General features: G+C 36.5%; 1 protein-coding gene across 1 annotated transcript; it reads right to left on the bottom strand.

The window, feature by feature from the left end:
* Positions 1-35,699: 35,699 nt before the first annotated feature.
* Positions 35,700-65,425, bottom strand: LOC131038489 (probable histidine kinase 6). Its single transcript, XM_057970927.2, has 12 exons — positions 64,211-65,425; positions 63,114-63,386; positions 59,431-59,597; positions 54,110-54,343; positions 53,787-53,973; positions 53,560-53,611; positions 53,111-53,340; positions 38,521-38,619; positions 37,623-38,305; positions 36,947-37,435; positions 36,377-36,788; positions 35,700-36,141 (listed from the first exon to the last, which is right to left on the bottom strand). The coding sequence occupies exons 1-11, from the start codon at positions 64,604-64,606 to the stop codon at positions 36,524-36,526; spliced, it is 3,075 nt and encodes a 1,024-aa protein (XP_057826910.1). The 5' UTR covers positions 64,607-65,425; the 3' UTR covers positions 35,700-36,141; positions 36,377-36,523.
* Between the last annotated feature and the right edge of the window lie 6,664 nt (positions 65,426-72,089).

Raw genomic sequence — 72,089 nt, 5'->3', positions numbered from 1 at the left:
AGCTGCTCAATATTCTTCTGTGCAAAATCAACTTGATCGGATGAGTCAAGTGCCAATGATGAATGACTATCCAAAATCTTCTTGGAGGATTCAACCTTATGACTTGCACCAGTGGCTTCGCCACTTGGTGCAGTAACCTGTTCAACCTTAACCTCTTCAGTATGTACATTTGGTGTCGGAGGTTCAATATCCTCAACCTGTTTATTTTTTGTATCCACATCGATAACCTCTATATCTGGAATGATCTGTTCCAGTGTATCCTGCTTATCCTGTATAGTTTCAATATTATCTATAGGTTTCTCTACATTTTGTATAGGTGGTTCTACTGGAGGAATATCCTCTGTTATTTTTTGTTCAAAAATCGGTGGATCCATGCCCAATATACCTTTCCCCTTATCATCTACCAGGATGTCTAGAGTGTTAGACTTTTGAGGGACTTCTGATGATGTAAATAATCCAGGTTTATCTACAAACAATTTTACCCAAGCCTCATGTGTCTCCTTAACTATCTCATTTACTCTACCTACCATGAGACTCACATGTCGATGTTTACTCCGGAAAATTATTTTATTTGCAAACTCTAGAAACTATTGCATCTCCTCATCTATTATGGCTCAACAAACAGTTAACAGCTCCTATACCTTTTTGTGTTTATCCTCTTCAACCGCAGATAACCTTCTAGCATCTAGTTTATTGTACAAGTTTGTCGGTATCTATTTTTCAGTCTCTAAAAGTGCTTTCTTATATATGTCTAAATACAACAAAACTGATTCCTTAATTTTCATTTGCTCCTTATCATCCATGTGTACATAGTAATGTTGTATATTACTCAAAATTCCATCTTAAGTTATTTGATCAATCAACTCAGCAATAGAGAGAGGAGGAATGACTTCAATACTCTTACCGGATTCGAGAGCTATATCTACATCTGATTTCTTCTTCTTGTCAGGAGTAGAAGTATACTCCTTAACTGGTTTCCTCTTCTCTATGGGATTTCTCTCCTTCAAAAATTTTCTTTGGGGGTACCGGAGGGGTGACCTTCACTCTCTCCTTCTTTACTTCCTCGGGATTCTTCCTTGGTATATTGATGAAAGTCTTGGGAATCTTTGAGGGCACAACATCAGTATTAGAACCAAATGTAACAGGGGTAATATAAGTCTCTGGTTTCTTCCTCTTTACTACACCCTTGCTAATTGTTGCTGTCGGTGAGGCCTGAACTATTGCCGGAGAAGATCCTTCAGCTAGTCCAATAATGTGTGATTTTAGAAGAAATCTTTTGTATAGCTTCCCCAACCTTCTTGATCTTTCCTTCCCTTTTCTTCTTACTGAATCCAATTTCAACTTCAGTTTCTTTTTGCTTTGCAGTCCCAAAGGATTTCTCTGCTTCATCAACCGGGGCATCAATAAGAGTCTTGGCATACAAGTCCAAGATCTATGCATCTACCTCATAGCCCATCTTAGTTATCCAAATCTTGCTTGGTTTCACTGCCTCCATCAATGTTTCATCCTTCTTTACCATAAAACAAATTTTAGTTGAATATTTATCTACAATATGCTTTGGAACCCTTTCTCTCTTCCTCATTGCTTTCTGGAATGATTTGAAATAACCCCAAAGAATGGAGTCCTTATCCTGTCCCATATTCCTTATAGCATCTTTGATTTGTTTTGCTACCCGTATATCAAATGCCCATTAGGTATATCCAGTTTCAAGTAACTCGTTCAGAAAGAAAAGCATTAAACAAACAACAAGATTGCCATACCGGATAATACCCTTTTTCTCACCCTTAATCTTCCCTGAGTTTATTATCAATTCATCACACATCCATTGAAATAGATCTAGCTTTTCATCCTCCTTAATCATTTTGTAATCATAGTAAATGCATGAACTGGAAACAGAGTTCAACTGGTTTGATTGGGCTACCTTGTAACCGATGATTATGCTTGCAAATTGAACTGCTTTGTCTTTGATAGTGCTAATTCTCATTGACCGGTTGTCAGATGTTGCACCAATTAACTTCTCCACCTCATTGTTAGATATCTTCTTCTTTCTAGGGTTCGGACCGGTCTGGGGTAAACCGGTGATCGTATGAATAGCCTCCTTGGTGATCTTGTAAGGTTGGATGAGCCATATGAATTCCCTGTGGACTCGACTCAACACATACTGAATCATATCATCTTCAAATTCCAGCATCTCCAAAATGTTCATGAAACCCTAATCCTTCAGAATTTGGAATTTTGGTTTCATTGGCCCATCCTGGTTCAGCAAGGTGCCAGTATACATGTTCTTGATCTTAGCAGAACCCAAATCCTCCAAAGTGCAGTGAATATATGCACAAACATCTTCGACATACAAAACTCCTTCAGGAACCCTAGAAAATGTGCCAACTAAATCATTAACCTTCGCAATTTGAGGGCATTGCTTGAGGGCATTTCTTGAAAATAGGGTCCTTAATGTCAACAACAACAGGGGTAGCCACACCTGTTGTAGTGGAGGTCGATCCAAAAACCATTGAAAACAAAAGATAGCTTGAAAACTGATAAAATAGCTCACAACCTTCGTCGATGAAATCTATTGAAAATCCGTTGTGAATGCACTGGAATTTGCTTGAAATTATTTTGATCGCCTTGAATTGCCTTGAATTCGCTTTGCTTCGCTCTGAATGTTGTGTGAACGAAAAATGAACCAACATTTCCCTTTTATTTCTTGTAAAAATCTCTAATTTCTCATTGTCATTAATTCATGTCGGCATATCATACCAGATACAAAATCCATTATTTCAGTGCTAGTGAGTCTCCAGACTATCTTCACCAAGATCTGAAACAATCTTTCAAACCTCTATTGAGGGCAATGCAGGATTTGTCATTAATTTGCCTTCCCCTGAGGCTAAGGCCATAGTTACCGAATAAGTTTCTTGTTGGTGCAGGAACATTCTGCTCTATCGATTGAGTAACCAGAGAATTTACCTCTGTTGATTGATCTTTAAACTTCCTAATCCATTATTTAGCATGAGCATGTCAGATCTCATCAACCTTTTTCTTTCCTTTCTCATTTGATGTGTCATTCCCTTTCGGTGTATTCTTGCTTCTGCAATATTTGGCAATATGTCCTATTTTGTTGCATGCATAGCAACATTGTTCTTCTGAATTTCCTTGTTGAGTCCTTGACCATTCTTCAACCTACATTGATTAGCCATATGTCCAAACTTTCCACATGCATGACATCTCACATTCATTTTGCAGTCTTATATCCTATGACCATACTTATTAGACTTTGAACACTAACTGGGAACAATATTATTATTATGATTTGCTCTATTTCTGCATTGACTTTCTCTATGACCAACATTATTACAAACAAAGCATCTACCATTAAATTTATGTGCATTGGGTTTCCCTACCAATGATTTATGATTCTGGTTGTCTGGTGGATTCCCCTTATTTGCAGTACCGGAGCTTTCTCCATGCTCAAATCCAAGACCTCTAGTGTCTCCAGTGTCTCTTTGATCCTTCAATAATTCATCAAGCCTTGCAAAACTAAACCTGAACTTTCTTTGTATTCAATTGTAGCATCCAAATCACTTATTAGGATTGACATCATTCTTTCCAACTCTTTCTCATTGTTTTGTGATTGCACCAACTCAGTTATTAACACATCATTCTCATGCACCAACCTAATGCATTCCTCATATTTGCCTTTCAGAGATCTACAAAGATTTTCTTCATTCTTCTTTTCGTCTTCAATCTCCTTCAACATCCTCATAGTCATGGCTTGCATTTCATTCTTCATGACACCATTCTCCTAACTCGGCTTCTGACATAATTCCTTAATGGAATTCTTCTCTTCATCATCTAGATTTTGTAAAAGTTCCTTCCTTTTAGCTTGAACAAATGACAGTCTCCTGCAGGGTAAGAATGAATTCCTTTGTAGAGTTCCATTCATCTTGCAACTTCAAGTTCTTCATCCTTTCAGCATCATAGTCCTCAAGTGCTACTTCAAGTTGTTTCTCCATACTCATCTCCATGGATTCCGGATTAAGGATCTTCCTTAAGCTGTTAGACTTACTCCAAGGCACCAAGCTCTAATACCAATTATTGGAATCCAAGAACACTGAGAGGGGGGTGAATCAGTGTTCTACCGACAAGATCAATTTTAACCTCATTAACAAATTATTTAAGTAACTGGTAATCATAAAAGAGTATAACAACAAATAGAAATAAAGCAACCACAAGAGTATACACCATAACACAGAGATTTATACGTGGAAAACCTCAAAGAGGAAAAACCATGGTGGAATTGGTGACCCACAATATCTATCCACTAGCCAAATGAATAAATATTACAATAGGGACCTCCACATGCAGGAAGGCCAACATCCTAGAGCACACTGCTCATCATAAAAGGAGCCTCACTGACTACAAACACCAAATATGGAGTTACAAACAAAATTATGAACTCTCAAAGTGCATCTGCTATGTTGGATGAGTTCTGGTTAAAGCGCTGACTGTATCGGTTTTCACGAAGTCCTCCCTCACCGGTATCTTGCTTCGCTTCCCAAACCTCTAAACCAATATCCAAGACTGACTAAAAAATATCACATTCGCATTATGTCGATCAAGATCACTCGCACAATATCACATCACTATATTTTATTACATTTTTAAAATAGCCTAACCAAACTAACTTAAATACCCTTCCCAAACACAAACATAAATGTCTTATGTCGACTTAAAATGATATTACAATTTATTTACATGTCGACCTAGACAAAAATAAATTCATTGAACTTTGAGACCGATGCCTTTGATGGTGGTCGTGTAAACCTGTCGGGTCAATCTCCTATGTCGACCTCATATATCGGTTCCTAGTTTGTTGGTTTCCTTTTCCTGTCGGTGTCGGTTCCTTGTATGTCAGATGACTTGACTGTCAGTTGCTAAACAATGAATACCGATGAGTAATGGTTAAGTGACTAACCCAAAATGGTGTGTGTTGCCATCAATGACAACACAACTAAATCGAATGAGTGTCAATTGCCAACACTTTAGAATTAATTTTATCAAAAACATCATGGAGTTTGGCAGTATGTACAAATTTCACAACCAACCTAATAGATATTCTCATAAAAGATCCAAAAATCTAATCTACATTAGGAGCCAAAGCCAAGTTATTGATGTAAAATATCTCTAATATAGAATCAATGAGAACTTTCTTAGCCTTAGAATTTGAATTTTCATAATAGCCAAAATTTCCTTCTTTTATTTGTCTTTTTTAAAAGAGGGGGGACCCAAAGAACACAATCCAACAGTAACACCCCCAACAATAAGGGATTCTAGCACTTTAGTGCTAACCAAGCCCTTATACATACCCCAAGTAAAAAAAGAATCTAACTCATCCCTATTAGTAGCAATTGTCACAATAGTCGCATAACCTCATTAATTTTAACACTATTTTCCTTATCTTGAGTACTACAACCCATATAACCAAGGAAAATAGTGAAAGCCTTAGTCATAGTGGGGAAAAGGTATAACTCACAAGAAAATTGTCCCCACCTTTATCAATAAAACAAGTTTTCTAGACCAAAAGGTCATCTAATTCTTAGAAATCGCACAAAAATCATCAATATAATATTGTAAAGGGTGAGAAATTAGGGTTTTCACCATGAAAGGAATGAAAACCACTAATTTTACCTTCGCATTCAAAAGAGGGACAAATCCAATAGATCCAATCCCAAATCAAGAATGATTAAGACTGAATACTAATTGGATTTAAGGATGGTGTAAATGAATTAACCCTCTTTAGTGAGTTGAAATGCTGAAATTAGGAAAAAGTGCTAGAAATGAAGGTTGAAAAGAAAAAATAGTGAGCTAAAGTGATCAAATTTCCACATGCACCTGGATCTGAGAAGTATATGCAGGTTCGGATCTAATCCCCAAAAAAGATCCAAGAATGTTGGAACTGGTGTGCCCGTCGCCTTGGTCCTCCTACTTTTTAGCGTACCATAGAGGGTTGATTCATTTCTACAAATAATGCCTATTCTGAAGAGTACAACTTCATACCTATTTCCTACACACAGAAAAAGAAGATAAATAGGTTTGGAATACAGGCTTGCCAAATTCAAACCCCAATTTAGGAATTAACCTTGATTGAAATATTACAAATACTGAAATAAATGATGGAAGGATATACCTCAGATCTGCAATGACTGATAATGATGCTTTGCTTCTTGAATGTAATCACATGTGCTGTATAAAATGGCATGAACATGACAAAACCCTAATCATGCACACATGCTTGCAAATGAATGATGTAATGATGCTCCATAATTGATGAATGAAGAATGCAACCTTGAAGACCTCTAGAGATGATTAATGAATGCTCCAATGCTTGAAGGCTTGATAATTATAATTTATCCTTTCTCTTATGATGTCCTAATATATATGTCTTATGCAAATGAGAGGGGAAAGCCTCCTTATATACTTGCCCATCGAAAATCATACTAATTTTCCGACATAGGTTGACACAGAGAAGGATTTCCCACTTATTTTTTAGAATGAAAAAGGGGACCAAAATAGGGCCCAATAAAGAGGAACAAGGTGTGGCGCCTTGGTCCTAATCTATTTTGGGGCTATACCAAGGGGTTATGTAGTGGATAAAGTGGGAAAAAGGCCAAACTTGCATGGTATAAGCATAATCAAGCCCTAATTATGCATATGGATGCAAACACTAAGGTGAGGGCCCCAAATGCGGTCACTTACAAAGGTGCAATTTTAGGACGCTATAAATATAAAATCTATTTTTTTATGGAAGGGAGATCCTTTGGCTGATCTTCATTTACCCTAGGGATAATTGGTCATAGACCTAGCCATAGTTGGCTCCTCTAGCACATTAACCCCCACATCGAATCTTTCATAGCAAAGCCTTGTTTGGGAAGAGAATTCACAAAGCCACAAGGTTATTAAGGACACAAAGAAAGATGACATTTATAAATCCTTAGGATTAGGCCTTAGTATATTGACACCTTAGCCCAATTAAGTATCACCTCCATAATAGAACTTTCAATGGAATTTAGGATGAAGAAGGGAAATATAATAATCACTTTATGTCAAGGTGATTCAATAATGATAATGTTGGTATTTTGGTATGGTTTTGTCATTGATGTCAACACCTACTGAAAACAAGCACTTTGGAGATCCAGCAACATTCACCGACAAGCAAGTAACTATTGCATAGTTACTGGTATATGGTTCACTGGCAGGATATAATGTTCACCGGTACCTGGAATGATATGGAAGACACTTGATAATGTTGAAGACATCGTGTGGACACTTTGTTTTGAAGAATTGATCATTGGAATATTCATATTTGCATATTTGCTTTTATCGGCAAATAGGTCCAGGGTTATCTATGGTTCACCGGTAGGTTTATCTTTTCTAGATCAACATGGCATGCTATGGAAATGATTTATTATTGATGTAAATGCATTAAGCCGACATGTTTAATTGGTTATTGCATCGGATATTATATTGTATGTAAAATGTTTATTGTAATATCTTGTAGAGCCGACCTACTAAAATTGGTTTTAGGTTATGGTATAAATGTAAGATCTTATTTGTAAGATCAAGTGTGGAATGCAAAAAAGAATTGGGTGAAGATATATGTGAGATTAAGCAGAGGTATACATGAAGACAGCATTTGAAGGTGAAGCTAGGTTTTTGTATAAACATATCAGCATTACACCGGTACTGAATCCAGCATATGAAGATGCTATTTTTGCAGTACATTCTTATTGGATGTAACCATCCAACTGTAGTCAGTGTGACTCCCATTTTGTAATTGAGCAATGAGCTCTAGGTTGTTGGCCTTTCTGCATGTGCAGACCCCATTTATGTACACTTACCGGTATAGCAATTTACTGTTAACACTGTCTACGGACATATTTAACTGGTTTACCGATATTAAGCATCAAGTTGGTTAATTGGTTTTTGGTTTGAATTTATTTGACAATTGATTCACCCCCCCCTCTTAGTTGTCTCCGGGACCTAACAATTGGTATCAGAGCTTAGTCCTCTTTTGCAGAAGTTTAACAACTTGAGGAGATCCAATGTCTACTAATTACTTCAGGAAGGACAGTCCAAAACTTGATGGAACCAACTATGAGATATTGAAGATCAGGATGGAGACACATTTGAATTGCATCAGTAAAGACATCTGGGAAGTTACAAAGAATGGTTATACTGCTGCTGTAGCTGGTTAGACTGCTCCAACTACCTTAGCTAAAGATGAAGAGAATGATTGCAAAGCAAGAGAAGCACTTTTGAGTGCATTATCAGATCAACAAATCATGGGATTATCAGATAGGTCTACTGCTAAAGCTATTTGGGATCATTTGGAAACACTAAATGAAGGAGATTCCACAGTCAAGATTGCAAAACTTGAAAGCTTCCGAGTCAGGTATGAACATCTGAAAATGGAAGAAGATGAAAGGATTTCTACTTTTATGGAAAGAGTAAATGAAATTGTTTTGGGTATTAAACGTTGTGGAGGAACCCTGAGTGAGGATGAAATTGTTTCAAAAATCTTAAGAGGATTGCCACCACTGTATAAAATAAAGGTTACTGCTATAAATGAGTTGAGAACAATGCCTAATACATCAGTAACTAGGGATGCATTGATTGGAAAACTTTCAGTCTTGAAATTGAGGAATTTGGTCCTATTGCTACTATAAAAACTAATTTGGCCTTTAAAGCATCAACATCATCTACTCCACCATTTGACAAATCAGACTGGAAAGCCTTTTATGCAAGAGAACTTGAAGAAACCAGGAAGGAGAATGAAGAGCTTGAAGAACTTGAAGCACTATTTGCAAGAAAAATGCCAAAAGGTCCAGTTGGAAGTAAGTATGAAGGTAAAGCACCCTTTAAATGTTTTAACTACAATAAGATTGGTTATATGGCTTTGAGATGCCCTGATAGACATGCTAGACTAAGAGAAAAAGCTAGAAGAACATACAAACCTAATCCTGAATATCAAAGATACAAATTTAAGAAGAACAAAGACAAATCATGTTACATTGTTGATGAAGGTGTGATTGATGATTCTGATGAGGATCCAGTAGACAATGGATGGGTTTTTGTTGCTATAATAGAGGATCAACCGGCACCTACTACTCAACCAGTAGAACAAGCCCTAGCAGCCAAAGTTGAAGCAAAGGATGAATGGATCATTGACTCAGGATGCTCACATCACATGACTCGAGACAAAGGTAAATTCTTGAACTTTCAAGAATACAATGGAGGTTTAGTAAGATTTGGAGATGACAAAGCCTGTTCAATCAAAGGTAAGGGTTCAATATCTCTTAATGGTAAGCATAACACTGACAATGTCTACTATGTTGAAGGATTAAAGCATAATCTTTTAAGTGTTGGTCAATTAGTTGAGAAAGGATTTCAGTGACAATTTAAAAATGGAAAATGCAAAATCATGAATAGAACTGGTTTGGAAATTGCAACCGGTAATCAGACTAGAGGTAATATCTTTCATTTGAATAACAATGAAAAGGCATGCTTAATTGCTCATATAGATGAAAGTTGGTTATGGCATAAGAGACTATGTCATGTAAACTTTGATTGCATGGTAAAGATCAGTACTTCTAAGGCAGTTAGAGATCTACCTAAAATTGTGAAACCTCATAATACAATTTGTAAGGAATGTCAATTTGGAAAACAAGTTAGAGCTAGTTTCAAAAGTATTCTAGAAAAATCCAATAATGCTCTTGATTTAATTCACACTGATTTATGTGGTCCAGCTAGAACTAAAAGCCTACAAGGTGATAGATATTTCATGCTAATTATTGATGATTATTCTAGAATGTGTTGGGTTACTTTTCTCAGAGAAAAATCAAAAGCACTCGGGAAGTTCAAACTGTTCAAAGCAATGGTTGAGAATGAAACCGGTAAGAAAATCAAATGTTTAAGATCAGATCAAGGAGGAGAATTCACATCTAAGGACTTTAATACATTTTGTGAAGTGAATGGAATCAGAAGACAGTTATCAGCACCACGAACACCACAACAGAATGGAGTTATTGAAAGGAAAAACAAAACTATCTTGGATGCAGCAAGAAGTACGTTATCAGAAGAAAATCTACCACATGTGTATTGGAGAGAGGCAGTTAGCACTTCTGTCTATACATTCAACAAAGTACACATCACAGGTGAAACCGGTAAGACCCCTCATGAACTATGGTTTGGTGATACTCCTACTCTTAAGTATTTCAGAATTTTTGGAAGTAAATGTTATATTAGAAGAGATGAGTATATTGGCAAATTTGATCCTAGAAGTGATGAAGGAATTCATCTAAGAGCAAGGCATATAGATGTTTTAATAAGAGATTGCAGAAAATTGTTCAGAGTACAAATGTAAAGATTGATTAACAATTCAGAGGAGCTTCAAGGTATATAGACTCTGAACTGGCAACAGAAATTGTGACAAATGAACCTACACTGAATCCACCGGTACAGAATGAAGATCCAGTTATCCCGGTATCGTCAGAGGATTCTACAGTAATTGAAGAACAACAACAAACTAAGACACCCCGATATGTAAGATTGAATCATTCTGAAGATCAGATAATTGGAAACAAATTTAAAGGAGTTATGACAAGAGGAAGATTGGCAAATGAAGAGGTATGTCTTATTTCTCAAATTGAACCATCATCTATCAATGAGGCATGTGAAGATAAATTTTGGATTAAAGCTATGGAAGAAGAATTAGGACAAATTGAGAAAAATAATACTTAGACATTAGTTCCCCGGCCTAAAGATAAAAATGTAATTGGAACCAAATGGGTATTTAGAAACAAACTTAATGAAGATGGTAAGGTTGTCAGAAATAAAGCAAGACTAGTGTGTAAGGGATATTCTCAAAAAGAAGGAGTTGATTACAATGAAACCTTTGCACCGGTAGCCAGAATTGAGGTAGTCAGATTATTCTTGGCTTTTGCAGCTCACAAGGACTACAAAGTTTATCAAATGGATATTAAATGTGCATTTTTGAATGGAGATCTTGAAGAGGAAGTATATATTGAACAAACTGATGGATTTTCCTTGACAGATGACAATGATGTGGTTTGCAAGTTAAGAAAAGCTCTGTATGGATTAAAACAAGCCCCAAGAGCTTGGTATGCAAGGTTGGATAAGTATCTTTTAAAGATTGGTTTTACTAAAGGAAATGCAAATAGCAATTTATATTACAAAATAACTAATGATGACATCTTGATTATTGAAGTATTTGTTGATGATATAATCTTTGGAGGAGAAGATGGATTATGTAAGGAATTTTCTATTAAAATGTAGCAAGAATTTGAAATGTCTATGATTGGAGAAATAAAATTCTTTTTAGGATTACAGATTTCACAGACTGATAAAGGTATATTTTTAAGTCAATCCAAGTACTTGAAAGAATTACTAAAGAAATTTGGAATGGAGAACTCTAAACCGGTAAGCACACCTATGACTACAAATGACAAATTATCTCAAAGGGATGAATCTACACCTGTTAATCCAACTAGATACAAATCTATGATAGGAGGTTTACTGTATTTGACACAAACCAGGCCTGATATTATGAATGCGGTATGTATTGTTTCTAGATTTCAAATTAATCCTAAGGAAAATCATGAATCAGCAGTAAAAAGGATTTTTCGGTACTTACAAGGCACAACAAATCCTGGATTATGGTATCCTAGAGATGAAAACTTTGATCTATGTGCATACACAGATGCAAATTGGGCAGGAGATGTGAATAATAGAAAAAGCACCACTAGAGGAGCATTCTTTCTTGGAAAGAGATTAGTTTCTTGGCTGAGTAAGAAACAAAGCTATACATCTTTATCAACAGCAGAATCAGAATATGTTGCAGCAGCAACTAACTGTACATAGTTACTATGGCTTAAACAAATGTTGAAAGACATAAAGGTAAAATGCAAGGAACCCATTACTATTTATTGTGATAACACTGCAACAATTGATATATCTAAGAATCCGGTATTACATTCTAAAACAAAACATGTTTCCATCAAACTGAATTTTCTAAGGGAAAAAGTTGAAGAAAAAGAGATAAAACTGGTTTATGTGAGTACTAAAGAACAGCTTGCAGATATTTTCACAAAACGTTTGCCTAAGGAAACTTTTGAATATCTCAGAGATCAGCTTGGAGTCATACCACCACCGGTAGAGACTTAGACAGTTGATGATTGTCATCAACCAGTAGAATTAAAAGACAAATCTTTTACTCCAGTCTTTGATGAGGAAGCTACTTCTTAGGGGGAGTAGTTGGTATTTTGTATGAACTTGATTTTTGTAACTTTGGCATTTGATGTCAAAGGGGGAGAGATATCTATGGAAAAAAACATTATCTTTTGAGGAGATATTTGGTATTGAAAATAAATCTTTGGATAAACACATGTTGCTCCCAGGGGGAGAAATTGTTGTCTAAAGGAGATTGTTGGTTTTTGGTATTTGGCATTTCTATTTTGGCACTTTGATGATTTTTCCATCTTGTGTTACCATCAATGCCAAAGGGGGAGATTGTTGGTATTTTGGTATGGTTTTGTCATTGATGTCAACACCTACTGAAAACAAGCACTTTGGAGATCCAGCAACATTCACCGGCAAGCAAGTAACTATTGCACAGTTACTGGTATATGGTTCACCGGCAGGATATAATGTTCACCGGTACCTGGAATGATATGGAAGACACTTGATAATGTCTAAGACATCATGTGGACACTTTGTTTTGAAGAATTGATCATTGGTATATTCATATTTGCATATTTGCTTTTACCGGGAAATAGGTCCAGGGTTATCTATGGTTCACCGGCAGGTTTATATTTTCCAGATCAGCATGGCACGCTATGGAAATGATTTATTATTGATGTAAATGCATTAAGCTGACATGTTTAATCGGTAATTGCATCGGATATTATATTGTATGTAAAATGTTTATTGTAATATCTTGTAGAGCCGACCTACTAAAATTGGTCTTTATAAATGTAAGATCTTATTTGTAAGATCAAGTGTGGAATGTGAAAAAGAATTGGGTGAAGATATATGCGAGATTAAGAAGAGGTATACACAAAGACATCATTTGAAGGTGAAGCTAGGTTTTTGTATAAGCATATCAGCATTACACCAGTACTGAATCCAACATATGAAGATGCTATTTTGTGCAGTACATTCTTATTGGATGTAACCATCCAACTGTAGTCAGTGTGACTCCCATTTTGTGATTGAGCAGTGAGCTCTAGGCTGTTGGCCTTTCTGCATGTGCAGACCCCATTTATGTACACTTACTATCTATAGTAGTATCATTTGATTGTGGGTAAGGTTTCCCACCGTGGTTTTTCCCCTTACAGGGTTTCCACGTACAAATATTGGTGTTATGTGTTGTGGATGACTTTATGTTTAAGTTTCATGCATTAATCCTTACCGGTATAGAAATTTACTGTTAACACTGTCTACCGGCATATTTAATTGGTTTACCGGTATTAAGCATCAAGTTGGTTAATTGGTTTTTGGTTTGAATTTATTTGACAACTGATTCACCCCCCCCCTCTCAATTGTCTCCGGGACCTAACAGATAAGTGATAATGAAAATGCATTTAAATTGGCCTTCGAGTGTGAAATATTTAATTGAAACCCAACTCATCTCATCCTAGGGAGAGAAGTCCTCCCCCTTGGAACTATTTTGGAACTTAGTGAGCATCTCACCATCATTCAGTAAAGTCTTGATACTCTCCTTGTCTTTTCTTTTACCCTACTTCTTCACTTTCATCTTGTCGACCTTCAAACTAATAGTTGCTCCAACACATTATTTAGTCGCATCAAAATTGACACCTGCAACAAAAACTTTCCCATCATTCCAAGAGCAATAAAATTTATTAGAATGAACCTAATCAAAACCACACGAATCTTGAAGATATGAAGAAATACCATCTTCATTGCATATATGCCATAACATAGTATTGTTGTGATTTTCATCATAAGAGAAAGGGTCCAATCTACATCTACCCCCCCATAAAATTTATAGTTTCAAACAAGAACAATGGCTCATTGTAGAGTCTAGAGAAAACCCTTAATTTAGGGTTGAAAAGAACGTTAATACTCAATCAAAAAATAATTCCAACATCAATAATCATAAGGTTCCCAAATTGAAATTGATTATTGATCTTGAATTCCTCTTAGCTTTCCATAAGTAAAAATAATAATATCCGTAGTTATTAATTATTAATCTATTAGATCAAGCACCTTAGCTTCTTTTAATTGGGTTTTCCTTCCTAGTAACCATTGTTAGACACAATGTACCACTGAGAGGGGGAGGGGGTGAATTAGTGGTACCTTTTTCTTACCAACTTTCTTTTCTGGGTGACACCAGTTTGTAAATCAAGTGCAAGACAGACTTACTAATTAGTGCAGAATACAAACTCAAGCACAAATACACAAGGAAACATCACATAACTCTGGTATATATGAGGAAAACCCGATGTGGGAAAAACCTCAGTGAGAAATGTTGTTGGAGTCTATGATAGTTCTGATACTTAATATAAGTACAGATCCATTAGCCAACAAGATGAGAGGGGGGGTGAAAAATACAAACTTAGTCTTCCATAAAAACATCAGATTCAACCTGGGTAACATATATTTCAGTAACATATCCAAAATTGTTAAACATGCAAACTCAAAAGCATATAAACATCATAAACCTCATAACACCATATTTAACATGGAAACCCAAATAGGGAAAAACCACTGTGGTATTTTGGACCCACTAAGAAATATACTCTTCTAGAGTATGCTCGGTTAAAAGCAAATCATGTTAAAGGTTACAAACACATTGCTAGATGTGACCCAGTTAAGGGATTTCCCTCAGATCTGTTAGGATCTTCACCTTGTTAGAAGTGACCTTGTTAAAGGATTTAAAACACTCAATCCAAATGTCACCTTGCTAGAGGGTTTTACAAATAAGACTGTTAAGTCCACTCAATTAAGAGATTTTCTATCACTTTCACAAAATAACAATAATAAAAATCTATCTGCAACTTCACATCTAAAATGCTAAAGCAGATTCTTATTTGTTCAATACAATCTAGACATAGAACTAATCTTGTCCATCTGTTGGGCTTCTATACTCTGTTATTCAAACAGGTCTTCAAGCTTCTGTGCTCGATAATCACTATGTAGCATCACTGTGCATACACTTGCCCGCATACATTGTTTATCAACAATTCCCTATTTATAAACAACTAGCTAACCTCTTAATCTCCTTGATCACATTTCCCATGATCAATCATAGCCATCAGATCTTCAATCTTGTCCAGGTTCAATGCATCTTTTGATCTGAAAACGTTTTACCTCGCCTTGGAACTTGCATATATTTCTTGGAACTTGTGCCAGGGTATTGTGGTTCAATCTACGTTGTAGATCTTCATGTCGACTTTCCATTGCCTTAGACTCATTAACAAACTTCATGCACGGCTCACCAATCATTTAATCAGTTCCAGCTCATCAGCTTCCTTCATTAAATAATGCATGTAAACATTTAATGCATTCTATTATAGCTTGGTTACAACTCGGCAATAACTCGGTTATAACTCGGTGAATACTAAACTTCACTCGGTAGACATTCCGCCTTCATTAACCGATAGCGATAACCTTAGGGTTTACCGACTAGGTTCCTTAGGGATTACCGACTAGGTTCCTTGCTTGGTAACGTAGTATAGTATTAACCTTTACAATTTACAACATATGTATGATGTTAAAACAATCTAAACATCATGATCTCATCATTGTCTGACTCGGTAATAGTTGCCCATTGAATACCTTATTCATCATATTATTTCCTGTGTCTTTTACCGACATCTTTATATTCTTCAAATCATACTTCTCAAGATATGGCAACATCATACTGAATTAGAAAATCAATTTCTTGACATCAATGAAAAAATAATAATATCAAGACAGTAAACATCCTTAATCAGTTATATCCATAATCATCAACAACCTTCTCAATATCCTTATTGAAATGCCAACAATCTTTCATTGTCTGTTATAATGCTATATTGCCAACAATCTCCCCCTTTGGCATTGATGGCAAAACCAATTGACTTGACCTTAAAAGATTCGGATTGCTGTCATTCTGAAATGCTGAAATGCTCTCCCCCATACATTAGACTTCTCCTCTTTTCTTCAGTTTTCTTTCCAATTTGTAGTCTTCTCAGTTTTCTTTTAGTCTTCTCCCCTGATATTAGTCTTCTCCCCCTTTGACAACAATGCCAAAAAGTAAAGAACTAAAACATAATTATTTTCTGTATGAAGTGATTTCCTGCTGTTGTGTATCAATTGAGTCTCGGTCAGAGCATTTTGTCTTTAATTCCTATTCCCTGTAATCTTTTTTGTAATAATTTATGTACACCTTTAGAAAACATCCTAAAGTGTGTAATGCAGCATCAACTCCTAAAAGATATTCAATAGAGTCATCGGATTGATGCGTTCACCGAACTCAATCAATGAGTAGAAGATAGGGGTAGGACCCCTAACTTACTTTTGAGATATTCAAAAGTGTCCCTTGGTAGTGGCTTGGTGAAGATATCTGCTATTTGTTACTTTGTGCTAACATACTCCAACACCACTTTCTTCTCTTGAGCTTCTTCTCTAAGATAATGATATTTGATAGAGATGTACTTTGTCTTAGAGTGCATAACAAGATTTTTTGAAATATTAATGGCACTTGTATTGTCACAGAATATAGTTACTGGCTCGGTAACTTTCTCATTTATACCTTCCAACAGTTGTTTGATCCATGCAATGTTAGTACAATTCAATGCTACAGCAATGTATTCAACTTCTGCTATTGACTGTGAAACACATCCTTGTTTCTTGCTAAGCCAACTCATTAGTCTTTCTCCTAAAAAGAAAGCTCCTCCACTTGTGCTTTTTCTGTCATCAATGTTGCCTGCCCAATCAGCATCAGTATAAACTTTTAAATCAAAATTATTTCCTTTCTGATATACTAAGTCATAATCCTTTGTGCCTTTCAAGTATCTAAAAATTCTTTTGATTGTTGTCATGTGTGTTTCCTTAGGATCTGCAGAGAATCTTGCAACTATACGTATTGCATGTGCTATGTCTGGTCTGCTGTGAACAACATATTGTAGCTTTCCAATCATAGATCGGTAAAGTGTCTCATCAACAGATGCAGATTCATCATTCTTTGATAATTTACAGTTGGTAGTCATAGGAGTACTTACTGGTTTCAAATCCTCCATTCCAAATTTCTTCAAGATTTCCTTTATGTACTTGGATTGAGTAATGAAAATCTCATTTTTCATTTGCAGTATCTGTAGACCTATAAAATACTTTATCTCACCGATTAATGACATCTCAAATTCTTTGCTCATTTCATTTCCAAAGTTCTTGCATAAAGAGTCATTTCCACAAAATATAATATCATCAACAAATATGGCTGAGATCAGTATTCCATTTTCATCATTCTTCATGTACATGTTGTTGTTCTCACTTGTCCTTATAAAACCAATCTTAATCAAATAAGAGTGCAATCTTTCATACCATGCTCTAGGTGCTTGTTTCAAACCATATAAAGCTTTGTTCAATTTACATACCTGATCTTTATTCTTGTCTTCAACAAATCCTTCAGGTTGTTCAATAAAAACTTCTTCTTCTAATATTCCATTCAGAAATGCAGATTTGCATCCATTTGATATACCTTGAAATTTTTGAAAGCAGCATATGCCAACAATGTTCTTACTCCTTCAAGTCTAGCAACAGGTGCAAAAGTTTCACCATAATCAATTCCTTCTTCTTGAGCATAACCTTTGCAAACTAGTCTTTCTTTGTTTCGAATGACCTCTCCTTTTTCATTTAGCTTGTTTCTGAAAATCCACTTTGTACCGATTACATTTTTGTCCTTCGGTCTTGGGATTAGTGTCCATGTGTCATTTTTCTTGATTTGATCAATCTCTTCTGTCATAGCATTTATCCAATCTTCACTGTTAAATGCCTCTTTCACTATTTTTGGTTCAAATTCAAATATCAAACATGTGTTCAGTCTTAGTTTGTTCCTTGTCATCACTGGATCATCCTTATCTCCTATAATCTGACTTGGTGCATGATGTCTTCTGACATACTTGGCTAATACGGGCTCAGTAGGCTCTGTATGATCTTCTTCATCACTCGGTAACTGGATATTCTCTTCATTTTCTTCAATAGTCTTCTCGGTAAGACTTCTCGGTTGAACATAGACAAATTCATCATAGTCTTCTAGTTCCTTGGAATTTCCTTCATCGTTTCTTTCTGCAAAATCATCAATTTTCATATTTGCACTTTCTACTAGTTTGTTAGATGATTTGATCAGACATTTAAATGCTTTCCTTCTAGAAGAATAACCTAGAAATGTTCCTTCTTCACTTTTTTGATCAAACTTGCCATTTCTATCATCTTTGTGAACATAGCATCTACTTCCATAGATTTTAAAATAACTTACATTAGGTTTCTTATCATACCAGATTTCATATAGTGTCTTCAAAGTACATTTCTTCAATTATACTCGGTTCAAGGTGTAAACTGTTGTGCTTATTGCTTCTCTCCAAAATGTGTGTGGCACCTTCTTTTCAATCATTAGTGTTCTAGCACAATCCACAATAGATCTGTTTCTTCTCTAAGCTATTCCATTCTGCTGTGGATTTCTCGGTGCAGAGACTTGTCTTTTAATACCATGATCATTGCAGAATAAGTTGAACTCATCAGATGTGAACTCTCCTCCTCTATCTGATCTAAGACATTTCAGTTGTCTTCCTGTTTCATTTTCAACTCTTGCCTTGTACCATTTAAACGTTTGAAAAGCTTCTAATTTATCTTTTAAAAACATTACTAACATCATCCTTGAATAGTCATCCACAAATAATATGAAATAATTATCACCATAATAACTTTGAACTTTCATAGGACCACAAAAATCAGTGTGCACTAGATCTAAAATTCCCTTAGAAGTGTCAGACTTACTTGTAAAGCTTGATCTTGTCATCTTACCCATCTAGCATCCTCGGCACATAGCATTCTCACATTTTTCAAGACTCAGTAGACCTCTTACTCAGTGCTTCTTGCTTATTTTGACCAGATTATCAAAATTTACATGACAAAACCTTTTATGCCATAACCAGGTATCATCCATCTTTGCATGCAAACACTTATTCCGAGTTGAGTCAAGGTGAAATGTATTACCTTTTGTTTGTGTCCCGGTAGCAGCTAACTTTCCATTCTTGTCATGAAGTTTGACAATTCCTTTCTGAAATTCTATTCGGTAGCCTGTGTTGTTTAGCTGTGCTACACTCAACAAATTATATTTCAAACCTTCAACCCAATAAACATCATTGCATCTTGCATTATGAAGAAGTGTTATGGATCCTTTACCTCTTACCGGACATGGTGCATCATTACCAAATCTAACATAGCCTCCATCATAATCTTCTAATATAACAAACTTGTGTTTATCACCTATCATATGATGTGAGCATCCACTATCTATGATCCAAGAATCATTGGTGTTTATGTGAGATATTAGGGATTTTTCTTCATACATTTCTTCATCTGATCCATCTTTGATAGCCACATAAACTACTTCCTCTGTATCAGTTTCATCTAATTTATCATCATTAGATTCCTCATCAGTTATTAAACATGTCTTTCTATCTCTTCTTCTGAAGTCTCGGTGTCCTCTGTAATGATTATCTTTTTGTCTGTCATCTCGGTAATCTCTCCTTTCAGTAGAATCTTTGTTAGGACAGTTAGAAGCCATATGTCCTATCTTATCACAATTGAAACATTTCAAAGGTAGTTTTCCTTTGTACTTACCTTTGCCTCTCGGTAACCTTTTGGCTAATAGTGCTTCAAACTCTTCTTGCTTTCTGATTTCCTCATACAGTTTGTGTACTTCTTCCATGTTCTTGCGAAATCTTTCACTTGCTCCACTATGATCTCCTTCAGAGTACTTATACTTTCTTTCATTAAAATCATTAGATTCATCAAGATGAAAAGAACTAAATGCAGATTCAACTTTATTTACCCAAGATCCACTGTTATCAAAATTACTTAACTCAAATGCATGTAGCTTACCAATAGTAGCATCTAAAGAAACTGGCATATTAGGTACAGACCTTAATTCATTGATTGCAGAGACTCGGATTGCATAAGATGGTAGAAGGGTTCTCAACAACTTACTTGTTATATCCTTTTCCTCAATAGTTCCACTTGCTCCTTTGATTTGATTGACAATCTCCTTTAGTCTTGTACTGTACTGAGTTATGTTCTCACCTTCATTCATCCTCATAGATTCAAGTTGTCCTCTTAGACTATCTACTTTTTCTCTTTGAACATGTTCATCTCCTCCATACACTGATATGAGCTTATCCCACATTGCCTTTGCATCATTGCAGCCTTCTAGATCATTAAACTCCGAATCGGTCAATGCAGATGTTATTTCAATCATTGCTTGAATATGTTCTTGCTTTGCCTTTATCTATTCCATAGTCAATGGATAGGTGCTCGGTGTAACAAAATCATTCTCCAGATAGTATACAGCATATTCTCCAACTCCTGATAGGTACAGCTTCATCCTTTTCTGCCATGTAGAGAAACTTGACTTGTTTAGCTTCGGTGCATCCCTCTTATACATCTTTGGATCTTTAACTCGAGTGCCTTTGAACTTTTCTTTCGGAGTCCAAAGCTCTGATACCAATTGATAGTTCTGATACTTAATATAAGTACAGATCCATTAGCCAACAAGATGAGAGGGGGGGCTGAATCATACAAACTTAATCTTCCTTAAATACATCAGATTCAACCTTGGTAACATATATTTCAGTAATATATCCAAAACTGTTAAACATGCAAACTCAAAAGCATATAAACATCATAAACCTCGTAACACCATATTTAACGTGGAAACCCAAATAGGGAAAAACCACTGTGGGATTTCGGACCCACTAAGAAATATACTCTTCTAGAGTATGCTCGGTTAAAAGCAAATCATGTTAAAGATTACAAACACATTGCTAGATGTGACCCGGTTAAGGGATTTCCCTCAGATCTGTAAGGATCTTCACCTTGTTAGAAGTGACCTTGTTAAAGGATTTCAAACACTCAATCAGAATGTCACCTTGCTAGAGGGTTTTACAAATAAGACTATTAAGTCCACTCGGTTAAGAGATTTTCTGTCACTTTCACAAAATAACATTAATAAAAATCTATCTGCAACTTCACATCTAAAATGCTAAAGCAAATTCTTATTTGTTCAGTACAATCTAGACATAGAACTAATCTTGTCCATCTGTTGGGCATCTATACTCTGTTATTCAAATAGGTCTTCAAGCTTCTGTGCTCGATAATCACTATGTAGCATCCCTGTGCATACACTTGCTCGCATACATTGTTTATCAACAGTTCCCTAATTATAAACAATTAGCTAACCGCTTAATCTCCTTGATCACATTTCCCATGATCAATCATAGCCATCAGATCTTCAATCTTGTCCAAGTTCAATGCATTTTTTGATCTGAAAACGTTTTACCCCGCCTTGGAACTTGCATATATTTCTTGGAACTTGTGCCAGGGTATTGCGGTTCAATCTACGTTGTAGATCTTCATGCCGACTTTCCATTTCCTTAGATTCATTAACAAACTTCATGCATGGCTCACCAATCATTTAATCAGTTCCAACTCATCAGCTTCCTTCATTAAATAACGCAGGTAAACATTTAATGCATTCTGTTATAGCTCGATTACAACTCGGTAATAACTCGGTTATAACTCGATGAATACTAAACTTCACTCGGTAGACATTCCGCCTTCATTAACCGATAGCGATAACCTTAGGGTTTACCGACTAGGTTCCTTAGGGTTTACCGACTAGGTTCCTTGCTTGGTAACATAGTATAGTATTAACCTTTACAATTTACAGCATACGTATGATGTTAAAACAATCTAAACATCATGATCTTATCATTGCCTGACTTGGTAATAGTTGCCCATTGAATACCTTATTCATCCCCTTATTCATCATATTCTTTCCTGTGTCTTTTACCGACATCTTTATATTCTTTAAATCATACTTCTCAAGATATGGCAACATCATACTGAATTAGAAAATCAATTTCTTGACATCAATGACAAAATAATAATATCAAGACAGTAAACATCCTTAATCAGTTATATCTATAATCATCAACAAAATTCTCAATATCCTTATTGAAATGCCAACAATCTTTCATTGTCTGTTATAATGCTATATTGCCAACAGTCTACTGCTCCAATCCAACCTCACAGTAAAACATGGTTACATAGTTTAGGGCACCAACCCCTGACAAATTTATGGGCTACAACCCAAAGGAGCACCAACACCTGCACCGAGCTACAACTCGATGTTCACAACTCAGACTTCAAATACATAAGTTATTATCATGTTACAAGTGAATCTTGCAACCTTAACATATATCTTACTCTATCAGTGAAATACTCCTCTTCTACCAACTCACTCTTCTCCCTGCTTTGCACATGTTGCTTCTCTGCTGGACTTGCACCTCACTCTCTGCACATCACCAGTTTCACACTCTATTGGTGTGGTTGCTATCGATTCTTCTCTCCAGCCGGTTGAAATCTTCAACCAGGTTCACTATCCCTCTCTTGCTCGTTGAGCACTTGGCTGATCTTGTCTCTACTTTCAAAAGTTTACAACTTTGCAATAACACAATATTCACTCTATTCAACAGCAGCAAAACAATCTCTTTGGCCATTTACTTAAAGCCCAGATTTCCCGCCAAACGCACATTTAAAACTCAGGCAGCTAGGGTTTCTTCACCTTCTTCAAGACAAACTAAATCCAATCAGATATGCAAGATCTGATCCTTCTGACATCTATATGCATATCTCCCCCATAGTTGTGTTTCCTTTGTTGGCATATGCACACTCCAATGAGAAATTGTAGGTGATTGAAGGTTTTGTCATTGATGGCAACCTTACAATCCTATGACACTGGCAAGATCAGACTCTACACCGGCACACACATCACCGGCACCGGCAGTGAAAGGTAGCATACCGGCACAGAGGCCGACGGGATTTTTGTTGTAATATATTTTGTTTATTATTTGTAAAAATCATTGTAAGTCGACTTGGCAAGTTGTAAAATGACTCTTATATAAGAGAGATCATTATAGAACATTTGTAAGTAAGATAGAGGAATATATTTAGGCAAAATAAGGCAGACCTATTATGCGAATTATAGGTTAAGGGTTTATGTAAGAAGCAAAGCAGAAACCGGTACTGGATCTGGCATTATAGATGCTATTTTGAAGCAGTAAAAGACACTAGATTTGTATAATCCATTTTTGTAAGTCAGTGAGACTTCCCATTTTATATTTGAGCAGTGAGCTCTAGGCAGTTGGCCTTCCTGCATGTGCAGGCCCCTCTTGTAGCAGTAATATTCTCTTATTGGCCAATAAGTGAATATTGTGGGTCACAAATCCCACCAAGGTTTTTCCCACACCGGGTTTCCTCGTTAAATCCTTGTCTTATGGTGTTTTTTTCATGTGGTTGTTTTTATCTCTGTTTATTGCATTACTTTCTACTTACCGGTACACAGTATTAATATGCTCTACATGTTTTAAGTCAAGAAAATCTATAAACCGGTTAGATACTGATTCACCCCCCGCCCCTCTCAGTATCTATGGGAATCCTAACATCCTTGATCACGCCCTTTAATCCTGGTGATTTGCTTTTTACTTCCTTTGCAAATCTTTCAGTTAGTCATAAAAAGATTTGTCAAGTTGTTTCCTTCATCGCCTCGATCTTCTCAATCTCTTAGCTGGCTCATAGTTGTCACACAGACCTCAAGCCTCAACCCTTTGAAACCCTTTTGCACCACGTCCCGTGATTTGAGGGACTTTTCATTAAAGCTGACCAACCCCTGCAACAACCCTTTCGTTGTACATTCTATCATTATCCAACCACGGGTTCGCCATGTTGACTCTAGGTCAACAAACTGCCAGCTTGTCACTACCAGTCAGTCAAGGGATAATCACCGACCAACCCATTTTACTGATTCCTTACTTCAGTTGGTTTGCCAGCCCTTCCAGTCTCAACCATTCTATCAGTTGCTTTGTCAAGTATGTTTCCATCTGATCTATCAATGGAACTCTCAAACCGGACTCCCGACTGATAAGTCCTTAGTATGCTTCCACAACGGGGAGGCCTTCTACAACTACACCTTGCTTATATAACCAGTAGACTTACATACCGGTTACCACTTATAGATGTCCTCTGCTTACATCTATGCATCCTTTCTTCCTGATCAAGGATGTTCCTTCTTCTACCAGTTTGTCAGAGTGACAACCACTTCAGACTTCCTCTGACTGTTCCTCCAAGATGATTGCAACTTCTTCTGGTGGGGTCTTGTTGTTCTGTAATCTCACAGCATACAGGTTTCTTTGTTCTCTTCTGGTGTTGAAGTGATTCAGATAACACTCTGCCTCTTCATCACAAGCAACCACTCACAACACTTCTCCATCTCATCACACAAGTCAGGCACTAGCTTGTGTATAGATGACCTCTAATTTCAACTTCCTTTCCTTTACCAGTGTTCAGTAACACAAGGTGATATCCAAGATATCACATTCTGTATTCCTTCATCATAGTGTTGCATATACATCTCTTCTACCGATAATCATCTCATACCGGTTGACATCAATGACAACACAATGCCAACAATCTCCCCCTTTGGCATTGATGTCAACATTTGTAGTATCTGACATACTACAGAATTCTTCTCCCCCTTTGACACAATGACAAAGGGTACTGTCAGGATATTATTTCTCTTTGTATCCACCAGTCACTGACAGAATACTTTCTCCCCCTTTATCTTCATTGTATGTAACCCTTCCTTTTATGTTGCTTGTTATCCTATCACCGGTTGTTACATCTTCTCAAGTCACAACACTTGAGGCGGGGAACATAACCATCAGCTAACACCAATTGTTGATGTGTCAGTGAATACTGTTCTTCTACCGATCAAACTGCAACACCTCACAAATTCCATCTCTTTCAGTTTGAGCAATCAGCAGTTTTACCAGTTCAAGCAAACCAACTCTTCATCATGACACTTTTCATGATAAGCACTTGAACTCCCCCTGAGTTATGCACCTCAAGTCCTCATTTTTGGTTGGGTGCAGTACCGGAACTTCATTCTTCACCATAAGCCGGTTTATCTTGCATGAGTGATCATCTGATGATCCTTCAACTCCATTACAACCAACATAGCTTAAGACATGATCTTGGATCTACGCAATGCTAGACAATTTTATCATCATGCCAGAAAACAAAAAATGGTTAGCCCAAAGGCATGCATGCCTGTATGAACAATCATGGGGCCAACATATGTCATTCAGGTCTTTTCCAATACCACCTGAGACATAAACTCAGCATTCTCTCCTACCGGGGTTACTGCAATGATTTCCAACATCATTGTCTTACATAACCTGCAAATACCTATTAGCAGTCAAACCAGTAACATCCTGTACATACCAGTTAACATCTGATTCCAATTGTTAACCTTAACTCATTGAATCCTGCTGAGGTAATCCATCACTAATCAGTAGATGTGTAGTAAAAAAGATGCCTACACACTCTTGTCATCTTCTTCCTTTATACCAGCAACAACATGATCTTCCTGTTGTTTTCATTGCTGAGGGGGTGAATGATAAATTCAATGTGCATAGCTCCCCCTATGATCATGTTTCTCCTTTAGGCTTTAGGAGATATTACCTGTGCCTTGAGTGCATAGTGCCGATCCATGGTCTTCTTTCTCCATACCTGCTTGATCTCACTTTTCTTCCCATTTTCAAACCGGGAAGCAGGATTTACCTTCTTCTGCAGATGGGGCCTTTCTCTTCTTGATCCTTCACAACGACCAAGAGTGGTGCTATAGTAGCACACAACATCCATCTCAACTTCATGTTTGGGGAATCTTCTAACATACCAGTTTGACCATCTCCTCTTGTTACTATTTCTTTGACTAGCAGTAGGGACCGGTGGACCTCTTACTCTTCCCGAAACGTATCTCCTCTGGTTCCATGCAGATCTTTGCCTTCCATATACTCTGTTTTCACATTTTCGTAGAGCATGGCCATTTTGTTGGCCTCCATGTAGCTGCAGGTTCCTCTTCCTGCACTCAAGTTCTCTATGGCCAAATCTATTGAAGTTATGAAAAACACTCTTTGCATAACCGGGAGACGGAACATGCATACATCTATTTCTGGATACATTCTTCCTATCAACATGTCTTCTATGAGATCCTACATTATCTTTTCTAGATCTCATTCTACACTCCCTTACCTTATGCCCATAATCTTTGCAGGTAAAGCAGTAACCGGTAAATGATTGCATATGACTTACTTGTTTGCATTGCAATGTATGAGGAGATCTTGCTGGTTTTGCATCCCCATCTTTTCCTTTTCGAGAAGAGACCCATGATTGCTCGTTCTGAGCAGCCCTTCTATCTGATCTCTTCTTCTTCTCCCACACAGGCTTCTCCCTGTGAATGGTAGCATTTCTCTGTCCTCTGCCAGAGGGAGGTCTCTTTTGCTGCTTCCTCTTCCTCTTGCTTCCAGTGAGATTTTCTTCCACCATCTTCTCCTCACTTCTAGGCTTTGTGTGAGGGTACCTTCTTGCAGCATTGATCTTCATCTTTGTCTACAAGTCCACACCGGTTGTGGTCAGGTCAACCTTCTTTCGAGGAGCACATCTAATTGGTGAGCTCTCCTATTTGTTTTCTTCAAGCAGCCACTGAAGTTGTTTGTCTTTTGTCTCTAGTTGCGAGGCTTGATCATCACATCGGCATACCTTGGTGTCTTTTGCCTGAGCCTTCAGCTCTGAGATGCATTTCTCCGACTCTTCAAGGCATTTGACCAACCAGTTCTGTTCCACAATAGCAGCATTCTTGAATAGCTTGTATTCTATTTTAACTCTATTGAGTTCTTCAAATGTATTTACAAGCTCTCCTTCAAGGTCAACTTCTTCTTCTCCCTCATCATCAGAAGAGACTAGATGGCAAGATCTTTCTGCCATGTCTTCCTCTTCATTATCATCACTGCTCAACATATCTTGTTGAGTAGAGGTGGTTGCCCAGCCACTTTCAGATTCTTGGGCCACCAGAAGTTGAACACAAATTGCTTCACAGCAGCAGCTGCTGGGAGCACCGTCTTCCTCATTCAAGTAGATATGAGATATGTCTCTCATATCGTCTTCAGAAGCAAGGTCTATGGTTGAGGGTTCATTTCCATAGAGCTTCTTCAATCTTTCCCATAAGCTCTTTGTTGTCTTACACCTGTCAACTTGTGAAGAGACATAATCGGTGAGCGCACTGAAAATAGCCTGTGTGGCTTCTTCATTGCACAGGTTTCTTCTTTCTTCTACACTTCCAGTAGGAACACTGATCTTTATGGGGAGACCTTCAACTACAGACATCCATACATCGAATCCTAAAGAGGATAGAAAAACTTCCATTCTACAACTCCAAATAAAAAAGTTTGAGCCATCAAAAACTAGAGCATATGTAGATGCTGAACAAACCATTGTGTCCATAGGTCGGAATCTACCCAAGTTGGAGAACACTCTTATAACTAGGAACCTAGGCTCTGATACCAATTGTTAGACACAATGTACCACTGAGAGGGGGAGGGGGTGAATCAATGGTACTCAAAATTTTTCTTACCGGCTTTCTTCTCTGGGTGACACCAGTTTGTAAATCAAGTGGAAGATAGACTTACCAATTAGTGCAGAATACAAACTCAAGTACACACACGCAAGGAAACATCACATAACTCCGGTATATACAAGGAAAACCCAATGTGGGAAAAACCTCAGTGAGCAATGTTGCTGGAGTCTACTGCTCCAATCCAACCTCACAGTAAAACATGGTTACACAGATTAGGGCACCAACCCAAGGAGCTACAACCCCTGACAAATTTATGGGCTACAACCCAAAGGAGCACAAACCCCTGCACCGAGCTACAACTCAGTGTTCATAGTTCAGACTTCAAATACATAAGTTATTATCATGTTACAAGTGAATCTTGCAACCTTAACATATATCTTACTATGTCGGTGAAATACTCCTCTTCTACCAACTCACTCTTCTCCCTGCTCTGCAGTTGCTGCTTCTCTGCTAGACTTGCACCTCACTCTCTGCACATCACCGGTTTCACACTCTGCTGGTGTGGTCGCTACCGGTTCTTCTCTCCAACCGGTTGAAAGCTTCAACCAGGTTCACTATCTCTCTCTTGCTCGTTGAGCACTTGGCTGATCTTGTCTCTACTTGCAGAAGTTTACAACTTTGCAATAACACAATATTCACTCTATTCAATAGCAGCAAAACAATCTCTTAGGCCATTTACTTATAGCCCAGATTTCCCGCTAAACGCACATTCAAAACTTAGGTGGCTAGGGTTTCTTCACCTTCTTCGAGACAAACTAAATCCAATCAGATATGCAAGATCTGATCCTTCTGACATATGTATGCATATCTCTACTATAGTCGTGTTTCCTTGATCATGCCTTTTAATCTTGGTGATTTGCTTTTTACTTCCTCTGCAAATCCTTCAATTAGTCACAAAAAGATTTGTCGGGTTGTTTCCTTCATCGCCTCAATCTTCTCAATCTCTTAGCTGGCTTGTAGTTGTCACACAGACCTCGAACCTCAACCCTCTAAAACCCTTCTACAGCACGTCCCGTGATTTGAGGGACTTTTCATTAAAGCTGACCAGCCCCTGCAACAACCCTTTCGTTGTACATTCTATCCTTATCCAACCACGGGTTTGCCATGTTGACTCCAGGTCAACGAACTACCAGCTTTTCACTACCAGTCAGTCAAGGGATAATCACCGACCAACCCACTTTACCAATTCGTTACTTCGGTTGGTTTGCAAGCCCTTCCAGTCTCAACCATTCTATCGGTTGCTTTGTTATGTCTGTTTCCATCTGATCTATTGATGGAACTCTCAAACCGGACTCCTGACTGATAAGTCCTTAGTATGCTTATTTCCACAATGGAGAGGCTTCTACAACTGCACCTTGCTTATATAATCGGTAGACTTACATATCGGTTAACACTTATAGATGTCCTCTGCTTACATCTATGCATCCTTTCTTCCTGATCAAGGATGTTCCTTCTTCTACCAGTTTGTCAGAGTGACAACCACTTCAGACTTCCTCTGACTGTTCCTCCAAGATGATTGCAACTTCTTCCGATCGGGTCTTGTTGTTCTGCAATCTCACAGCATACCGATTTCTTTGTTCTCTTCCAGTGTTGAAGTGATTCAGATAACACTTTGCCTCTTCATCACAAGCAACCGCTCACAACACTTCTCCATCTCATCACACAAGTCAGGCACTAGCTTGTGCACAGATGACCTCTGATTTCACCTTCCTTTCCTTTATTGGTGTTCAGTAACAAAAGGTGATATCCAAGATATCACATTTTGTATTCCTTCATCACAGTGTTGCATATACATCTCTTCTACCGATAATCATCTCATACCGGTTGACATCAATGACAACACAATGCCAACAACCATAAGTAAATGATTATTAGGAAAGTTTGTAAAAATGTCAAGATAAACCATAAACTTCATAAGGAAATGAGCACTCCCCTTGTGATTGAAAATGCAAGCATTTTTATTCTCATAATATTAAACCAATTGTTACTTTCTTTGATCAACCCCAAACAAATTTTAGCCAATAAGAACCTGTTAGTCAAATGAATTTTCCTAAGGCCTAACCCATCCTTTTTTTTGGGTTTACAAACCTTATCTCAATTAACCAAAGAAATTCTCTCTTTTCAATACCACACCAAATAAACCTTTTATGATTTTTTATTTTTTTTTTGCAATGTACTTAAGAATTTCAAATAAAGAGAAACTAAATTGGTACACCCTGAAGAGAGACTTTGAGAAGCTTAAAATTTCCAACATGGCTCAATAGTTTCCCTTTCTAACCAACCATTTTTCTCTCCATGTATTCCAAAAACATTATTCCAATAGAGATGTTGAGTATTCTTGATCATTAGAGGCAACCCAACATAAATAGTAAACAATCTATCACAAAGACATTTCAAGCTCAAGGCTATTTTCTACTATAAGAAAATCTAAGTGTTGAAAAAATGTAAACTACTCACATTTTAATTCTCACATGATTATATCTTGCACAACATGTTTCATGATGACATTTCACATTTTTGTGCTTAAAGGATCCTTACCTAACATTCATAGCTATTTGCCTATGGTTTATGGCCCTATTTAGGAGCAACATTGAGACCAACGTTGAGGGCATCTTGTTTCGTATCATTATTTATGTTTTGACAAATGATAATATCTTTTGATGTATCTTTTATTATTCAATTACTGGTGTGCAACTAATTGGAGCAAGCACATACATTATCAAATTTAACACTCTTTAATGACTATGTTTGCAATAATCAACTCATGATCATGATGACCACCACTAGTCCAAGTAGTCTCTTATTAGTTGCTCCATGGCTCTATTGTATGTTTTTTAGGCAAAATTTTATTATTTAAAATGAAAAGAATAGTACTTTATTAACTACTATGAGCAATATCCTACAATTACCCCTTAGTAATGCCTTGACTTTGTCTCGAGTAAAATGTTTTTTTAATGCTTTTTTTTGTCTAAAGATAGCTTTAGCATTTATGCTTATGCGTATTTAGATATTTTTGATAAATGCTACTCACACTATCTTTTTTATTTTATGTTTGTAAGTTTCTGTGTGGAGCATTCATTACAAGAAAGTATATTAGAATTGGTATCCTTTATGAGTGATTTTTGTTTACCCCCATGTTGCCTTCTCACTTCACTTTGATATGCATTTCATGGTAACTTGTATGTTAAAGTGGGGGCAAAATATGATGGGAGAAAATACATACCTTGCAATTTTCCCTTTCATTTTGGGTTGTTTTGATCTATTTGTACCTAATGCAATGACTAGTGTGCAAAATGATGTGTTTCACATGGGAATTGGCAAATAACATGACCTAGTTTGATTTCATCTACATCCATAATTTATCCACTTGTAACTCTAATTCAATTCAAAAAATTATGAAATTGATCTATGTTATGAAATTGACCCATGTCAATTCCACAGTTTGTGGAAACAAATCCAATGTTAAATATTACTCCTGAATACAACACATTAATGTGCAATTCAAATATTTTATGCTTCAAGTTGGATCATAATAGTCAAACTATTATTCATATAGAACACCTAGCAAACATTTTTAGGGCACATCTAGCACCTAGCAATACAACTTTGTTATTCATTGCATTATCTTTATAGCATCGATATCATATCATCTTAAACATAATAAATGACTAATTACTATGTTTAATTATTGTATCAAGTTGTTAAATTAGTATCTTAAAATTTGACAAAAGAGGAATTCCCAATCATTTGCATACACCAAAGTTATGCAATTATAGGGAACATGGTGAGAAGTTTTTAGATCTAACAGATTCAAAGAAATTTGCATCTATAATTACAATTTAAATACACAAGCTTGGGTTAGATTATAATTAAGGGAAAACCCTTATTCACTTAAAAAATATAGAAAACATTTTAAGTGCATATTGTTAGAAATATGAAACAAATGCATATCTTAAAACTTTGTAAAATAGAAATAAGTTATACAAATGTAAGTGAATAACACAATTATAGACCCAAATTCCAAGCTATGTGCAAATGTCTATATGACAATATTGCATTAGGAGCTAAACAAAAAACATGATGTAAAATGAATCATGAATCCATATGAAAATATGAGCTATATAGTGAGTTTATATAGAACAAGGGAGAAAGTGGAGGTAGCAAATCCAACCAATAGGTGTCCAACAAATTATCTAAATATAGTAAATGCTCCTTCCTTTTAGAATGATGATACTTCATCAACATATCCACTAGTTATTTATTAGTTAAATTCAATTTATTAACCTAAGAAAGCTTAATAAAAATGTAAGAAAAACCTAAGACATAAGAAAATAAATTTTCTCACCAAGAAAATAAAAACCTACAGTAACACCTCCATTATTCCTTGGAACCAACTTTATATCATTGATATCAACATATACTACTATCTTTGATCATTGTACCAAGATAAATCAATATCTATGAGCTCAACAAGAGAGAAATATTCCCAATTTTACTTGCAAACACTAAAGTTTTATATGCAAGCTACAAGGAACATGGTAGGCAATTTTAAATCTAAGATTAAAAGGAACATGGTAGGCAATTTTAAATCTAAGATTAAAAGGAACCCGTGTTTATAGTTACAATTCAAGTCTGCAAGCTTAGCTTAGATCAACAATTGCATAATTGATTTCACATTTGTGCAATTGAACCTACAATTGCGAAAGCGACCCTCACAATCAAACAATTCCAATGCATTTCACTGATGCCATAATTTTTTAACATAGGGGTGATTCAATTGAAATGTTGGTTGAATCAATCAGCACTAATCTAAAAATTAAATACCATTAATTATTTATATAAATTTCACAATTGTTTTAATACATTATTATAGATAATGTAATTACTACCTTAGCTCTTGTTCCTAAAATTAATTATATTCATACTTAATTAATTGATTTAACTTAAGCTTACATTTAGCTTCTTACATTCCTAGAATGTAATATTGCACATCAACAAGAATTTGCTCTTAAAGCATCAGTAGTCTCATGAAACTCTGATTAATAATCCATAACACACAAGTAATCATCGTGGGATAATGTCAAACCAACTATTGCCCTTTCATATATTGCATGATCTCTATTAAAATCTTTCATTAATTCATACCAATGGATTAAAATAGAGGATGAAATCATGAGGTGATAGATAACAAAATATAGAAAATATGAAATGCACCATGGAGTTATAATCTCTTTACATCAGGCCGCATATGCTTGGATTTGATGTGATGTTTATAAGAATGGAATTGTAATGTCTACTAACCTTTTTGACTTGCTGATCATCTATTATTAAACTTGACGGTATTAAATTTGATGATAAGCTTGTATGTTTCTGGACCTTCTCTTTGAACAAATCCTATAAGAATGCGACGGATAATATACCTGTGTGACTGAGATGGCACTATAAACTTCACACTTTAGAATAAAGCCGCTATTACACTCACAGAATATCATCAATTGTAAAAAAATTAAACAAATCATTAAGAACACAACGGCTAATATACCTCTGTAAGTGACTGGGATGTCGCTATAAATTTTGCACTTAAGAGAAAAGCCGTAATGTATCCGTATAATTTCATCAATTTTGTACAGAATTTCATCCGATCTCACCATAGAATAGCACCTGGAAATGTTTGAGTTGAGATAGTACAATTTGTTTTACAAACCCAGTACCCTAATTGGTCAAGATTCATAACAGGAGCTGACATTGGAAGTATTTGAAATTGTGTTGATTTTGTGGCTCTTGGTCCCTTAAACTGCTTGGTCTAGTGGGCATCATTAAATTTCATTCATTCATTCATGGATATCCCACTGGCTGAGGATTTTGCTCCATACTAGTACCCTAATTTCTAACCGTGTGTTGGGTGTGCCTATAACAGTTGTGAGCAAGAGGTTCTTCATAATGCATTAGCCGTACCAATTCCTTTGCCTATTCAGGACGTTGTAATGACTCTTCTCCAGCATTATACGCAGTGGATAAGATAAGAATACTAATACAATCAGCCTCGGCAATTGTTTTTCTTTTTGGCCAAAAGCAGAGTTAGTCATTTTTTATATACCGCATATCTCCAAACCACTGACTTGATGTAATGTTCTCCTAATTTATGTGTGAAACTGAAAAATTTTACGATGAAAAACTCAAAATGGTTTGTGACCCCGAAATTAACCCCACGGAGAATATGCATGCTGAACCATTTCAGATGCTTGCACCTTAGGCTGGGTTATCTGAAAATCTGATATCTGTTAATTGAATGAAGCAGCTAAACTTCCAAGAACCTTCATAATCACCAACAGAGTTCACAGAATGTTTTGCAAAAGCATCACAGTTAATCACATGACATTGAAACCCCAACTTATATCTTAAATGCTATGATTGCTATGCCAAATTACTAGGCATGCCTTCAGAAGACCCTTCTCATGTAAAGGCGAGGATTGTTTTAAACTACAATTCCCCAATGTCCACTCAGATGGTGCATACAATGTAAAAGTCTGCATTTCAGAGAAATATGAGAAAACATCCATGCGTAAAGAACATGGAGATCTTCACGTTGTCAACACACGTATATGGAGATCTGCCACAACTCTCCTAGTTGTTTAAGCAACATGAAAGGCGATCAGGTGCCAAACACTCCTTTTTTATTTTTCTCTTGCAAGTAAATAAATTGTCAGCCCAAACTTTAGTAAGTGTTGGAAAATTTTACCATCACATAACCAAATGCAAATTACATGCCAAGATGCAAACACAAACTATAGTTTCACTTAGGGCAACTAAAATATTTACCAATACAGAATTATTTACAGACAACGAAAACAACAGTACCTTGCCAGGGGCAGGCATAAATAAATGATATAATAGTCAAATAAAATCTAAAGATGCTTAGAATCACATGTAAGACAAATTTGCTTGCAATGCTACACATCAAGGAAGGAATTACATGCAAAAAAGTACAAAGAAAACTGTACGATCTAAGAAACAAAGTTAAAGCCAAAGACAAGTTAAGCAGTTTCGAGTGCTAAACCTAATTATATCTGTCCATAACCCCCTAAACAACTCATCTAAAATGTAGCAATCATAGGCCAGTATAAAAACCTTGGGATTGAGGGAATGTATTCTGAAATAATGTGGATACTTTGTAAGACAAAGAAAACCAAAAACAGAGTACCATATCTGCCCAACGAACTGCATCACATCAATGGTGTAAACCAAAGCCATTTTTTAAATTACTATGCAAACCTGAACTGCCACTGTCGTGCAGTTTAATGGCCAAACATTCTACTTCCCAAATAAATCATAACCGCTTCAAAGGGAATATCCATACTTTTTGACTTAGCCAATAGGGGAATAGTCATAAATGTGGAAGTCGTTAATCCCATAGAAAAAACCCTGACAAAATATTTAAAAGCATCAACTATATGTTTGAAATGATCCTGTGGCAATTTACTTCCTAGTGTTAGCTTAACAATCATTAATCATGATTGAAATAAGATACTATCACGATTAATAACAAAATGTGAAATGGGATTCACTATTAGGGGTAGAATTAGATATCTTGAATTTTGAAATACCCATATGATTCATCAGAACCCAAATACATCAATTTACACATCCTTGATAATACAATGAAACCTCCCAAGATATCATCTTTGATCTATCTTTACAAATAAATTCATGAAGATGATGCACACAGCCATTCTTTGACACATGCCTGTGTTAAACATCATCTTTAGCTAACAGATGGTAATTCTAGTACTGGGCCTCCGGCTGCAAGTTCATTAATTTCCTTCTTGAGATTCCACAAAGGAAAGTGTGAGATTAATAAAAAGCAAAGGGATTAAAGCTCGGGACTTTTGTTCTATATTAACAAGAAATTCAATTTAAGGTTATGTTGTAGTCAACTTTTGAAGCGTCTCAATTTGAGACAACTTTTCAAAGGAGATACATGGGAAGATACAATTCCTTGTACAGTGAGCAGAATCTCAAGGTACAGCACTTCATTCAGAATAATTAATTGCAGCTTACGATAGATGATATCAGATTTTGTACATGAAATGGCAAAGAAACTTATGTATAGAAATGAAGCACCTTTGTATGAGAACGTGCAGCTGCACGTCAAAGAATGCATTGAATCACCATCTAAGTATACATTATACACCTGCAAAGTTGCCTGAACGTGTTGGTGGAAGTAGCCAATTACCATTGTTTATTATGTCATAATCCAATCCAGAAACCGGTACACAATTGTCCAGGAGGGAATCTAGGAACATGCATGCCTGTAAAAATAACAAATGAACTCAATTAAAATTAGCCAGAACCTACAAGTTGAAACATGGCTCAACTGTGAACAGCTAGACATGAAAAATCATCACTCTTGAATGTCTTCTAATATCTTTGTACATTATTAATTCATTATAATGCAAAAACATTGAAATCAAGTTGATCATATCAAAGAAAAAGGGAAATAACTTCAAATCAAATGAATGTATCTGAGGTTCCATGAAAACTAACACTGTTCAGAAACTTGTAAAGCTTGCAGTTTCTGATACAGAATACTTTCTGTCAGCCCAGGTAATACCGTTGAATCAACATGCACAGTTCTCGATGCTTGATCAGTCAGTTACAAGTGCAATAGATCCTGGAATTATGGCTCAATTGTCATAGTCCTTGTCTCAGATCTAAACTATTGTGTTCAGATTTGAAAAATTGGGCCACTGCCCTATAGAGTTGCTCCTCTTCAAATGGTTTTGATACGTAGCCATCCATTCCACATCTTAAGCATTTCTCATGTGTTGCCTGGATTACATCAGCAGTCATTGCCAATATTGGTACATGAAAATTCCTGGCATTTCCATGCTCTTCTCTGGAAGGTTCACTATTATATGCATATTCTAGATTTCGAACCCTTTTTGTTGCCTCAAACCTGAAACAAAATTTTCTCAGTCTTCCAACATAATAATATCTATAGTTTGACTTTTTTTAAATCATATAATAGAAAAAATTTAGTTAAAAATGATCTTGAGAATAAAACTCTCACAACAGTTTAAAGCTAGACTTAAGGAAAAATAACAATCCACATACCCATCCATTTCTGGCATTTGAACATCCATGAAGCAAGCATCAAAATTATGAGGTGGCTGAAGCTTTTCCAATGCAGCCTTTCCACTAGCAACACATTCCACTTTAGCTCCATATTTCTTCAGGGCACCCTCGGCCACTCTACGATTAACCATGTTATCATCTACTACCAAAATCTGTTTATCAGAAAGAAGACCTTTCAAAGAAGGAATCGGTGCTTTTCTATTTCCTTCACCTCCTAATGCTTGCTGAAGGCATGCTGCAACCATACTAGCTCTGAGGGGTTTCATGATTACTGTCTCTAAAAACCCAGCTGCCTTGACCTCCTTGGATTCTTCAGAATTTATTGAGGTCGCTGTAAGTATCATCTTTGGGAACTCTGAAATTCTATAATTTTGCCTCATTTCTTTCAAAACCTTGGAGATAATGAGACCTGTTCCTGTACTCCAAGCTTCCTTATCAACAAGCATGATGTTTATATTTCCTGTTGCACTAAAGTATAAAATGTACAGGAGTCAGAATCAAAAAGTGAATTAAACAGAAACTACAAAGATCTACCACTTCCATAATCCTCCTCAAACTCAACCCAAGGCCCAAGGTTAGGCATGACTAACTAAAAATCAGTAACCAATGTGTGTGATAACTTGTGACATGGAATTCCTGTACAAACAAGGCTTACCTGGATCTGACATCACCATTTTGCCCTCCATTTACAGTCACAATTGCTGATTCATGTTCAGTTGCTATTTCAACTTGCACCCCAAGCCTTTGCAAATGATACTTGGTAACTGCAGCCCGAACAGCTTTTACATCAACCACTAATGCTTTCATGCCTTTAAAAAAATTCGTTATGGCCTCAGACATATCTGGTCGGCATGCACGACCTTTCTTAAAGATAGCAGTGAATGTGAATGTGCTTCCTACGTGTGGTTTGCTTACAAAGTCAATTTTTCCACTCATAAGTTCCACCAGACGTCTGCTGATACTTAAACCTATGCCTGTTCCTCCATATTGACGAGAAGTGGAGCTATCAGCTTGCATAAAGGGTATGAATACACGCTCTTGTGCCTTCAAAGGAATTCCCACGCCTGTATCCTCAACACTGACACATAAATTTATAGCCTCAGATGTTTGTGAAGATGCCTCGGGAAGCTCATGGGTTTCATCAGATTGCAGCAACTTTAGATTTTCCCATCTGTTCCTTCCATCAGCTGTCTCATACCCACTCAAAGTATCCCATAAGTTCTTAGAACCATTTTTAACTATTTCTGTGTACCTTTTTGATGCTTCAGAATTAACTTCGACCAATTTGAGTTGTTCCACAAGGTGCACACAAACAAAGATATGACCACGTTCTGTGAACTGCAAAAGCAAAGTATTTGAGAAAGGCTAAAAAATTAAACCCAATATATACTCTTAGAGCCAACTCTCTCTCTCTCTCTCTCTCTCTCTCTAGGAGCTTTTCTACAAGCACAGGAAGCACATTGCATATATTCATAGAAATATCTTCTCTCAAGGACCTTTTCTAGAAGCACAAAAAACACATTACATATATATTAAGCAGAAAGAATACTGACTTTGATTGAGTTTGAAACCAAATTTGTTACAATTTGTCGGAATCGCACAGGATCACCAATGAGAATCTCTGGCACCTGGTTGGAAACAAATACTGCAAGCTTCTCTTCGTCAACGGGCATTATGTACAAGCCAACAAATATAAAACAAGTAATTAGAAAAAGAAAAAAATATTGCCATTCAATAAAGAGAGCATATGAATCAAGCAGATGATAGTTCAAAAACTGAGACTCAGCAACATAATTTTTGACTCAGACCTGGGACTTGGCAAAAGCTCAGAATATTAAAAGAATACATAAATCTGTGAAATAAACTTAAATAATGCATGAGAAGCATAAAGAATTAATTTAGAGAACACATTTATTTTGATCACAGAAGCATTTCTTTAAATCTAGATTGACTCAAAAAACCAAAAGTGAATGGAAATCAATTATTCAAGATTTAATCACAAAAGTTTTGGTGAATTGGAAAATGCTGAAACTTTCATGAAAATAGGAGGAAAATGTTATTATTGTTAATTCAAACCAAATTATGAAAATGTTGTTTCTCCATCTAGTGCAGCCCAAAACTTTTTTTAGTTTCCTTTTTCAAAACCAAAGCAGGGTTTTGGGGACAGTGGAGTTGGGGATGTCAAGGAACGGAGCCTCTAGCCTAAAGCCTAAATTAAGGCCTTCAAGGTCATAAGGACCTTCATGGCCACACAAAAAAATAGAGCTTTGTATGTTTCTTGCCTGCTGCTGTTTTGTCCGTCAATGGTGAGCTTTCTAAATAGATTTGTCAAAACTTGTTGTTTCAAGCAAGTTAATTGGCAAGTACTCACTTTAAAATGAGTGGCAAGTTTTCTAGGAAACGAGCTAGAAGGTCCTTTTCACTTCCAAGTTACTGTGAGTTGGTGAGTTACTGAGATTTAAACAATGATGCAGATAATATTTATTTTATTTTATTTTATTTTATTAATATTATCATTCCTTCTTACTAAGATCTACAAGATGATGACGTCAATTATGCTATATTCAGACTCTGCAATCTAGAGTTCCTCTTTTAAATCATCCTAGTTCACTTAAAGTTGATCAAATCACTAATAATTATTAGAGGGATGCATTTAAACAAGTAAAGATATTCTATTTTAGGCTATATGGTTGTACACTTGTACTTGTAACTATTGCATACAACATTATCATCATATGCTGTTTTTAAATCTCTCAACCTTGATTTTATAATTTATTATATGTTTACATTTTAAATACTTGATCATCTCATAGCTTCCAAAGTGTATACTGCCTCTTCCTATGAAGCCAAAGGTACTGTCAAAATCCATTCCTATCTCATTGATGTTTATTTTACTTCTCCATTTTCTAAAGGTGGGAAATTGAGCTTTATGTTTCAGTTATTTTCTCTTTATCCATTTTTTACTTCAAATTGGATATAGGAAAACAACTTTCAATCAAATGAAAGAATCATTCAGTAACTGTATAAATGAAACAACTATCCACTAGGCATTATAGTAGCGAACCCCAAAACTAACCTTCACTCTAATTTGCATTATACCATTAAGAATAGAAGAATTTATTTTGGAAATAGCAGTCGAGAGTTTAAAAAATGGAGGGAGAGAAATAATTTCTTCTTCTATTAACAATGATAAGAAGAAGGAACACAATAAGCACATTAAAGACTATGAAAAGATGATCATAGAAGTCAATTAAGATGACAGAAAATACAAGTAGGATGTGTTAGCATTTTAATTTGCACTCATTAGTGCAAAACAAATAGAATAAATGTGCAGTACAACTGCTATTGAAATAACAAGGTGAAGTTCCTTGTAACAAAAATAAAACCTAAAGCCCTAATCTAAACAATATGTACTTACTACTTACAATATGTACAAGTGTGTTTTCTAAGGTGGTTTATGCATAGTGTTGACCTGCCACCTACTTTCATGTCCTACACCTTCATTGTTACCCTTGCCCTCTATTTGGCCCACTAGTAATATCCAATCTGTGACTTATTCCACTGGGCCCCATTGAGAAATTATGTTGATTTGTGTTTCATATTCCTCATGGCCTTTGTTTCAAGCCTTGTTGTTAAATTTTCATGTTTGGGGGACCTGTATTCCTATTTACAGATGTCTTTTGTGGTGGCTTTCAAGGTAACGTTTGCACTTTGCATAATTTGTAAAATTGGTCTGTAACCCTGCAGGGTGGCAATGTATAATGCATGCAGACTTCTCTCCCCTGTGCACAAGTTGCTCACTCACTCTTTGCATTCACACTTCTCATCTCCATGACATCCCCTTTTAAATAGGCTAGCAAGCTTCTGGCATAACCTTGCAACCCTTGCTAGCCCGCCCCTTGTGCTCATGCTTCCTTTCTCCATACTATTCCCTGAGCATGACTTCTTCCCCCTACAAGCAGATTGCATTCCTTCATCCTATTTTCCTACCTTGCACACTAAAGGCACGCGTAGTTTATCTCCTTGCTCATAAAGGACATCTTTCCTCCCTTCACAACTTGCAAGTTGCATCCCTACTGCTAAATCTTGCACTTCCACCAGCCTACACTATAGATTTATCCTATCTATTTGCAATTTGCAAGATGCACTTCAATCTCCACCTCCTACCATCCCTAACCTGTACAGACTTTCCCCACTTCATGTGCACCTTGCAAACTGCCTTCTTGCTTCCATGGTCCACATGCCCACAGTATATTCATTTGGCAAACTCTGACCCTCATTTTACAAACTTGCAAATCCAACTTGCATCCCCACATCAAGACTCCATCGTTCAGACAGAGGTCAAAATCTGCCTTCCTATATATGTTGGCACGTCATTAATGCCCTTGTATAGATGCAATTTAACTTGGTAAATTTCCTAAGCATGTGCAAATACTGATGGGCCTGTCTAAGGCATGGATCCAAGTACAAAGCCATGTGATTTCTAGTGCAACAAGCATGGGCAACCTAAGAATGTGATGCAGCAAACATGAATATATATACATCGGATTGGCTAAAGGGAGAAAAGATTGAAAAGGTGTAATCAAGGGTCTTCTTCATTCTATATCCAACCTAGGGTAATTGCAAAACTACAAGTTCGATTTTTAACTCCATTTGCAAGTGTATTCTTATAATCCAGTGGAAAAGAGTTTGTAAATGTATAGTTGTCATTGTTGTGCAGGTCTCCATGAGTTTTAGATGTATTTTCAAGAGTGCACTGTATTAGTCTAGTCACACTTGCTGACTTGATTGAGTAGTGTGCTTTATTAGTTGATCAGCATAGTGAGCGTAAAATATTTGTGAAGCTTTCACAAAGTATCTTTTCATCACGATATAAAAAAATGTTTGTTCATAAATTAAGTATGTTTCATCTTTGATGCTATGACATCTCAGTGCTGTGTTCGCCAACTGTAGAGTCCAACTTTTGTGTGAATGCAAAACTTGGTCCTTGTTGTCTTCATCCTAGTTGTGTTGTAGCTCTTTTGGATTACACATATGTGTGTTCTCTTGGTTTGAAAATTTGAAATTCAACTGTCACCATACTTGGATCAAGAGACCAATCTGCAATATCCCATCCTCCCTTCACACCAATATACACAGAAAACAATTCATAGAATCATTCTGTTGTGACCTTTTTCACACATCGCCCCATTGCAAATGGGGACCCTCTCCTTTCCTGCTTTCTAGGGTTTTTTAGTGCCCATGGCCTTCCGCTTCAGTTTTGCCAAGCCTTGCTCAGTTTTGAATGGTTCGAGTCCTAAGGATTGAAAGTCAGTTTTTGCGATCCAAGTAATAACAGAGTCCGGATACCGTCAAAGTGCCTAGAAAGGCCAAAGGACGAAGAATGCAATTGATTTGAACGAATTTGGACAACTTTCTATTTTTAGAAAAAAAAAATTTTGCTTTTTCCTATTTTTTAGGAAGTTTTGTTTTTGGCATTTTTGGCCCAATCCCCGATATGGCTATTTTTAGAAAGTTTTCCCTATTTTTTAGGGATGCCTGCTTTTTGCTTTTTCGGAGTGGGGACCTAGGGTTTGCACTGATACCACTAACCTGCTTCGATCGCGATCGAAAATTTTCAAGTTTTGACCTAAAAAGCTAAGTTCCTACATTTTAGGGGTCATGATGCTTTAGATGGTTTGCCTAAGTATGGATTTCAAATTTCAAGTTAATCTGGTTAAAATTGTGGAATTTTGAAATTTTCCAAATATGTTTTTCTAAGTCTGGCTAATGAATGATGTTGAGTGTTATGGCAGGTGATGAAAACTCCGCCCAAGGTGCTAATGATGGAGGTGTCTTCAAACCCTGCCCTATGCAAGAGGTGGTCTTCCAAAAGTCTGCCCTCCTTATGTCTTCAAAGTCCGCCATGCTGGTGAAGATGTCATACAAGTCCACCTTGCCTAGAGCCTAAAAACTCTGCCATCCTTGGTGAAGGCACAAAACTCCGCCCTTGAAGATGCCTTAAAACTCCGCCCAAGCATCAAGATGATAGCTCAAAAGTCCGCCCTCATGATGGTGTTATGAAAGTCCACCATGCTGGTGGAGATGTCTCCAAAGTCCGCCCTCCAAGCAAGGTCAAGTCATGAAGGTCCGCCCATGGTGAAGTCTCAAAACTCCGCCCTATATGATGATGCCTCAAGGTCCGCCCTCCATGAAGTTGTAGAGTGGTCTCAAAAGTCCGCCCTCCTTGTGAAGTCTTCAAAGTCCGCCCTATGGATGGAATGAAAGAAAGTCTAAGGCAAACAAAATTCTAGCATGATGATAGAGGCACCTCCAAACTCCGCCTAAGGTCAAGTCATGAAAGTCCACCCTTGAAACAAGCCTCCAAAGGTCCGCCCATGGTGAAGCCTTCAAAGTCCGCCCTTGGAGGTAGTCATGAAAGTCCGCCCTATTTGGAGAAGCCTAAAAACTCCGCCCAAGCATCAAGTTGGAAGCTCAAAACTCCGCCCTACTCAAGAAGGATGATGAAGGTCACTCAAAACTCCGCCCTACACTTGGAAGTCAAGCAAAGTCAAAAGCAAGTTCGAAATTGAGTTTAAAATACGAGTGATGTCATCAAATCTTCATAGAGTTCGAACTACTAACTGATTTAGAAAGTTTTAAAAAAGAGATATTCAAAGATCAAATTCGAAAATGAGCTGGGAAATCAAAATAGAAACTTGAGTTCTGTGAGAAATTCGAACCATGAATCAAAATTAGAAAGAGGATATTTGCGGATTGAGGCAATTTTAGACTAAGTCCCAAATTAGAAACTTTTTGGAAGATGCCAATCTACGAGTCTAGTTCGAATATGAAGTAGAAAATCGAAATAGAAAGTTGTAGAATAAGATTTTCGAACTCGAGGAGATGACAGTGCAACTCAAAATCAAATTGGAAACTTTCTCAAGGTTGAAATCGAATTTAGAAACATGAATTGGAAGGATATTTGCGTGTTTCTGATTGTGAAAACCAACTTCATTACAAATACATTCTTTACTTCTTTATTCTCACACAAAGAAGTTCTAACTTTCTGAGCAAGCTAAGGAAAACACTGAGAATTATTTCGCAGATTGAAGGTCATTTCGAAGAAAATTTTGTAGATTGGAAGTATTGCAAGGTTATCTCTTGCAGGTTGGGCGAACTTCTTGAGGAATTTTGATTTATCAGCTTCATTCTTGTCAAAATATCTGCAGATTGTTGGAGTTGAACTAGCTGGTAGAAGCAGATTCGTCAATTTTTATGAGTTTCTTAAAATTTTCTTCTATCTTCTAGCCTTATTCTCATTCATTCGAAGGTGAAGTTGGTTTTAAAATGCAGATTTATTGTATTTTCTGAGTTTTCCAGATTCGTTGGAAGTGATTTTTGTGGACTTATTCAAATTTTTAGTGAGAAAGATCATTTTTTTTTACTAAATGGGATGAGAGTTTTGAAGTTATAAAACCTGGCTTTTTGGATTGCAATCATAAATGTCCTTAGGGTGGAGAGTTTACATGTGAAAATTCCATTTTCATGGCTAAGTATGAAAATGAAATAAAATCTCCAAGCACTTAGCCATTCGCAACCTCGATTTTCTTTAATCTAAGATCTGATTTCTGACTTAAGCTTCATGTTTATTTGCAGATTTTAGGCACGATGAAGTTCCAAGTAGACAAGGATGCTCCTCCTGAATCAATAATGACCTCAAAATGGAAGAATATCAGCGATACTAACCTTGGGCATATCAATCTGAGGGAGTTCAAGAAGAGGATGTTCGGTTTAGATAACCTTATGCCTACCGTGACCGCGTGAAAGATGATGAAGAGTGGCATTGTGCATGCTGTCAGTTTTCTCCCTACCATGCAGTGCACAAAGTTGGTAGCTGAGTGCACTAGGCACTACAACCCTATCAGTAGAGATATTGTCGCACCAGATGGAAGAATATCGGCAAACATTAGCGATGAGGCCATAAGGGAAGCTTTCAGAATTCCAGAATATCATAAAAATGTGTACGTAACCAAGGATGAAGTTGATCGCATGTATCAAGATCATTTGGAGGAGTACAACACCATCGTCAATCATTCCTGGCTGGACAAGCCAAGGAAAGGTGCCTCCAAATTACAGAGGAAGAGCTTGGTGAGGGCATATTTCAAAGAGGATATTGGAGATATGATTGTCTTGTTGAACAAGATAATGGGTAATCCTCAAGGCACTCCATTTGAGCCCTGGATGTATTATTTCATAAACGAAATAATGAATGGAGTCAAGATGATAGACTGGGCTCGAATGATAAGTGATAACTTGGACAGCCAGCTGAAGAATCATGAAGCAAATAGGACCTTTTTCATTAGCTCATACTTGTTCTATTCCCTGGCTAGAACCTACAGATATAGAGGCCTCACCTACAGAGGGGAAGTGGGAAACAAAGAAAATTAGTTTCCCGTCTATGACCGTTATCCCCAACTTTACATGGAAGAAAAGCTCCATTTCAAGAGGGTGAATGATACATTTCTGATGCACATCACGGACACTGCAAGGTGGACTACATCAAAGACTCTCTCAAGAGTCTATGGACTTCATAAGGAGATTCGGATATTGGTATATTCAATACCCGAATTTCACTTACATCAGAATTCAGGGGTTTTTCGGATCTCCCTATAAGCTCCCAGCTTACCCTACCAACCGAGTTGTGCTACTAGAGGTTGTGAGGCAATTAGAGGGCTATATGATAATTCAAAGAGATAAGCAGAAGAAGGCAGGAACCTCTTCTCTCACGATTGGAAATGGACTAGAGACGTGCCTGTCATCACAAGCCGCCGCCATTGCAGAAAAAGAGCTAGCTTGGTACCCTTTCTACCAGTACAAAGCAAGAAAGAACTTTGATCCATTCCATAAGATGAAAAGGGTCGAAGGGATGACATTTGAGCACAGAGCTGATTTGGAAGATTATTGGGCTAACGCATCCGATAGTTTCGAAATCAGGAGGACATTTTGGTCAAGGATTCCCTTGAACATGGTAAGAGCAACGAAAGTATTCAGAGTTGTTGATCAAGTAGAAGACAGTCTTGAGCTTCAGCAGCCAAGCTTTGAGAAGATGAGGAGTGAGCCACTAGCCTTGGTCGATTGGTCAAAAGGAGAGAAGTCAGATCTGGCAGACCTCATGAGGTCGGTGGTTGAATACTCCAAGTGGTGGACATTTGAGAAGACGAAACAATTGGAGTCTAAAGGTGTGGCCCTGACCTATGATTTAATGGGAGTAGATGACTCTCTGTCCTCCAACCCTTGTATCTCTGTAGGCAATGCTCGGAATCCAAAGAGTGTTGGGTCTCGGAAAAGGAAGGAATTAGTTGGAAGCTCTGGAAAGGCCAGGGGAAAGAAAGTTGTCGGGGAGAGACGTGAGTCCAATGAAGGTCATTCCATTCTGAGTGCCGCATCTGCTGTGCCTGACCAAAATGCAATTGAAGAGCAAGAGATGGACACATATATGGTAAATAATGAAGTGTGAGTGCCTTCTCCTTCGATCGAGGAAATAATGAGAGAAGTTGTCCAAAGTCCGGACAGGGAACAAGTTTTAAATGCAACCACAGAAGTTGAAGAGCCTGAGCCCCCAGTAGTTTTCCTTGATGGTATAGTTACTGGACCAAGAAGGACAGATGATGGATTTGATCAAAATACTATGGAGCAGTCTGTTGGCATTTTGATGATGTTGTGATTGTCATTGATGGACACACACTTGTTTTATGATCACTTCCTTATGAATGAGTTATGCTCAACCGGTAATTGTTCCAACCGGTATTATGTATTATAGTCTTTAGACTATCGGTGTTTTGCAGAAGGTGTTTACCGGTCACAAACTGACTGAAGACCCAAAGCAGTACAAAGACCTCAAGCAGTTCTAGGATCCCAAAGCGGTACGAAGGAACAAAGTGGTAGTTAACATTTTTCCAGTCTTCATTGTGACAACCGATATTTGGTAAAATGTATGAACCGGTAATCGGTAATGAACCAGTATTACTCTGTGATGAGTTACCAACCGGTATTTTTGTGATGAGTTATCATCCACCGACACTTTGGCGGTGATTTTGTGTTGTGTTACCAAATGTGTCTAGATGCACTGAACCTAGGAACTTGTAATGTAATCCTATTGGATCGTCATGAAATCAGATTCCCTATAAGGACATCATGTCTAGGGTTTTAGTGTGTATGAGGGTTTTTGCATGTGCGATCATAAAAGAGAAGATTAGGTTTGTGTGAAGAAACAGAGTGTGAAGATATTGAAGACTGAAGTAATGCTAAATGTGCATTAACAATGAGCTATCAAGTATCTAACCAAGCATACTGTGCTAGTATCTAGATCATCTACTTGTTGATTACTCATATCTTCGACAAGTCTGAAACCCTTAACCGGGTAGGCCCAACAAAGCCTTTGCAAATCCTCTAACAAGGTGGTTCACAACTGTGAATCTGAAATCCTCTCACAAGGTAGTCTTTAACAGGACTTATCTCCTAATAGAGATCTAGATTCCTAACAGGATTTGTTCCGGTGAAGAACATTGTATGACCTTAACCGGTCTGGTTTCTATTCTGCAGATAGTTACTTGTGAGCTTCTGCTCACCGTGGTTTTTCCCATTTGGGTTTCCATGTCAAAACCTCTTGTGTTATGGTGATTGTGCTCTTGTGGGTGAATGCTTTATTTGCTGTTTGGTTTGCATTTGTCTTAACCGGTTTGTTAGTAAATCTGTTATACCGATTAACTGCTAAACTGTTTAAGAGTTTAGGTTCAGTATTTTTTGGTATACTAATTCACCCCCCCCTCTTAGTATTCATCACAGTCAACCATTCCTGATTGGTTGAGGGAAAGGATAAGGTCTAAGGTCCCTAAGGAAACCCATTCTGAAGAGAATACAGCAACATTTCTGGCAAAGGTGAATGAACCAATCATAGTCAAGCCACCTAAGCCAGCCAGAAAATTCTCTTTGATTCAGAGGGATAGTGCAGGGTTTAGGACAGTTCAGATAGCTATGCCAAAGGAAGGAAAAACTCAAGACAATATTGCCCCGAAGGATTATAAGATTACTACTATAGAGTTGGGTAAGCCTACTCAGGACCAAGAAGTCCAGTACTTTGACGACTCTTGCAATGCCCTCAAGGCAACGCTAGCCCAGGAGAAGGAGAAAAGAAAGAAGGTTGAGGAAGAGAATCAACAGTGGAAGAAATATGTTCTCCATCTAACCAGGCCACTCAACCATGAGATACCAGTCACCCCTCCGCAGCCTCTTCAACAAGAGTCAATGAAAGATTACGAGGACATGAAGGGCACATTCACACAGGCTAAGGAATGGATTTTAGATGTTTCGGCACGTGCTGACATACTTGTAGAAAATTTAGTATCAACACATGAGTCGGCCTCTTCATTGGTCAACCGAATTCGGGATTTAGCTGCAAATTGGGAAGATGTTGAAGAAATTCAAGATGAAATACTTCCGCAATTGAAGGTTATCCGAGGTCTGTCAAAACAAAGCTTGGTAGATGCAGGTGTCATACAGGCTGGGGATAGATATGACTTTAAAACCTGGTATTATGCTTTGGTCACCAGGATTGAAGTCCTGAAGAAATCCGAGACTAAGTGCTTTGAGACAGAGGAAAGTGTCGGAGAAATTTTGAGTAAGGTGTTTCGTGTAGCATCAAAGATCTGAAAGAAAGAGAGTATATGAGAAAAACACTTGCACGCAGAGAACCTGAGAGCCAGAATTTAGTCGAGCTTTTCCAAAGACTCGGGGATGATTGATAAGGGCGATCTTTCAAGGATTGCAAGTTTTCTCTTCATTGACGAGAACTTTCTTGTCCAAGCAGTTGAGTGGGAAGGCATCCTCACCACATGTACTGATGATGTGGATATCATCGACTTCCAAATTAGCAACTTGCCAAGTGTCACTATGGAAGAGGTTAGGCTCATCGTGTCCAGATACATTGAATCTGCAAAAGGGGAAACTAGACACTCACCTCAATGACAATAGTAGTTGTGCCACTTGTCATGTTCTCACTCTTTCAAACTAATAGTCTTGGGAAACCCTAATTAGGGTTTGTAACTTTCAATCTGGGCCCTTGATCACTGTTTGATCTCGTTCGTTCATTATTTTCCTGAAAAACAATATAAGGCTACCTCCTCTCATTTGGAGAGTGTGAGGTTTTTGACATATTGTTGCGTGAAGGTCATTTTCAAATAATATATTGCATATGCGCTTTCTCTTAAGGCTTTGTAATCGTTGTTGTTTGAATGATTAGCATGGTTTCAATTTCCTCGACACTTTAGTTAAAGTTAATTTAGATTTGCTTTCATGTTGCTAGAATGGAATGAAGGATTTGATAAGTGTTAATTGACGGTGTATCTCTGCTCATACTTTTGGTGAATGGATGATTTCCATTTCACTGTGCAAAGTTAGTCTGAGCCTATCCTTTGTGCATGCCAACATTTCGATCATAAGCACAACCCGTCAAAGATTGCACCTGCTTTGTGTAGTTGTCCTCAGTGTGGCGAAGCAAAGTGTGGTTTCCTGAGAGCACCCATTTAATATTGTCTCTAGAATTCGTAGGATTAGATCAGCTTTCTGAAACCCTATCCCTTTTTCCCTTTTTGAAGATCTAAATCTCGAAAATCCAAATAAAAAAGAGAGAGCCTAAGATTGCTAAATCCGTCTAAGTCCAGAAGCTTAAAAGACATTTGTTAACGTAAGTCCCCCTTGAGATTTTCAGCAAACACTACCCGAGTAGCTATCCCACTAAAGTCGCTTGTTTGCACATATAGACCTTGGAATCAGCAGTGATTTTTCAGGAGAGGATAGAATACCTTTGGGTATCTTATTCTAATGTTTGGTAGATGATAAAACAGACACCAACACATTCATATCAAATTCTAGATCAGCTGTTCCACCAACATTGCAAATGCCTTACACCCCACAAAAGCATATCACAAGAAACTCTAAAACAAAATAATCTTTGCGTGATATTGCAGTAATGTTTGTCTTCCAAGTGTGCATGGGGTAAGTCCTTGTTTGCAAACATCATAAAGGGAAGCATTTTGCACATCTTAATTTGCATACACACCTTGCATTTCTTCTCAAAAGATGTCATACAGACACTTAAGGACACATAAAACTTCAATAGTAATTTAAGTAGTAAAACAGGCATACTAAATTCTCTTGCGTGAATGATAGCAAATTCTCAATAAACTTAGTGCCCGCAGCATTTATTTGAAAGATTTTACTATTGTTAGCATGAAAAACAAGTAAAAATCTAGCACGGACTCCTATGCTAAGAATAGTTTGCTTGCATGCAAAGCAAGCTTATTACATAATATTGTCCAAAAATACTAAATTTCATTCAATCTTCAGATAAATTCCTGATAACGATAACTACAAACTAACAATAGAACTTCTTGAAAATAGTCTGGAACTAGGCAATCTACAATAGATGCTATTTTTTTTAGAATATGGCCATCTCCTTGAAAATGATTATGAATAAAAATAGCACAAGCTATATATAGGTCGGCTAAAAGTACACTAATGTTGACTACTTGGAGTTCCTTGGAGGCAATGGTTCTAATGAAGTTCTCATGTTCTGATCATGGCAGATCCTCTAATGAAAATCTGAAACTCTAACAATTCAACTATCTTGGTGACTTGAATCTGATTTCATCTCTTTTCCATTGATTACTCTCTGCACCAAACCAAAATTGAAATACACAATTTTGAATGCTCTGAAACTCCCTGGATCTCGATAGCAAGCTTTTGTCTTATATGTTGTGATGAAATTATTGGAGAAACCTGTATACTGCTGTTAAAGATCAATGTGATGATGACCAGCTGCTCAAACCCTAACAAATCAGTCAAAACCAAGAGAATAATATTCTTCAAACTCATTCTGCAAGAAAAAATATCTGCTCACAAACCTCACTTAAGATGGAGGCAAATCAGCCAAAGGTTCGAAGATAAAGACTGATTGTCAATTAAAACCCCAGGCGTTGTCTTTTGTATGAAAGTCATTTTCTGAGTAACTTCCTAAAACAAAACCCTTGCCAAATGAAAATAGCTCAATTCCAATGCAAATTATTGCTGATATAAGATTCCTTCAATGGAGATTGATGAGAAAAACGCTTGAAATGCAATCACCCAAGCAAAGATCAATGAAAGCTCACTGAATATCTGATGGAAAACCTACTGTAGATGACTCAAACTCACTGATATTGATAAAAGTCCTTCAAAAATCAGTCACAAAATTGGTACATGTGAATCTATAAGACTGGATTTGATTAGATTTTTCAGATACTTGTTTTAATGGTGTTGAGGATCTAGGCCTCTAGGAATCTGTGTTTTTCAGTGAAATTGTAGTTTCACTTTTCTGTCTCAAGGATTTCGATCATCCATTTTCTTGACTTGCGATTTTCTCTTGTATTTGCATAGGATGGCTTTATTCACTAGTCGTCTAATTTAAAATTTAGAAAACATACTTAAATTAGCTCTAATTGTCAATATGGGAGTAAAGAAAACAAATAGAGCAACAATTAGGATTCTAGCAAACCTTTGACAAAGTTTTCTTGCTGATGGAATTTACATAGCAGCTTCAGCAATACCTTCATGGTGTGGCGCCTTTAACTTTTAATGCTAGTAGCTACTATGATATTCATATAAATTATAAAGCATTTTTTATTTATCAATTATCAAGCATTCATGATTTGACCATTGATATTGTTATTATTTATCAATTGTATAGTGCATTCTCAATTATGTATTAAATTTTGAACATTTTGTGTAAATTATGCATAGTTTTTATATATTTGTAATATTAATGAGAAAAATTTCCATCCCCATGTCTATGTTCCCACATCCTGGAAACTTGGGGAAACGTTGATTATTTCTTGGTCTTGATCATCATATAAGTCCTAGGGCTTGACTACTAATAAGGAAATCAATCATTCTGCCCTCTATAATAGCAGGCCCTGATGGCGCTTTTTTAGCACCATCTAGTCCCTATGTAGATATACATCAGACCTACATCTTCTATAGGTAGCACACAACTGCACCATCAAGCAAAGACCGTAGCAGATGGACTCAATTGTAGCTGGGACCTTGTCCTTGATCTTCAAACTCATAGATCTCAGTTGTCTCAAGGCTCTGAAATCAGATCCAATTCCAAATTTGAGTTTGTCTCTCAATCATAGAATCTTGGTGGTCAAATTCCACCTTGCAATGATTTCAAGGTAAGCCTTAATTCCATCATCTATTTTTGTCTCAACTTCTCAATTATTCATTATCAGCTCAAAATTTTATCTATGGTCTGAATTGTATTGATTTATCCCTAGATATATTTCTGGGCTGTACTTATTTTCCCTACAGATATATACGTATTGAATCAAGGAATAAGAATATAATAATGGATTTCATGTATCAACTAATAAAGTGATAGGGTACTTATGTATGAATTAAAGGACACGTTCAACAGAATGTGTCCCATCACAGTAACAACTTGCATCTCTTGCAATGATAATTTATAACTAATCAGAATTAATTAGGTATATACACATGGCCAAGAAGCCTTCAAAATGAAACTTTAAAGGCCATATAGACATTGAGTCCACCCATCATACTTTGGAATCCATGGTGGGAAAGAAACTCTAGAATGTTTAGGGAGAAGAAGAATCTGATGTGAAGAATACAAGGTAAGATTTCAATATTTAATTTCAATATTCAATATCTCCAGTACAGGAATCAGGTAGGGTAGTTTGCTGGGTTTTTTTAATTCAAGTTTAGCTTGGCTTGGGTATGGTTGTACAAAAAATACAAAAAACTATTAAAAATTAGATTTTAATTTATTTTTCAAGTTACTAATCTGTTGAATATAATTTAGAGGCCTGGGTTTGCCCCTTGTTCAGCCCAGGTAAGCCCCGGGTACAGCCTGGGTACACAAATCAGCCTGGAACTAGTAGCCTGCTCAAATCAGGTTCAGGTACAAAGAGGCCAGGGAAAGAATCAAGTAACACCAAATAAAAACAGAAACCACAGTATAAGTCAAAAGTGAATTCGGCTCTTTATCTCTCCAGGAATTGCAAAGCATTTGTTCATTTATTAAAGGCATAAGAATATTGAGCATACCTCAATGCCCTTTTCTTGAGATTTTCCAGAGAATAGAGAAAGAACATCATCCAAAATAGATCGCAAACGAAAAGGAACTTCTTCCAGCTCTAACCTGCCCGACTCAATTTTTGCCTGATCAAGCACTTCATTTATAAGTGTTATTAGGGAATCTCCACTAGTTTGGGCTGTTCGTGCATAGTCTTTTTGAGTTGCATCTAATTCTGTCTCCATTAACAATCCCAACATTCCTGTAAAAAAGAAGTCAAAAAACACATTTGCATTATTTTCTTAACAGATATGATGTTTGACAATGTTCACAACTATTAGTCACATTTTTTTAAAACAAAATGCAGTGAAACATCTACCATGTGGAAAAATTTATGATATATCATTGAGGATGATGTATATTCTAATAGAGGTTCCATATAAGATTCAAAGATTCCAGTGAAATTATATTTCTCACTTACCTAGAACACCATTCATGGGGGTCCTTATCTCATGAGAAACAGTAGCTAGAAACTGCAAAAGAAAAACATCAATAGACTAAATAAACATATGACAGCAATAAAGCTTCAAAGCAGTATGCAAACATGTTATTGAAAATAATTAGAGACATAAGAATTGCAAGTAAGAGGTTGAGAAATTCTACATTGCAATTTCAAACCAGAGAAAAAAGTGGCATAAAATCAGTAACCTGTGATTTGGCAACATCTGCTGCTTCAGCCCGTACTTTCAATTCCTCCATTTTACGAAAGTCTTCCTCGACTTTAGCAATGCGGTTCAATGCCGCATCAAATATATGTAAAAATAACATAGAAATTAAAAGTACTCCAAATGACATCATAATTGCTGACCATGGCAGGGGAGGTTCCTCAGCAAACCTGGGAAGACAGGATCATTCAGACCAGAAGATTTCTTGTTGTTGGAGAGATAATAAACATATTTTTTTATTCCAGAAAGAGAGAACCATACAGACTTGGATAATCTGACTAGCATTGTATTTGCAAGGTTCATTACCTGCAAACCATCTCATGTCTACGCATTGGATCTCCAAAATTAAGTTCGCTGACATGTGATTGTCCATTTTGTGTAATATTTTGTCCATTTTCTGTAATATTTTTTCCATACATCTTGATTGGGTTTGATTTATCGGTAGTATCATACACATTCACCTCAATGGTCTGATTTCCCGCAAGTTGTCCTAGTAAAGATATCACCAATTGCTCTACATCAAATGATCCACCTAAGTACCTGCTCAAGAGGAATAAGAATGAATATTATATTCTGTGTAGGCACTTAGATCACACAGAATATACTTCTGTATCTAGCAGCTTGACCATTCTTAGGTGGTCACAGTTTTAAAATTGGATACACTTTTATGACATACTCTTAAGAGAATAAATAGTATATTTCTGCCTCAAAAAATAATCAAATAGTTCTGATCACATATGAATTTTAGTTCTGTGGACTCAATCGTTGAGATCTATTTTATATTCTTCTAGGACAACTTGGTGAGAGTTACCAAAATTATTCTCAAGTATTTTACAACTCTTCTGTAGTTAGGTGGGATTTTCAGAGACTCCATGGCATTACAAGGCTTTAAAAACAGAACATAATTTTTTTGGATGCCCGAACACAGACCAATATATATCATAACAAGTAAGACTGAATGTATAATCATGGTATTGGCAACGGGATATCTACAATGTCCTGATTCTCCAGTTCAGGTGCAAATTCAATTTTCACCTTTGGAACATACATTGGTCATGTGCATAATTATTCAATGGGAATTAATTCCTCTAAGTTGCCGGTTCGGATTCGGGTTCGGATTCGGGTTCGAGATTCGGGTTCGCAAATTCGTTCATTTTTTTTTGGGGGGGGGGTTTCGGGTTCGCTTTGGGTTCGTCCGTACAAAAACATATAGAAATAAAAAAATTAAAATATATACATATATGCAGCAGCAAATAAATAGCAAAATACACCACCATATATATTAAATTATTAATGTTGTAGACTTTTAGTCCAAATGGCAAATAACATAGCAAAATGCCAAAATACACCACCATATCAATGTTTATGTTAAAAAATAATAATGTCAACATTAACAATCAGCCATCACTGATTAAATATCATCAAAAGTCATCAAACATATCGTCATCATCCTCCTGTGGCAAATTAGAAGCACAAACAGTGCCACTGGCAGTGGTACTAGCAATCTCAGCCTCGGGAGCAGCCTCATGATCACTAAGTAGCTCATCATTATCATCATCAACTCCAAGTGCATTAAGGCGGGCAATTGAATCATCCAACTCTGCATGCTCTGGTTCAACATCCCAATGCTTTGCCTCCCCTTGTTTGTAGGTATTGTCTTTGTGTGTTAGGAGCCTCAAGTTTGAATGCACATAGACCAAGTTTTACCTATTTGACCCTTTTAGTGGTCTAATTTAGGGTTGGAGGGTCGAATAGACTAAATTAGGCAAAAAAAAAAAAATTTAAAAAGTTAAAAAAATGTCTTTTTCACCCAAATTCTTCCCGGGTTCTGCCGCTGGAACTGAAATTCGTTCCAAATACGCCAAAATTCGGCCCTCTGAGAGAATTTGCTGGGCCAAAAACGAACCCTGACAGAATTTGTAACGGACCAGTATTTGGTGCGAACCGAAGCAGGACCCGTGGGATTTTTTGCAGAATCTGGCAACTTAGTAATTCCTTGGAAGAATAAAATTATTATCAAATACCAATTAAATCGGTTCTATTGTGTTGTTTTAACTATCATGTATGAGACAAGAACCTAGAATTTGTTCCAATTTTGTCAGCTAAATACTTAATGCTCCAAATGCATCTACAGAACCCCAAAATATGTTTCTCACCTTGTTTGTAAACCTCAGTAACCTCAAGTCAACTTTTATTGATAAAACAATTAGACAAAGCCTTGAAGCATTTTAATGTTCAAACTCTCGAATAGTATCACAATCATTTGGTATCCTTTCTGAAAAATGAAGAGGCACAAGAAATTTAAAAACATTATCATCTAGGAATGGTGATATCTCCAGATTTTTAGCCCAAAGAGCATGAAGACACTCAAAATCATGAATAGACATCAAGATATCATCATCAAAATGCACTGCAATAACTCCTAGAACATGATCTATTTTGAAATTCCAAGCAAATTTCTTACTAGGTATACCTAGAGGAGGAACAAGACCATACAAATGTGGCAACAAATGAAGCCAACAGAGATTTTTTATTATGCCATCACTCTATTGTTTATAGCTTCTCCTTTTTCAAGATGATCAAAGGAGGATGAAATGAAAAACCCATAATCAACATTGAAATATTTCCAAAATTACAAAGACAAAAACCCTCCCAAGCATATAGAATCCCCCAAAATGATGAATACTAGATATGAAGCCTCCCGAAAAGACAAAACCTCTCCAAGAGTTAGGATGTCCAAGTAATCAATCATTATGCCATATATGCGAAAAATTGAATAAAATATACCTAAGGATGAATCTAGAAAAAGAGTATGCGCACAATGATAGAGGTCCTAAATACCTTTCCAACATCACAAGAATCATGAAAATTGGAGATCGTAGCAAAAAGTTATGAACTCAAAGGTCCAAAAGGGAAAATATGACTTCAACGAGCAATAAAATGCACTTGTAGAAAAATCTGGCAAAATGATCATCAGAAAGTTATGGCCAAGAGAAAAAAGGCCCAATTTGGGCACTTGGGGGGCCAAATCTAACCCGATCAGGTTTGCCTGGCTGTTGCCCATGTGACCCTGCATGAAAAAGCTGTAAAAAACATCCCACCACCAGGCAGGTGGTAGTCAGGCTGAGCAGTGGTGGCAGGGGTTGGTGGCAGCTCCGTGCGCCATTGCAAGTCTATAGCACCTAGCACTTTACACAGGACTGTGGGCGAGGGCATACACAAAACCACGAACTTGGTGAATTTTTAAAAACAAAGTTTTATTTTAACACGTCGAAAATAAATGAGTAAAACAATTGGATTTAAAAAATAAATAAATCATTGACCATACCTCCCTAGACAAACAATATGCAAACTAACACAGTGACTGTGCAAGTAAAGAATATATTTGTGAATATGCTGTCCAAATGCACAAAATATTCCCTGCAACCTACCGCTAATGCCTGCAAAGTGACTGTACAAAAATGGCAATGGGGCAAAAACAACTTCTGAGGGCCTATGGCAAAAGTCTCCAAATTTGACAATTTGATAGTCGATCTTAGGATTTTTGGGCCTTTTGGACGCAATGGCAAGGTTTGTTTTGGCCCAAAGTGCTCTGAAAATTTGGCTACCTCCCAGATGTGGCAACCACCTCCCAACTTCAAACCCTTGTAGATCTTGCCTCACAAGATCGATTCGGACAAAACAAAAGACAAAATAGACTTTCTTCAACTCTCTAAACTCAATGATGCTGGATTTGCTCCAATATGCTCCACAATGAACCTACAATATAAGCCTACAAAGAGGAAACCCCCAAATCTAGTGTTTCTTTCAAGTTACTATGATTCTCCAGGTCTTTATAAAATGCAAGAGAAGAGCATACTCAACTTTACTAGATTCACCAAGATCTCTCATCTGGCAATAGCTCTACCCTTAGATCTGAAAAAGGTTTGGAGATAGTGGAGCTTTGATACCATGTAGGAGCTAAAGATTAGCTTAACACCCCAAGATCACCTGCAAAAAAAAGACAACCTTTCCACAAAAGAGTATGCAAGAAATGAACTTTCTTCACATTAAGCTCTATGAGATATGATCTTCTAATCTATGATACAAAGTGTACAATGGCCTTACTTATAAAGGCAAGGTGACAGATAGGATTAGACAAGATGATGATATGTGTCTTAATCCTATAACATGAGACAACATAACAACCTAGGACACAAGAATTAAATGCCAAAAGATAAGATCTTACGACAAATAAGACTTCTAGAGAGATTCCTAGGACTTAACATGTGAATAGGACCTACTAATAAACTAGTTAGGTAAAATGCCTTATTCACACCAAGAGTTAGAACCCCCATTGCATGATGAAGAAAAAATGAATTTAATTTAAGGCCATTATTAAACTTAGAGAAAGAAAGCTAAAGAAATAAAACAACGATAGAATATGTGGTTTGATAGAAAAATATTCCTGAAAAAGACACTAAATAGAACTTGCAATTTCATTAAGGAGTAGTTAAGTTATAACAACTAGAGTTAAATTAAAGTTATTTTTATCAAAAAGTCAAGGAGGAGAAAAAGAGGTGTATAAGAGAAATCAAAAGGGAGAAGGAAGCATCATTGAATACATTTTATGTATCTAATTATTACTCCTTGTGGAGCATGGATTGTGGTTCAGCACCCCGAAGATGAAACTTCTCAAGTTCTCAAATTAAACTTATTAAAGGATGAAAACACCCTTATTTCCATTGCTAAGTTAGTGGATGAAAACCCCTGATTCAGGCCAATTCGGAGACAATTCACAGATATTTTAGTGAAGATAGATTACTGCAAATTTGGGCTACTCAACAGCAGATACAAAGGATAAGTTCCCTCTACTCTAAAATATATTCTAAATATTATATCTAAATTAAAATAAACTGTTAAAGCTGCAGTTCTGAAGTTGATACTATATTTATATTGATTGTGCTGCTATAGTTTTGAGTTATATTTTATTGTTTAAAGAAAACTAAGGAAACTTTAAAGGGGACGTTAAATAAAGATTCATTAGTTTTGGGACTAGCAATCAAACCCATTTGACTTTTATGGAAAGGTGATTATCGTAAGTGCTATTATTTATAACCAAAACTATGTACCATGAGATTCCTAAAGAGAAGGAAGAGATGTCAAGCCACAGCATGCGCTGATAAATAGGATGCCAATCCTGGGTCCTGACTGCAAATCCTTGATATACTATCGGCTGTGAGCAACGATCAGATCTATACAATTCCTCTAAATATGTCCATTTCATCATTTTTCAGTTAAGTCCATTGCAAAACTACTTTCATGCAATTTGATGTAAATTACGCAACCATGACTTGAAACCATTGAAGTATAATATGCTCACTCATAACCTCTAAGACTAGTGAAAGCTGAGATAGAAACCAACAATTCAGTCAAACTATTGACTTTGACCAGGCATGAAATTGAGGGTACAAAGATGCCATAAGTACTCAATTCATTTGTCTTAAGCAAACAATATCAGGACCCTAAAAAGCTAAAGAGGCTACAAAGAAACAACTCAGTTGATATTGTATCAATCCATCACCAGAAATAAATTATAACAGAATACAACAAAATAATGAAGTCTCCGTCAAGTAAAAGTTACTAACCCTGCTATTGCTTCAATGCGCTCCTCAGGTGTAGCATCAGGAGGCACATCGGTTTTGTAGACAGGAAAAGTCAATATAACTCCAAGATTTCCGGATGCTAGTTTGAAAGGATGGGTGAGAACTCCCTTTCCAGATTCTTTGGCTCGAAAGACGTTATCCCGATCCTCCTGCATGCATACCAGTAAATGAATCATAATATTATATTAATCTGACTGAGAGATTTGTAGTCACTTTACTATCAAATTGCAGGAACAAGCTGCAGAAGCCACATGATAAATGTTGTAAACAGAAAAACATAATATGACTTAAAGCCATGTTCCCAACCTGTACCTGAGCAGAAGCAATTTAACATGCACAATCTATAGAATACATTAAACAATCCATCACAGACAGACACTTGCGGCATATAGAATTATCCCATCTATGGTCTTGTAGCAATCCTGTCAAGAAATACTAATAGATTTATGGAATGTCATACATGGATATCCTTTCATATGTTCACCTAATATTGGCAGTATTGAGAAGCTTTTCTATTTTCAGGATTACCCTGAGGAAATTTTCAGGCATGTCCTGATTCCATAGACTTATGCTTATGGATTATCTTTCTCACCATATAGAAGCTTCTCACACCAGCTGTCCCTACGAATCATATTCACCAGATATGAAGAAGAAAGAAACCAAAGTTTACAGAAATGAACTATGCCATTCCGATATTTTCTGGTTGTTACGTGTTGCATGCTCTGTATCAACTTATCCAATTCACACAAAAAAGTGAAAATTTTGAAATTTCTTATAAGCGGAACCATAAAATTGGATTCTGTTTATGGTAATGATAACTGTTAGGGGCGTTGTTCTCAGGCATGCATGTTTGACCTCAAGGCTCTGCCTATTCCCCAATCTCAAGTCTTATTTTCAGCAAAGGACACGTTTATTCCTTATTTATTCTTTCATCTTTTCTAGCATCTAATAGCATCCTCTATCAACCATTCATCCTCAAGAATTATATGGTAGGCCCTATTGCATGCACAACCTGCAAACCTTTTTAAACGTGCAACTGATTCTGCTTCACATTAAACATAAAAACAAGCAAAGAGCAGTGACTCAAATATGCATTGATTGATGACACTATTGACTATGTGCACAAGAAACAAAGAAATTATATTAATTTCCAAAAGCGACAAAAGTCAATCAACAGTACTCCAGTGAATTCTAACATGATAGAAAAGTAATTGTGTATAAAAAAAAAATCTTAGGATCTAAAAAGCAACTAAACACTTAGTAGTTAGCACTAAAGCAACACAAACATAACCAGAGTGAACCTAAAGTTTTTAAACCCTAAACCATAAGATCTAAAGTACAAGAGATCCTCTCACTTTGGTATACTTGATTTGCACCTTCAGATTTTTTAACTACTGAGATCAGTTTAATTGTCTAAGCTTCAGATTTTATCTCAGCTGCTCTTGCATGAATGGACAACATACAAGCAATTCTTATGTTCTCTGTGAACATGGCACCCTTAATCCTCCAATAGATATCTCATATGAAAGCCTTTTGCTCCCAAGATTGAAAGCTCAATAATTCTTAAAAATGTTATGGGCGATTTCGCAAAGTTAATTATCAAATTGGACCCAACAGTACACATACATTCTGCAATGTAAGCTTTTCCTGAAAGACATTTCTCCTAACCTGTTCCAGCATCTGGTAGTTGAGTTTAACAGAAAACTACCTCCACATATGCAGAATCTGCTATTTGAGCTCTACACTTGAATCCATGGTAGCTTCTTTACCACAAGTCCATATCACTTTTGATTAGTCTGACTTCCATCTAGAATTCATAGCTAAAGCACCCTTATGAAAATGACTTCAAAGGAAAATGCATTAGGAGGCTTCTGAATTTTAATAGGTGACAATAACAGACAGTTGAGAAAATCATCACGACTGTGCTGTTATTCAAACCAAAGCATATTCCATTTTGGTGACAAAATTTCCATTCACAAACCTATAAGAATAAATCTTATCTCATTACAGTTATTTGAGTATTGAATTTAAGGATGTCTGACATTACATTCTTAAGTTTACTGATATTTTTGCTTTCATTAAAAATTTCTCCACATTTAAATATGCAGCTTCATACTGCTTCCAGAAGCACCAAAAGAAAAGATTTTCAGTTCACATCCAAACTCACTAATCAATATCAAGTGTAAGAGTTTTCAATTGATGTAACTGGAAATTAACCGTAGGTAATAATCTTCTTAATTGGACAACAAAACATGTAAAAAGGGAATTACAACCACCTAACATTCTTGGCAATCTACTCAACTTGAAATTCATTTTAACATTTCTAGCTCCTTTCCTTCTCTTGGAGGCATAGCTGGCTTTTGCTAGATGGGCAAGTGATGATGCAGCGGATGCAAGAGCTACCTGATGTTGAAATACATCCTCTCTGCGTAACAGTTACATATTATCTTTACTTTTACAACTAAAGCTGTTAGTGATTCATCAGAAAAGCTTTTTCAGATTGAATAGATCATATAAAGAGGAAAGGATTTGCTCACTTAGCTCAATAATAAAGTGCAACTTTACTCTGACCAGAAAACTCAATCTCGGTAGCTAGACAATGTTCCATTAGTCAGCCAAACATTAAACAATCCACAAATTGCAAAAAAAAAATCAGTGTACTAATGTGTATCCTATTCCTTCTTTTTCCCATTGGTTATATTGCAGATCAACATATGCATCATCTTCCTTCCATGCTCACATTTAGCCTCACACATCGCCAACACCATGTACTAATTGTGCTCCCTATTGGTGGCCATCATGAATTGGTATTACATCTAAAATGATCTCTATCATTTTCAAATTTCAATTCTTGGGGAATTGCAAAAACTCGGCACTCTAATTGTGAATGTTCCCAATCATTTTAGTGCCTAGGCATCTCGATTTCTTCTGTCTCAAGCTACTGCAGCTAGTTTCTACCCTCAATTGTCTGTCTCATGGAGGGAATCCAAGAGATAGAGTGACAATGACCCTTTGCAATTGACTGTGCTAGAACTCAATAGATAGTCGGTTTAAATATTTCAGAACTGTACATCTTCTTAGCCAGGATGCTTTCCTATAAAAACGCAGGCTCTCATTGAATAGATGTACATTAACAAGTACGCTGCCCAGCATCACGTGGAAGATCCACCTCTCTACATGCAAGGATGATGGCTGACAAATTTATCTGCCTAGTATTTCAGTTTAAACCAATCTATAAACAACCATACTCTTAAACACAGAACATATTTATTTAATGCATGAACCAGAAATTTGAACTTCCTCATATAAAGGAAGCAATTCGGCCCTTCCAAACGCTCAGCTAAGATCCTGCTAGTTATTTCTGAACCATTGTTATCTCAATCTGTAGTAAACATTAGAAATCTAAGCTACTTCTCGTTAGAATATAGCAGTACATAATGGTAGTGCAGATCATAAATTCCACACAATGATATCTAATATGTCAACAGAGCCTCGGGGATCTAAGCAAGGTATGTCTTCTCCTCTGGTAGCCATGCCAATTGACAATGGATGAACATATATGACTAGACAACATGAAAAAACTACCTCTGTAAGATGTACATAATACCTGATATCATCTATGGAAGTTAAGAACTTAAGCAGCAGAGAAAGATCAATTTGCGCACCTTACCACTCATTACATCACACTTATGAATTTTTTGAACAGTTCTCTGAGAGAATATTACTGGAGCATATTCATCTTGAACAGGTGCGATCTCATATTCACTCTCACATGGGTCAAGTGAATCGTTACATTCTTTTGGCATCTTTAAAATTTGCCAACCTTGCTCTTTCTCAAACTGCTCTCTCTCTGAGTGAAGAACCCTTTGAGCATATGAAACCCCAGTGGTCAGTGGTCTCTCAAAAGCTGTTTGTTCAGCGAAGTTCGCAAATGTCTCCTGCAAGAACCAACATTAGCATCAGTCAGCTCGTATATAATGGGAATGATGACCTCCCTAACCAAACAAAAAGATAAATTCCGAATAACCATTGCGACATACTCTTGCTTATATAATAGGAAAAAAAATGCCAAAAGAATACAAGGCTAGCCCTAGCTACTGAAATCAGTAAATCAACTGCATCTTATATGCTTCAATCTCATAACAGCAAATACCAACCACTAAAAGAAAAATAAGGAGGTGCTAGAGAACGTCTTTGGTACTTAACGAAAAACAAACTTGAAAGAGAATATTGGGACATATCAAAGAGTAGCTAAAGACTAATACGAGTACTAAGACAGTTCTGTGTCATCCACAACCAATGCAACTCCAAATTCTTTAAGAGAGACAAAAAGTTTCAATTACTGAATTACAAATATAAGTTCATCTCTGAGGTCATTTAAAAGAAAGTTAAGTCTGACCTACAAAATGAAAATCAACAATCCAGGTCTATTTCATCGAGAGATGTTATGTTATGAGTAAAAAGTAACAAGCCTTGGTTGCATCTACTTTGTAAAGGGTCAAAACAAATATGAGATCAGACTTCATCTTCAATTCACAGCTAACTATGATTAAAAATCAGATTAATTGTACTGGTAAAATCCACAGACTTCTCTTGATAAAACAAACATAAGACGTGTCACCAAGAGATCTGCAGTAAAGTCTGGATGCCGTAATCTCAACCAGAATTATTAAACTCTTGCCTCTAGAGTATCCACGGTTATAACTCCGTTTTACCTTCCTGAACAAAAATAAGATCTAAAAAAGAAGTTGCATGGGTTGACCTGATCAATGCTGGAGGGCTGCTTCCGAAGATGGAAAGTAGAGACTAGCAGTGCCAAAGCATGTATATGGTTCATGCTCACGTTGAACTGGTCCACCAGCATCCTTGTACGTTCATCACACATGCTTTTCAGCAAATCTTCCCTACGCTTAACAATCCCAGCATTCATATAGTGAAATATACAGAGGGAGCCCATGATTGAAGCAACTACACAGAGAAACAACAACCTTTTCAGCCATGTCCCTCCAACAACCTTTGATGGGTTCTGTTTTTTAGAAGTAGCAGAAGGCTTTTTCACCCACCATTTGAAATTCCATTTGCCTGTACCACCCAGGAGCTGATTACCACATTTACTCACAGAATCACTTCGAGATAGCATTTTGGTTTCAGGAATCATCAATTCATGTTATTTCGGGTTCCAGGCTTCCTCAATTCATGCTCTGAACGGGCCATAACCACCCATATGCCTGGAACATGCCCATCAAAACCAAGGTTGAAATAAAAGCTAGAACCATCAAGCAGACTTGATGTCAACCCGAGATTCAGCTCATACAATTCATGAAACAAACAGCAACCAGTCGGTCTTTATAGAACTGCCTGGAAGCTGATGCTGATGTCATCAGTTCAATACAGATAGTACCAATCATTATTCCTAATTGGGTGTCCTCAAACCATCATTGAGTTGACTTTAACAAACAAACGCCCAACTGCATATATTGTCCCCAGTTTGTCAAAATGCAAATCAAACGAGAATACACTCCCCCAAAAATTTAAAATTAACTGATTCTTCCGTCGTTTCTCCACCTGTAATGATAATCCTGATGCTGTATGAATCCAAGGGGGATTTTAAGATTCAATCATAAGTCTTGTGCAAGACGAATGGACGTTGCAGTACTTAAACAACGCATTCTGTATACCCAAGATAATTTCTCCATTGAAAGAGGCCTTTTCTTGGTTTTTTCGCCTTACGTTTAATTATTTTTAAGTGGGGATGGGGGTCATGATCCTTTGAACAGAGAAACAGAGAGAGGGAGGGAGGGAAGGGGCCGTTGTGAGGCCCAGCGAGGCACCAAATAGCTGGAAGATGAGGAAGAGGGTAATACGAACAGATGGAAAAGCTCATTAGCCACACCACATCCTCGTAGCTACACGTATATGGTAAAATGAAGCGAAAGCAGATCCATGATTGAGACATCTCGTTCCTATTTTCACTCTGCTGGGGCCCCTCACTTCCAAGGCGACCTTTGCTATAATGTTGGTTGGGTTCACTTTAGCCTGCCGCCTGGATGACTCTCTCAATGATGACGTAATGATGAAGCACAGAGCAACCGGACATTTGTATTTCAACCCGACACAACACGGATAAATGCCCAAAACATTATTCAATCTCTTAAATAAAGAGGGAAGATGAGATACCAAGATAGAAGTCAAAATGCATCAAATAGAGAATGCCTGCATGCAAGTAGAGACGAGAGAATGCCAATAGAAAAAGAATGTTTAGAAGCGTTAATAAAGTGGCGTGTCAGATGATTTTTCTTCAATTCCCTCTCATCCATTTCTAATAATAACATAACATAAACAATAGTTTATCTTCATATGTTTTGTTTACTACCAATAACCTACAATGCCCCATAGGTTTGGGGACTATTATTTAAGTCTTTTAAACATGTCATGCTGACCTTACTCTCTACATATATTATTCTTTTAACATTTTATTAAAAAAAACTAGTGTGATTATAGTAGTGACATGTTAAGATTAGGTGTTCTATATTTTATAATTATTATAGTATGTTGTAATATTTGGGTTCTTATAAAATCAAGATTTCTTAACTGGCATGTTACACTACTTAACAATTGTATTATGATAGATGTAAGAGAATATTAAAGATGAAAGTTACATAATGAATTAAGAAGTGGTGGTGTTAGAAATAAAAATTGTATGTACTAATCAATAGAAAACATGCAAGGTTGGGATAAGACATCTAAAAGATGTATTTATAATATATTATGTATGTTAGGATAACTAGATAAGAATAAATACTAACATTTAGGTGAAGCTCTGTTATTCATAGATGCATTTAAAACGGTGGTGAAGCTATGTCCTAATATAGATTCAATCATCAATGAGGAGTGGTGCCTATATAAACCCCATTAGTGTATTCACTTTTGAATGAAGGAATAGTGTGGATAGAAGGTCTAGTTAAGAACTATCCAGCCATGTAGTCAAGTATACAAACACTCATGGTAGAATTCAATGACTCTCAATATCTTATTTGTTGAATGGTTGAATGGACCAGAATATTAAGAGGGGAAGTGAATCAGTATTCCCACACTTCTAAAACTTTTATTGAAATGTTAACCTCATCAAGTAATCTCATCAACATGAAATAGTAAATGCAAAATAAATAAATAACACAACCACAAAATGAACACCGGATTTTATACGCGGAAAAGCCAAATGGAAAAAACCACAGAGAGGGTTAACTCTCAAGATAATATAACTAGTTATATGATGTTTACAAAATGGGTGGCTCACTATCGAATGACTCACTGCCAAAATACAAAGTGGCTCACTGTCAAATGACTCACCGCCAAAATACAAAGTGGCTCACTGTCGGAATGCTCACCACAATAGAAAATAAATGAACTAAGGAAAATTGCATCTCTTAATGCATGAGGTCAATTCTAATATAAGCATAGATATCAGCTCACAAAAACTCACAATAGACTCGGTAAAGGATCTCTCCAGCCTGTCCACAACTGCCTGCAACAAATCCGATAAAGGATTTCTGCAGCACTATCTGCATTTGTTAAACCAACTACTTGCAGCAAATCCGGTAAAGGATTACTGCAACATTGTTTGCACTCTAACTCTTCTTCACACACACCTTCGCTCATATATCATATTCCACTGCTCTCTTGTCTATCACTCGCACACTTTACACTCTACTACACGCACTACAATCTTCATACCCCACGCACACCTCTGCTATATATATAGTAAGGACCCGCTAGTCCTAACCTTAGAAAAACTAACATAAATTCCTAAGTAAATTTCCATTTCCATAAAAAAAAGATTTAAGTTAACTATCATGCTTTTAAATAAATATCAATCGTCATTACTATGAGTGCAAATACTACATTCAATCACAGGAAAGTAATCCATAAGTTATGAAGAAGAAATGACATAATGGATAAATGTTCTAACCAATTTATAAAATATAGCCATAAGTGAGCGTGAATGAAAAGAACTACGACCGAATGTTACGCATTCAAGGAAAACTCATCAAAGAGAACGCTTACGTAATGGATCGTGTGTATGATTAATGTAAACTTAAAGAATACATCAACTTAAACAAGCTTTCATGAGATGAAGTAAAACTAAGCATGAAAACACGCATAACACAATCATGCACAAGTAGGACACGTGTTAGTCGGTTAGTAGTTAGTAGTTTTCATTATTTTATGTTAGTTACATTCTCTTGGTGACTTCCTATCGCATTTTTTACAGTAGGCCTCATAGGCCTCTTTTACATAGCTTACATATCTTGATCATACATAGCTTACTTAGCTTGCTTAGGAGACCTCATTGGCCCATTACAATAAGTCATTATACATCATACAATAATACATAAGATTTTACAATGATATACATAACTCTTTGTCTCTGAATGTGGTGTCTTCCTCGCCATCGGACTCACCTCCATCTGCGATCTGGAAGATGGACAAATAACCCAGGCATTTTATCTGCCCAACCAATTGAAGTGTGTGCTTCCCAATGCTCATGAAAAGAGCTCTTGTCCCTCACGATGGAGTGTCCTAGCAAGTCGGCATCAACATTCGAGAATGGCCCTATGCTTGCATGTAGCATCTAGCAACAACCTGTTGAACTTATCTACATGTGATATGACAGGGAGAAATAAATAACTTGGCCAAGTTTTAACCCTTTTGGGGTAGGTGTAAACACCCTTCCCTGTTTGACCCATAATCAAGAACCCTGTCCATTATACATCCCTCATAGACAAATATAAAATTTACTCCTCCCGGGTATATATGTATTTTTCTTTATATTTACAAGTAATGTTTTATTGTATCATGTTTGTTACTTCTCTTTCATTTACACCCAATTATGAAATTTAGATTCCATTCAATTGAAAACACATCTTATGTATATAGATTCAATTGAATGATCACTTAACTTGGATGTACATTAATACTACTCCTTAGAAAATAAGGTAATAATGAAAGTTTATAATCATGATATACATATAACCCGACCAATTAGTTTTTGGTAGAAAACTAGTCATATTGACCAAATAAATCAAGGCTATTCATTTATTATTTAATATATATGACTTCTTGGTCATACCCAATTATAGAAAATTATTTAACACCAAGAATCTAAAGTAAATAACCACAGTCTTATGTACTTATATCTAAGATTTGATTAGAAATCAAATCATATTTACTGATGGAGACAGGAACATATCCCTCTCGAATGTGAAATTTATAATCACAACCTACATATTTAAATATAAATATATACATATTAAACCAATTGATTATTGTTAGGAAACTAGTCGTATTGATAATTAAAAGCTAAAAGTACCAAAATGGTGACAAGAGGGTTAGCAAAAGTAATGTCCAGGTTAGCAAAGTAACCATAAACAAATCAACCCCTATCAATTATCACAGAGAAAGTTCAAATCTCCTACAACTTCACCTAGATTGGAGGACAGACAATGAATGAATATATATATATATATATATATATATATATATATATATAATGCAAGTTACTTGAAACAAAATCTTAATCCCAATATAAAAGAGTGAGATCAATCCATCCCACAAAAAGAAGAGAAGAGGCAAATAACAGAGAGTATAGATACTATTCTACAAAAATTGTAATGTCGGGAGGAAACCATTAGTGCATCAAAAGAAGATATAACGGTGAGGAATACCAAAAGAATCCTATCATTAATGCACAGTGCAGATCGATCTACTTAGCTATGAGATCAAAACAAACAAATTGAACAATGCTAGATTTGCAAATTGGTGAAAAGAGGAGGCATGGTTATAACAATTCAACCAAATTACAAGGGAACCTAGGAGAGATCAGTGGTATCCTTCAATCGTGGAGAAGAGGAAAATAAAGTGGCAATAGATGTTATTGTTACCTATTTTTGCACTTCAAGGCAAAAATAGCCCCACACAAGATTCTTGGTATTATTAGTAAATAAGTTGAGAGGTTTAAATTGATAAAAGAAAAGGAATTCTCTTACAATGATTTTTTATTTACATTATTAAATGGTTGATAAAGAAATAATGTCTTTATTATTTCTTAAAGGGGCGTTTTAGAATAAGAAAGGCAAAAATTTAAATTAGATGCCTTTGGTTTAAATTTGTGTAGTCTCTTGAACATTTATTTTCCCTTTATTTTCTTGAACAACGAAAGTCATGTAAAAAGAGAAGAAAAGAGAAAAAAAAAATGCTTCCCACTTTGAAAAGCGAAGTCTAGTTCATAAAGGAGGGAAATAATTGTTTAAAAGAAAAGAGGGAGAAATTGTATCTCACATGACATCTAGGGTTTTTCTCTCAATTTCCACGATGAGTTTTCCTTTGGTTTTGGCATTTCAAAGACTTCTTATAGCTAAGAAAAATAGCATACAAGCCCACTCACATTTGTGTCACATGATCATGGGAAATTTCATAAGGCAAAGGAGTAGTTACAACAGTCACATTCGAGTAAAAAAGGGGATGATAGCAATGGCAGTGGAACTGATAAAGCTTCAACAAAGACTTTGATAGAACAACAACTGCAAAGAGAAATTCCAAGTATCATGCAAGAGTCCATGCATAAAAGATAGACTATAAAGCTTCAACAGCAGTTACAAAGAGGAGTTACAAGGTTTCAACAACCACTTTAAGAGAAAAGGTGCATGTTGAGGTAGGGTTTCAAAACCCTAGTCTATAATAAATAGGTGATCTCATTCATAAACGTAGTTGCATTCGGTTTATGGAGTAATAGTGTACTATTAAAAAAGAGATCACAAGATCAATGAATAAGAGTCATTGGAAATTTCATATTCTTTTATTCACTATCAAAAGATAGATGTCTGGTTTTGGAGATAGGTTGTACAGATTTGTCCAAGAAAGATTATTTGAACAATTCATTAACCAAGAGAATACATTACACATTTATCAAACCTTGCCTCAAAGAAGAGAGCAACTAAAGGAAAACCCAATGTCAAGGGTAGTAATTAAATCTAATATGATCACAGTCATAAGTCATAACTAATCAAAATCCTCAAGGCATTTAAAGAAACTTATTCTTATCAAGAGAAGAACAACAAGTGCAAGTGCTCTAGGGCAACCCATGAGCAAATACAGTCACACGGTATCATAAGGAGCATAGCATCATGACATCATCACCCAAAGGAGGAGAGCGTCCCTTGAAACATTATGGAAAGGAAGAATGACTGAGAGAGGACTTGATTCCAATACCATGCAGGTGTAATCATGATGATAGACAACCTTATTGTCATAAAGATCTTTCTCAAATACAAAAGACAACCTCATTAAGATAATGGACATAAATACTATCCTGAATCTCAAAGTATGAGCAGTCTCTAAACAAAAAAATAATACAGTGACCAAAAAAGGTGAGCTAGACAGTCTAGAATAATGGGATTAACAAGATAGTGGGGTACATTCACAGACAAGAGAACCTCATAATACATAAAGCCCAATTAGTAATAATGAGATGTCAAGATTATACAGGACAACATGTTAACCATAGTGGCATGATGAAATATTAAACAATCATGACTGAAAAATCCTCATGAGGGTTACAATCACAGACCTATAATGTTGCACCATAGCCATTAGAGTGGTAAACCAACGAATAAAAGGAAGCAATCATCCAAAGATAGGGACACAAAAAGTAGAATGTAACTATAGAAGGCACTCAAGTAGCCATTTGATAGAGGTGAGACATTATTGTCAATGCTTTGAAGTAGTTCCAATCACTAGGGAATCCAACATAGAAGACAAAGGGTTTGTAGTTTCACATTTCATAGAGTGAAAGCCAAATAAGATGAAGACTATCATACTCCTTCGAGATCAGAGGATTGCCTTTATTTTGAAGATGTCTTGATTGATCCAAGCATTCAAAGTTTTTAAGATTGGCATGAAGTATAACATATAGGATTTCAAATGAGTTTTGGAGATTGCATCACTTAAAAGCTTAATAATCAATAACAGTCATATTTGTGCCTATCCAAAGTTCAACAAGAGCAATATCAGACATCATAGCCCATTAACATTAAGGGACAGTCACCAAAATGATGAGAGAGAAGTACATGAGCAGAGATTTTCAATGATGCAATCATAAGTATGAGTTCAAAATAAAATTAAAGGACAATACATACACAATCCCAATAGTAACATGAAGAAAGTGAGCTAGGTTGCAATCAATCATGAGACTGTCAACAAGGTTAAACAAGAGTACATGCCCAAGATACACAATGAGGAGCTTCTAAGCAATGATAGGAATGGAAACATGTTTAGGCAAGATCGTATGGTTATGGTATAAAAGCTAAAATCATAGCTACAATAGCAACAATCCATTAACAAATGAAGAAAATACAATCCATTCTAGGAAAAGGGAGATGCTAAAAAATCTAAAGCATGCCACAACAAGATATGATCCTTGGAAGAGAAATATACATAGTTATAAAGGATTGATGAGCTATAAAAGACACATAACCAAAACCTATACAAGAATCCCAAGTAATAGTGAGGATACCAATAATAGTTATAGCCTAAGGGAAGTCATCAAAACATGAAGGAAGCATCATAGTTTTGGTAAGAAAATG

Source organism: Cryptomeria japonica, chromosome 10 (genome assembly GCF_030272615.1).
Source record: "Cryptomeria japonica chromosome 10, Sugi_1.0, whole genome shotgun sequence".
Taxonomy (NCBI): Eukaryota; Viridiplantae; Streptophyta; class Pinopsida; order Cupressales; family Cupressaceae; genus Cryptomeria; species Cryptomeria japonica.
The sequence above is the reverse complement of the archived record's forward strand: the minus strand, read 5'-3'. Positions and strand labels throughout refer to the sequence as shown.

Coding starts and splice junctions, on each gene's coding strand:
- LOC131038489 (XM_057970927.2), bottom strand. CDS start 64,606: ATGATTCCTGAAACCAAAATGCTATCTCGAAGTGATTCTGTGAGTAAA. Junction 54,344..59,430: donor CGCATTGAAGCAATAGCAGG/GTTAGTAACTTT, acceptor CCTCTTGAGCAG/GTACTTAGGTGGATCATTTG. Junction 53,612..53,786: donor CAGATGTTGCCAAATCACAG/GTTACTGATTTT, acceptor TTTCTTTTGCAG/TTTCTAGCTACTGTTTCTCA.